The sequence below is a fragment of the Pleurodeles waltl genome, chromosome 11 (genome assembly GCF_031143425.1).
Source record: "Pleurodeles waltl isolate 20211129_DDA chromosome 11, aPleWal1.hap1.20221129, whole genome shotgun sequence".
NCBI lineage: Eukaryota > Metazoa > Chordata > Amphibia > Caudata > Salamandridae > Pleurodeles > Pleurodeles waltl.
Genome location: NC_090450.1, coordinates 458,260,155 through 458,332,243, shown reverse-complemented (window position 1 = coordinate 458,332,243; position 72,089 = coordinate 458,260,155).

The window sequence follows — 72,089 nt, the reverse complement described above, 5'->3', positions numbered from 1 at the left end:
AGGCTAGAAGCAATTGTGAAATGGCGTGGGTGATTCTTACCTGGGTGTTACTGGAAATACTGTTGCATCACTCTGTCCCTATTGTCTGTGTCGTCCTCAGAGTCTTCCTCCTCTTCACTCTCCACAGGCTCCACGGCTTCTACAACACCACCATCTGGACCATCCTCCTGCAGGAAAGGCACCTGGCGTCGCAAAGCCAGGTTGTGAAGCATACAGCACGCCACGATGATATGGCACACCTTCTTTGGTGAGTACATTAGGGATCCACCAGTCATATGCAGGCACCTAAACCTGGCCTTCAGGAGGCCAAAGATTCGCTCAATCACCCTCCTTGTACGCCCATGGGCCTCATTGTAGCGGTCCTCTGCCCTTGTCCGGGGATTCCTTACTGGGGTCAGTAGCCACGGCAGGTTGGGGTAACCAGAGTCACCTATTAGCCACACACGTTGTCCCTGTAGCTGCTCCATCACATAGGGGATGCTGCTATTTCGCATCACATACGCGTCATGCACTGACCCTGGGAACTTGGCATTTACATGGGAGATGTACTGGTCAGCCAAACAGACCACCTGGACATTCATCGAATGATAATTTTTTCTGTTTCGGTACACCTGCTCATCGTCTTTTGGGGGTACCAAAGCCACATGGGTCCCATCAATGGCACCAATGATGTTGGGGATATGTCCAAGGGCATAGAAATCACCCTTCACTGTGGGCAAGTCACCCTCCTCGGGGAAAATGATGTAGCTCCGCATGAGTTTCATCAGGGCAGACAACACTCTGCTCAAAATCTTAGAAAACATAGGCTGAGACATTCCAGATGACATGGCCACTGTGGTCTGGAATGACCCACTGGCCAAAAAATGGAGGACTGACAAAACCTGCACCAGAGGGGGAATCCCTGTGGGTTGGCGGATGGGGGACATCAGGGCTGGCTCCAGCTGGGCACACAGTTCATGGATAGTGGCACGGTCAAGTCGGTATCGAAGTATTATATGGCGTTCTTCCATTGTCGACAGGTCCACCAGCGGTCGGTACACGCGAGGATTCCTCCTTCTCATCCCAAGTCCCAGCGGACGGTGCCTAGGAAGGACAACATGGAGCACAGAGTCAGCCAAACCACAGGTACGTACAGACAGCTTGCACAGTTAAAGAATGGCAATGGGTTGAAAGGCGTGTATGTGTGGCAATGCAAGGCCTAGGCCTGTGTGTTGCAGTCAAAATTAAGCCATGTGGGCCCTTGAAATGGCGGCTGCCTGACCTATGAAGTGGGACAATGGGATGTGAGGTCACTGCGCTGGCGGGGCACACCGTGGCGGTAGGCGGTCGAAGACCGCGGCGCAAAGCCGCATTGGTTAACATTGAAGCCTATGGGTTTCAGGAGCCAATAACGAAGTGCGCCGGCGGTCGCGGTACGCACCGCCGTGGTACGCACCGCCGCGGACGTGACCGCCATTTTCTATCTGCTTAATCACTCGAGACCTGATCATCCACAGGAGAGGACCTATACTGCAAGTGCTGCTGTGACCTCGGTCTGGAAGATACAATGGCTGCTGCGACTGGGGAAAGGGCCCCTGCCTTCACGTCTGAAGAATTGGACAAGCTCGTGGATGGGGTCCTCCCCCAGTATGCGCTACTCTACGGTCCTCCAGACCAACAAGTGAGTACACCGGGTGCTAATGGAATGGGCTATGCCTGTGTGGATTGGGGTGGATGTAAGTTGGTGGGGTGGGGGGCGAATGAGGAGTGCAACGCCCGACAGATGAGAGCATGTGCCATATGGCAAAGTGGGTGGGGGGGGGCCAATTACATCTAACATGCAGGCCATTGATGATTTCCTCCTTTCCACCCTGTACATGTCTAATAGGTCAGCGCCCATCAGAAGATCGAGATTTGGCGTGCCATCGCCAAGGAAGTCCGGACCTTGGGGGTCCACAACAGACGGGGCACCCACTGCCGCAAGAGGTGGGAGGACATCCGCCGCGGAACAAGGAAAACCGCAGAAACACTGCTGGGGATGGCCTCCCAACCTAGGAGGGGTGCCAGTCGCACCATGACCCCCCTGATGTCCCGGATCCTGGCGGTGGCCTACCCTGAATTGGATGGGCGCTTTAAGACATCACAGCAGACACAAGGGGGTGAGTATCAGCACATTCTCCTATCTTTCTGCGCAGTGGAGGCGTCTGGGTGGGGGAGGAGGGCTGTGGGTGACATTAGGCCAGGGCGCTTTCTGTAGTGTAGTCCTCTCCCTTAGGCATGGCCCTGTGCCCCCGGCCCCCACCTCGGTAGGGTGACAAGTACAGCCATTGAAGGTCCAGCATCTCCCATGTGCGTGTTTGACGTCTCTTGGCCTGTTGTCTTAGTCAGTAGTACTGAGTAGTGTACCCCGAATGCGCGGCTTAGTGCATTAGGCACCTGTGTCTGTCCTCTCCGCCAACGGTGTTGACATTGCATGCACTCAACCTGGTCTTCTTTTTTCTCCCCCCACCCTTTCTCTCCATCTTCTTGTGCATGTGTGCATTAGCATCATCAGGCGGAGGAGATTTGGCATCGGAGCACGAGGGAGCTGCAGGACACAAGGCCCCGGTGGGCCCAGGAACAGACACCGAGGGCACCAGTGATCCGGAGGGCGAGGGGAGCACCACGACGGGGACCGCTGGTGAGAGCAGCGAAAGCGACACGTCCTCGGATGGGAGCTCCCTAGGGGTGGCGGCAACATCCGTGCCCCCCGCCTCTACAGGTACAGCCGCCACCCAGCGCACCAGCCCCGCCCTCCCAGCAGCCCCTCAGTCTTCGCTCCGTGCCGGTTCGCCCAGGAAGGCGCGCGTCTCCTTCGCCCCAGGCACCTCAGCCCCTGCCCCTGTTGCCCCTGCTGCCCTCAGTGCGGAGCTCATTGACCTGGTAAGGACGCTCATTGTTGGGCAGACGACCCTTTTGAATGCCATCCAGGGTGTGCAAAGGGAGGTGCAACAGAGCAATGCGTACCTGGAGGGCATTCATTCGGGTCAGGCTGCCCATCAACGAGCGTTCACTGCTCTGGCCTCAGCACTGACGGCAGCCATTGTCCCTGTTTCCAGCCTCCCTCTTCTGACTGCCTCCAGCCTGTCTCTGTCTCCTGTTCCTCAGCCTATCCCATCCACACCATCAGACCAGCCTGCACACACCTCAACACCCAAGAGCAGCTCATCCAAACACAAGCACCACAGATCCCGCAAACACTCACCCGAGCAACACCCAGATGCAGACATGCCAACAGCCACTGCCACCCCTGTGTCCCCCTCCTCCTCGTCTCCCTCCTCCCTCCCTGTGACGTCTACACTCACACCTGCATGCACCCCAACATCAGCCAGTGTTTCCATCACCACCTCACCCTCCAGTACAGTCCACACTCGTGCAGTCACCACCCCCACTGCCATGTAAACATCCCCTGTGTCCTCTCCCACTGTGTCTGTCACCCCCTCTTCCAAGACACACAAACGCAGGCAGCCACCCACCCAACAGCCATCCACCTCACGACAGCCTACAGCACCAGCACCTTCACCCAATGACAGCACACCTGACTCTCCTACAACCACCTCCTCTACCTCCACTTCCATCTCCACTTCTCCTACCCTTTACCTTGGCCCTAAAAAACTTTTCCTGGCTAACCTTAACCTCTTTCCCCCCGATGACCTCCCCCATCCATCTTCAAAGAGTCCCAAGAGCACCGCAGCCACCACCAGCCCAGCTTCGGGTGTCACTGTTGTGCCTGGGTTCTGGAGCCCACCCTTTGCCAGCAGTGACACATCGATCAGCAGCAAGGACACGTCCAGCCCCCCCCCCGGCAAGAGGACCCGCCAAAACAAGGACCGCCGTGCGAGGACCGACAGGGCTGCCCCCAAGGAGCAATGTGCGGCCACTTCACCACCCACACCATCTAGGGGAGGCAAGGGCCCGAGAGCCCCATCAAAGGAGCGGAAGGGCAGCAGGAGCGCGGAGAAGGTGGACCCCACATGCCACATCCCAGCTGGGAAGGAGGACACTAAGGAGGCCAGGAGTCCGTCCCCGAAGGGTCCAGAAACGTCACGGTCCCAGGGCGACTGAACAGGGAGTCCAGGCCAGGTCTGGCTCCCTTGACCTGCTGGATGAGCACCGCTGAACAGGGCCCGCGGTGCAGAAGAGTACCGCTGAACAGGGCCCCGCCGTGGAGATAGGCACCGCTGAACAGGGCCCGCAGTGCAGAAGAGTACCGCTGAACAGGGCCCCGCCGTGGAGATAGGCACCGCTGAACAGGGCCCGCGGTGCAGAAGAGTACCGCTGAACAGGGCCCCGCCGTGGAGATAGGCACCGCTGAACAGGGCCCGCGGTGCAGAAGAGCACCGCTGAACAGGGCCCTGCCGTGGAGATAGGCACCGCTGAACAGGGCCCGCGGTGCAGAAGAGCACCGCTGAACAGGGCCCCGCAGTGGAGATAGGCACCGCTGAACAGGGCCCGCGGTGCAGAAGAGCACCGCTGAACATGGCCCCGCCGTGGAGATAGGCACCGCTGAACAGGGCCCGCGGTGCAGAAGAGCACCGCTGAACAGGGCCCCGCCGTGGAGATAGGCACCGCTGAACAGGGCCCCGCCGTCTCAAGCACCGCTCCGCTGGGCCCCGCCGTCTCAAGCACCGCTCCGCTGGGCCCTTCCTGTCAAGCACCGCTCCGCTGGGCCCTTCCTCTCAAGCACCGCTCCGCTGGGCACCGCCGTCTCAAGCACCGCTCCGCTGGGCCCTTCCTCTCAAGCACAGCTCCGCTGGGCACCGCCGTCTCAAGCACCGCTCCGCTGGGCCCTTCTTCTCAAGCACCGCTCCGCTGGGCCCTTCCTGTCAAGCATCGCTCCGCTGGGCCCTTCTTCTCAAGCACCGCTCCGCTGGGCCCTTCCTCTCAAGCACCGCTCCGCTGGGCCCCGCCGTCTCAAGCACCGCTCCGCTGGGCCCTTCCTGTCAAGCATCGCTCCGCTGGGCCCTTCTTCTCAAGCACCGCTCCGCTGGGCCCTTCCTCTCAAGCACCGCTCCGCTGGGCCCTTCCTGTCAAGCACCGCTCCGCTGGGCCCCGCCGTCTCAAGCACCGCTCCGCTGGGCCCTTCCTCTCAAGCACCGCTCCGCTGGGCACCGCCGTCTCAAGCACCGCTCCGCTGGGCCCTTCCTCTCAAGCACCGCTCCGCTGGGCCCTTCCTGTCAAGCACCGCTCCGCTGGGCCCCGCCGTCTCAAGCACCAATCCGCTGGGCCCTTCCTGTCAAGCACCGCTCCGCTAGGCCCCGCCGTCTCAAGCACCGCTCCGCTGGGCCCTTCCTGCCAAGCACCGCTCCGCTGGGCCCTTCTTCTCAAGCACCGCTCCGCTGGGCCCTTCTTCTCAAGCACCGCTCCGCTGGGCCCTTCCTGTCAAGCATCGCTCCGCTGGGCCCTTCTTCTCAAGCACCGCTCCGCTGGGCCCTTCCTCTCAAGCACCGCTCCGCTGGGCACCGCCGTCTCAAGCACCGCTCCGCTGGGCCCTTCCTCTCAAGCACCGCTCCGCTGGGCCCTTCTTCTCAAGCACCGCTCCGCTGGGCCCTTCTTCTCAAGCACCGCTCCGCTGGGCCCTTCTTCTCAAGAACCGCTCCGCTGGGCCCTTCCTGTCAAGCATCGCTCCGCTGGGCCCTTCTTCTCAAGCACCGCTCCGCTGGGCCCTTCCTCTCAAGCACCGCTCCGCTGGGCCCTGCCGTCTCAAGCACCGCTGAACAGGGCACCGCCGTCTCAAGCACCGTTGATGGTTCACTGTGCCCACCATGCCTCCTCCTTGACCAGTGGAGACTGTCATCCACCTGATGGACTGTGGCTTTGCACTCCCCAGGATGGTCTAGTGGGCAGCCCACCCACTGTAGAGACATTGAGAGACTGTGGCTTTGCACTCCCCAGGATGGTCCAGTGGGCAGCCCACCCACTGTAGAGACATTGAGAGACTGTGGCTTTGCACTCCCCAGGATGGTCCAGTGGGCATGGTGGCTCCTCGTGGATCTGGTGTCGTGGACTCATGTGGCTGTGGTGCCCCCCCCTTCCCTTCCCCCTGAGGTGCCTGTAGTTTTTACATCTGATGCCCCTGCAGTGTTCTCTCCAAAGGACTCAGGTCTCCTGTGTGGGCTTTGCCCTTGTTTCTCAAGACTTTGGCCCACGGACATGCTGAATTCGTAGGATGTGCAGGACTTGGTACTTCAGTTATACACTGATGTGTATGTCATTTGTTTTGTTGTGGATATCTTTCATGGTTGTACGCTAATTTTCTGGAGCTTTTTGGTACATAAATATTTATTCCAAATATGATTATGTCCTAGCATTTTTCAGGGGTGTTTGGGTGGTGTCACTGTGACTTGGTGCTCTGCATTGGTGAGTACATAGTTGGGGGGGGGGGTCGCATATGTGTGTGCCCGTAACCTTTCGTCCTCCCCCTCCCGTGTGTCGTAGGTGCAGTACTCACCGTTGTCGTCTGCGCCGGACTTCGTACTCGTGGTAGATGAGAAGGTAGACGAGAGCAGGTAGGATGTTTAATTCGGGTTCCATGCTGTCCTCCGTACTCGTGGAGTGGGTTTTGGTGAGCGTTTTCCCGTTCGTAGTCTGTTTCCGCCGTGTTTTTATCGGCGGTGCTCCCGCCCCGGAAAAGGTGGCGGATTGGTGAGTTATGATAGTGTGGGCGGTACATTGTCTGCCGCCTGCCTGTTGGCGGTGACCGCCGCGCTGTTTGTCTGTACCGCCGCGGCGGTCGGAGTGTTAAGTTGGCGGGCTGTGTTGGCGGTTCCCGCCAGGGTCAGAATTCCATTTTTTGGACCGCCAGCCTGTTGGCGGGTTGGCCGCCGCTTTAACACCGACCGCCAGGGTTAGAATCACCCCCAAAGTGTTTTTTACAGAACCTTCTTTACAATTTGTCTTTCTTTCTTGATATGGCTATTACAATTTGTCTTTCTTCCTTGAGATGGCTACTCCTGCTGTTACATCAACCTGACAGGAGATTGTGGGCCAGCTCCGGCAGCAGAGGCTGGAGGCAACCAGGGCAAATTACCAGCATCTGGTGAATGAGGAAGGCCCTGAACATGTCCCTGCTCCTAGACCTGTGCCCAGTTCTACCAGCCAACCGGCTTTGCTTCCAGCCCCAAAAGTGATGTTTCACTTCAACAAGTTATAAAGAGTTAAAATATGCAACAATTGAAAAAGGTCATTTTTGGACCTTTCTGAGGCACTTTGAAAGTCTTCGGGTCACTGACTTTCATCACAAATATGACTGTTTTGCTTGTATTAAAAACTACCTGAAAAGATTAAATGAAGGCTGGTGGCCACTCCCTATGTCAATCTTCTATGTTCCAACACCATACTGAAGGGTTTCCCAAGGTTCCTTCTTTATGGTAGTAGTAGTAGTAGTGCTCTAACAGGGAAGGCATTACAGCGAGGTCCCACTTCCACCTAGGTGATCTCGAATTGTATCATTAATCAAAATGATCACAGGCAACTTAATTGAAAGAAGAACCACGAGTTAGTAGGTTATACACATACATTTGTATTATAGCTTTAGAAAGACTGAGGACATACTACTACCACTATGATACATCAAAGAATACCTCATTATCAAAACCTATCAATTGTAAATCATTTTGAGCACTGGTGAGCATGGAATTTGAAAACCAAAGTTATGAACTCCTCAAGTCATGAAAACTGTACTCAAAATGTGCACTCTGTAGTTGACAAGGTTAATTGATTTAGTGATGCATGAAAAAGGCCTTAACAATGATGTGTTGAACTTGAGGAATGTTGTTCATTCTTACTTCAAGTGGTTGGGTAAGTGGGGCTGGTGTGGGCTATTGTTCAGGTAGTAGAAGATCCCACCATGAGTTGGTGTTGCATTTAACCACATCTGACCAACCAAGTGTGGGATTTTTTTTTTTAATTAACTTAAGTCACACCTCAATAAATCATAGAGCCTGGGGAAGATAGTTAGGGGTTTGAAGATTGGATGCAAAAGGGGATTTGGGAAAATGTGTGACAAAGACAAGCACAGCACAACAACAGTATTCACCAAGGCAATGAGCAACACATCATCATCATCAATCAGTTCTGGAAGGAAATGAATGAATGAATAAGTATGACGCAGTTCAATTAAATGCATTGCGATCAGTACTTCTGCCTCAGAGACCCAAGGTACAAAATAGATATCCACATTTTCTGTCATCTAGGTTTAAAATGGAAGAGTGAATTGAACCCATCCCCTTCTAAAAAATGTGATTGCTAAAAGAAAAATGATACTGTATTGCCAAAGTGGGCAGTGCATCAGCATTCACATTGAAATGTCCATCACTTTTGGGTGCCTGTTTCAAGACCAGTCTGATAGGTGAGCAAGAGTGTTGAGCTCACCTTTCACCTTTAGTTCATGCAGGAGAGAAGAAGGCCTATGGATTGTAAAACAGAAACTATATTGTAGAGTCAAGGAGAAGGAGAGAAGGAAGGTTAGCTTCATGAGGGGTGTACCAAAGAAGGCTCAGAGGCAGAGCACAAACAAGAGGACTCAGAATTTCACTTTTGCCACCAGTGAGATACACACTCTCATAATCATTTCCCAGATCAGTGCACCTCTCTCCATTCCACATAACTGAATACTAGGCCTCAAAGTCAGGGTTTCCAGTTGAAGTTGATAATTTGCTTCTTCTAGATGTTGTTGATGAAGTAGTCCCCTCCTGAGCCCGGCTATCCTCCTCTTGACTCCGTCCCAGTGCTGACAACAGCACAATAGTTGTGTAGTTCACTGTTGTTGAAGAACAAATAGTGAAACTGAATTGTTGCATGTTGTATAGATTTGTATTTGTTAACTAAAGTGATTGGTCTGGTCTCTGAAAAACCCGAAAAAGGAATAGACCATACAGGCACATTTTCACTTAATAAGCTTGTAAAGGCCAATCACCTTCAGGAAAAATGAACACCTACCCAGCACCAAACATGGCAAATCAACAAAATCAAGTTTACTATTAATTGGACACCTTCCCTCACTGTTTGGCACCAACTAAATCATCACTCACCATCACTTACTCATTGTTGCAATAGTTGTGCTCAGTTACAATTACCTCTTTTAGTCCAAGCACGGGTAGGTTAGTTACACAATTGTATCTTTGACACAGCCAACACATTTGGTATTGGCACTCTTAAAAAAATAAATGATCTTCTGGGTCAGCCCTGCCAAGTGATTCAGAAAAAGGATAGGCACGTGAAGGAGGCAGACTTTGGGGGTCATTCCGACCCTGGCGGTCATGGACCGCCAGGGCCGGGGTTGGAGGATGCACCGCCAACAGGCTGGCGGTGCATCAAGGGCAATTCTGACCACGGCGGTAAAGCTGCGGTCAGAAAAGGGAAACTGGCGGTTTCCCGCTGGTTTTCCTCTGCCCCTGTGAATCCTCCACGGCGGCGCTGCAAGCAGCGCCGCCATGGGGATTCCAACCCCCTTCCCGCCAGCCTGGTTCTGGCGGTTTTCACTGCCAGAACCAGGCTGGCGGGAACGGGTGTCGTGGGGCCCCTGGGGGCCCCTGCAGTGCCCATGCCACTGGCATGGGCACTGCAGGGGCCCCCTAACAGGGCCCCACATTGATTTTCAGTGTCTGCCTAGCAGACACTGAAAATCGTGACGGGTGCAACTGCACCCGTCGCACACCAGCAACTCCTCCGGCTCCATTCGGAGCCCGGCTTCCTCGTTGCTGGTGCTTTCCCGCTGGGCGGGCGGGCGGCCTTCTGGCGGTCGCCCGCCAGCCCAGCGGGAAAGTCAGAATGACCGCCGCGGTCTTTTGACCGCGGTACGGTCTTCTGGCGGTTCCCGCCAGGCGGGCGGCTTCCGCCGCCGGCGGGGTCAGAATGACCCCCTTTGTCTCCAATGTCATGAAGGTGTTGTTGTGGATTCTTTTTCATTACACAATGGTCCAACTCCAATCCAGCCATATCTGTGACTAATAAATGGAGGGACAGCATACAATTAAATCTGAAAGCAAAGAATGATCCACTAGCTTCATTTTCTTTTTAAAAATAAATAAATGTAATGAGAAATAATTAAAATGTTCTATGGTGGCACTGAAATAGAGTTTGTCCTCAATCTCAGGTGGTTCACTCAGAAGTTGGCTAGCTAACACACTTGATTCTCACCAATCATACTCCTCCTGTGATGTTTCAAAAATGGTGTAATCAGGTGGTATGAAATGTTGGTTCATTTTGATCATGGTCAATCTCTCCATGTTTGAAGGCAAGAGACTGATCCCTCTCACTGTAACAACTGCACCAGCTTCACTAAGCACATGCTCAGCAGACACACTGTCTACAAGACAAGCCAGATACGTTATTGCCAACCTGTTGAGTGGTGGCCATTGGTGCATCTTCCCATAATCTACCAATGGGTTTTGATCCACATAAACCTTTTTTGGGTCATTCAAATACTCCTGGAACATCCTCTGAATGGTCATTAATGCTGCCACTTGCTCCACCTCATTTGCCTTTGCCTCTGCATTGGACTTAAATCCTGCCACTTGAAACCAAACCACTGCAGATCTGGGGTCGATTCTTCTTTTGCTGTTGTTGCTGGTGTTCTTGTTGCTGGTGTTGGCTGCTGTGAGACAAAACTGCCCTCTCTGTAAGTTGAAGACGATAGCCCAGAACTGTACAGTGGAACTCTAAGTTCCAGCTGTTCTTCCTGGTCTCCAGAGTGCTCAACGATTCACCTCCTGCATTTTGAATCATCCCCTTAAAAAAAAAGGAGTGAAAGTGGGAAAAATGTCTTGTAGCGTGGATAGAAGAGGGTGGCAGTGATGTACTCTTTGGACAAGATAATGTCATTTTGCAGCTTTGCATTACAAGTTAAGTAAAAGCTTACGCTCTCAATCAAGGCATGCGCTTCTGTGTTGTCATTCACACCTCCAAGTGGGGAAACGCTCTCAACGCCGACTCCGAAACAACGAAGTCCTGGTTAACGAAAGCGGAACAACGATTTCCTTAACCACGACTTTGTTGTTTTGTGCCTTACCCACGCATGTGCTGAACAACGCACATGCGTGGTTAAGGCTCAAACAAGGGAGTCGACTGAGGAGGACGACGCGATGAAGCGACGACTCAGGTAAGTGGGGTGGGGGGTCAGGGTTGTAGTTTTTTGGGGTGGGGTTGGGGGGCCGAGGTTAAGGTTTAGGGCCGGAGGCGGGAGTCGGGGTTTAAGGTTTAGGGCCGGGGGTGGGGGGTCGGGGTATTTTCTGGTTTGGGGGTCGGGGTGGTGGGGTCGGGGTTTAAGGTTTGGGGTCGGGGAATTTTCTGGTTTGGGGTCGGGGTGGGGGTATTTTGTGGTTTGGGGCCGGGGTGGGGGGTTGGGGTTTAATGTTTGGGGTCGGGGTGGGGGGGTCGGGTTTAAGGTTTAGGGTCGGGTGGGGGTAGGGGTATTTTCTGGTTTGGGGAGTGGGTGGTCGGGGTTTAAGGTTTGGGGTCGGGGTGGGTGATTGGGGTTTAAGGTTTAGGGTTGGGGTGGGGGTAGGGGTATTTTCTGGTTTGGGGCGGGAGTGGGGGTTCGGGGTTCAAGGTTTGGGATCGGGGGTAGGGGTTGGGGGGTCGGGGTATTTTCTGGTTTGGGGACGGGGTGGGGGTCGGGGTTTAAGGTTTAGGGTCGGGTATTTTCTGGTTTGGGGGCAGGGGTGCGGGGTCGGGGTATTTTCTGGTTTGGGGCAGGGGTGGGGGGTTGGGGTTTAAGGTTTAGGGCCAGGGTGGGGGGTCGGGGTATTTTCTGGTTTGGGGGGCGGGGCAGGGGGGTCAGGGTTTTAGGTTTAGGACCGGGGGCGGGGGGTCAGGGTATTTTTTGGTTTGGGGGCGGGGCAGTGGGGTTGGGGTTTTAGGTTTAGGACTGGGGGTGGGGGGTCGGGGTATTTTCTGGTTTAGGGCCAAGGGACCGGGATGGAGGGTTGGGGTTTTAGGTTTTAGGGGTGGGTTGGGGGGTCGGGTAATTTTAGGGGCGGGGTGGGGAGTTGGGGGAGTTTAGGTTTAGGGGCAGGGTGGGGGCTCGGAGTAGCTTTAGGGGTGGGGGTTGTGGTACTTTAGGTTTCAGGGGTGGGTGTTGGGGTTGTTTTAGTTTTTGGGGGTAGGGTGGGAGTCAGTTTTAGGGGCGGTGGGGGGTTGGGGTTTTAGGTTTTAGGGGTGGGTTGGGGGGTCGGGTAGTTTTAGGGGCGGGGTGGGGGGTTTAGGTTTAGGGGCAGGGTGGGGGGCTCGGAGTAGTTTTAGTGGTGGGGTACTTTAGGTTTCAGGGATGGTGTGGGGGTTGGGGTTGTTTTAGGTTTTGGGGGTAGGGTGAGGGTCAGTTTTAGAGGCGGGGTGGGGGTGGGTGTGGTTTTAGGGGGGCAGAAGGGGGTTGCAGTAATTTTTAGGGGTGGGGGTGGGGGAGGGGGGCCAGGGGGACGCATGCAGGAACAATGGATGCCTATCACTAATGCCTTTACCATGAATGCTTTTACAACAAAGAATCGTTGTTAGGGGATTCATGGTAAAAGCATTAGTGGTAACAACAAGGTCATTGTTCCGACCTCGTTGTTCAGGCACTCATTGTTCCGGCAGGCGTCATTCTGACATACATCCCTCCCAGTGTGCACCTTTCAGACACCTTCTTTAGCTGGTCCTATAGCAGATGCAGCAATAGGATAGTTTGGCCCAACGTACTGTCTTCCTCACTAACTTCCAGGATGAAAACCATGAAACAGAGCAGTATCAGTGTCAGGCAATAGACTAGGCCTCTTTTGGCCAGATCCATGGTCATAGCTTTCCAAATTGCATCCCCTCCTCTTTGAATTACATAGTCATTGATCTGTCTGCATGGCTCAAACAAATGTTACAGCATATCATTGGTTGAGTTCTAACATGTTGGACCCTCCTGTATCAGGGCTTTAACTGGTACTCTATTAGCACGCTGAATAATGCACAACTGTTTCCGGACTTTAAAAGAATGACTGAAATGAGTGCAAATTCTTATGCAGGTGGCTGAAATGTTGCAGATAATGTATTTTTTTATTATTAGAAACTCTTGAAAAACCAGGTTGATGCAAGGTGCAAAACACAGGGCCTTTATTAAATAGCCACATCTGACAAACCCTTGACTATATTACTGCAATTGTCCGTGGCAACAAATCCAATTCAAAGACCTCTGGGTTATAGCCATTCAGAAACCTTGCTGTTAAATTTGTCCAAGATATTTTCAGCTGTATGTGATTTCTCCATGGTGAACATTGCTACTGTGGTGTGCCGCTGATTGCTCTTAAAGCTTTCTTCAGGGCTATGACCTGCCAATAGATTTTGCTTTACCCCCGCAAAAGGGATCCAGTGTGCTGGGATACACATGTAATTAGTCACCTGACAACTGGTCTGCATCTCTGTCATCAGTTAGATATTATGGACAACACTTTGCTGCAAAGCTTGTCCAACCAATTGTAACACATCATGATGCAGCACTGGAACAGCAACTCTGGAAAAATAGGTCCCACTTGGACCCTTCCATTTCAGGCAGATGGCTGACACACATTCTGAGAATCCCACTCCTTCCACACAAAAAAAAGGGAGGAGGTCTAGAGGTAATATTTTTGCTAGTCTCCCTTTTCACATGCTATTCTGTGGTTATGCTCATAGTGCCGCTCCTTCCTAAACATGCTGGCAGTAGTAGCTTAAATTTTCTTCCTTTCTGGAGCCACTGACACAGGAGACTTTTGAGAAGTAGATGGTGGTAGATTCAATGTGCATCATGGGGCAGCCTGAGGTACTGGGTTTTTCAGAACCGGTACTGATCCGGTAACCCAGTGGTGCCAGGGTACACCCAAAGACCTCGGGTACTTTCCTGATTCACACCACAGAAACTCAGAGTCTTCTAGGTGAAGTCAAAGATCGAATTTATTGGCTGCAACCAAGTAACAAGCGTCCTAGAAGTACAACAGCACGGTTTGTATGTTCTCAGGAGACTGTGTGTCAATGCAAAGTCAGGTTTCGTTATATACAGTTTTTTAAGCTTCAGGCAAACATTCTTGACATTTTGGTTGGTCATTCACATGTTTTCACTACAAAGGAAAAAACAGTGTCATGATGAAACCTCATATTTCATGTCATCCAACCCATAATAAATTACCCGGCAAGGCCTAGAATTTTACATCAGATAAGTGTGGACCCCCAATAAAAACGGGCACCTCCCCCTCGTAAAGTAAGAAGAAGAAAAGAGCAGGTGCAGGTGTGAGCAAGATTAGACAGGGTGTGTGAGCGATAATAAGGGTTTTATGGCATGGTGTGCCTTGATGCTATCTGATTCGGCCACTGGGAGAGGGACTGACCAAACAGGTTTGGCCTGAGGCAATGGTTCCAGCTTGCCCAGGTCAGAGAAAAGTCAATCAAGGTGTACGTGTCCTTGGAATCAAATCTGACTGTATTATAAGCCTATGTGAGGGCAACTTTTAAAAATGGCTGCCGTGTATAAAATGAGAGCCACGAGTGCAGGACGAAAATGGCGATTTCGAGGTGAAAACGCTGCTGGAATTGAGCGAAAATGCTCGTGCTTAGTGTACTAGTCATTATCGGTCTTTTGATACTAAAATCGTACTGCTGTGGCAAAGTAAATTACATGGGTCCAGAATTTTTAAAACCACAAGCCACTGTATGCGTGGTATCTCTATCTGACTCTGAATATTCCTGTGCCATTGTGAGGTCACTGAGGCAGGTGATTCTGGTGCACTGCTGGGGACAGGACTGCTTTGTGGGAGGAGGTCACCATCTTCTTCATCATCTCCCACTGTGATTTGACTAGTTGTAGCTGATGTTTTCCGGCACTCCTCACCTTCACCACCACAATCATGTACATCAATATTTTTAAGGTGCTCCTCCCACCCGATTGCATGATGTTTTTTCATATGGGTCGTTTGGCCACCAGCCCCATGATGTGCACCAGGCTTACGTCGACGAGCACTTGTGTGGCAAATTGAGCATATTGCAATGTTCTTCTCTGTTTTCTAAGTGTAAAAAAGTCCCAACTGGGGAGAAGTACTTTCTTAGTGGGCCACTGCCGAAGCCTGAAGAAGAACTTGAGGTAGGTGGGTGTAATGTCAATTTCCATTCTGCAGTACATACTTCTACAGAGGTAGGAGTTAGTGCTGGTCTGTGGTGGGGCTTAACAAATATGGGAACTGGTGGTGCTACCTGTGCAACAGCTTTTGGAGCAGGTTGAATAGTAATGTCAGACCCCTCTATGTCAGCTACCATACTAACTGGCTCATCGCTGTCATCCTCCTCCACATCCCCTTCCATTATTCAAAGACTTTCAGGATATTGTATCTTCACTTGCCTGTCCTAGCATCTTCAGGACTCTCCCAGGGCTCACTCCATATCCCTATCGTCATCATCAGAAATGGTGCTTGGAAAAGACGGTGGAGTACTCCCCTTCCTTTTCCTTGCTGGAGATCTAGGAGCCATTGATTCTAAAAGAGGAGTTCTTGTTCAGCAGGAAGCTCGAACCCTGGTCTCCTCCACTTTCAGGAAGATCTACTATCGCTGGCTGCAGCTGTTGTCCACTTTTCTTCATTTCCTGAAACAATTGGGTACTACATTGCGAAAGGGACCAATACAGTTCAGCGTCAGTTCTCGTTGGCGTTGCCATGATTGCAGTGACTGCCTCACTGACAGACAAGGTCTTGGCCTTGGGTTGGGGTGGTGCTGTTCATGTGGGAGTGCTGCTCCCAGGTTCCTCCCCAGAGGCCGGTGTGGTGGGCAATCGTCTCCCAAAAAAAGGTTGCGATTGGCACGTCACTGGTGGAAAGCTGCCTCTTCTCACTGATCACTTTCTTTGGGAACAACTCTCTTTGGGGCCATCTTAAAGCTTTCTGTTGTCAGCAGCATTAAGTTGCACATGCGGAAGTGATTGGAGGACTGAACTCACTGTATAGACCTTCTCTTTGGCAGTACTGCCGGTGATTTCTCTTGTTCTCTTGTGCACCTAAATGCAATCAAGCAAGAAAAGCATGTTGTTAGTGGCAATGTTGCATTGTTGCAGGTTAAAATAGAATGTGCAGGCTGCAATATTAGTATGGTTGATTACTTATGTAATAAATACCAATTTATCCAATCATCGTAAAGTCAAATCACACCACCATACCATAACATTTCATTTCAAATCAGGCAACACAATATGCAGATTTAGCCCTTTGCTTTGTCTCCTTTTATTTTTTCTGTGGTAGTCAGGTGCATGTCTAAATGGAATAATCCTTTAAAAACTATGGTGGCATGGTGGTCCAGGGGAAGTGGAATAATAATAAAAAAAATGACTGATGCTTCAGATGTGCCTGCAGCGCACTACATTTAGGGGGGTTCAGGAAGAAAAGGAATTATACACCTATAGAAACTGAATGCTGTGGTGTGGCTGTGCACCTATCGTGGATGAATGGATGGATGGACCAAGGCAAAATGCAGAATTAAATAAATAAATTGTAAGAACAAAAAAAGTAAAACATTAAGGAATGCAAAATAAAAATAAAAATAATTCAGAAAAAGAAATTCCAATTATAACAAAATGTAAATAAAATTGAAAATTAAAAAAAATAAAAAATAAAAATGTAAATAAAAAATTTAAATAAACACTTAAATTAAACAACTGATAAATAATGGTGGATTTTTGTATGGGAACAAAGAACATATGCAAGCCTATGGCAAAAAGACACTGGCTTGCTGCACAAAATGGCCACAAGCCACATGGTCAAACAACAACAGCAAGCAGGGAGGCAGGGGGAACAAAGAACACATCCAAGCCTATGGCAAAGGCACACTGCCTAGATGCACAAAATGTCTGCCCATGACATATCAAACAACAACTGCGAGCAAGAAGGCATGTGGAACAAAGAACACAGTCAAGCCTATGGCAAAGGCACACTGGCTCGATACACAAAATGGCTGCCAGCCACATGGTCAAACAACAAGAGCCAGCAAGGAGGCATGGGAAACAAAGAACACATGCAAGCCTATGGCAAAAACACACTGACTTGATGCGCAAAATGGCTGTCAGCCACATGGTCATACAACAACAGCAAGCAAGAAGGCAAGGAGAACAAATAAATCATGCAACCCTACGGCAAAGGCACCCTTGCCGGAGACCCAAAATGGCTGCCGGCCACATGGTCAAACAACAACAGTGAGCAAGGAGGCATGGGGAACAAAGAATACATGCAAGCCTATGTCAAAAATACACTAGCTGGATGCACAAAATGGCCTCAAACCACATAGCCAAATAACAACAGCGAACAAGAAGGTACGGGGAACAAAGTACACATGCAAGCCTATGGAAAAACACACTGGTTGGATGCACAAAATGGCTGCCAGACACATGGTCAAAAAACAACAGCGAGGAAGGAGGCATGGGGAGCAAAGAACATATGTAGACCTATGCAAAGGCTTACTGCCTAGATGCACAAAATGTCTGCTAACCACATGTTCAAGCAACAACAGCAAGCAAGGAGGCACGAAGAACAAAGAATACATGCAAGCCTATGGCAAAAAAACATTTCTGGATGCACAAATTGGCCGTCAGCCACATGGTCAAACAACAACAACGAGCAAGGAGGCATGGGGAACAAAGAACAGATTCAACCCTATGAACAAAGACTACACAGAATGGCCCCTGGCCACTTGGCATGGAGTACAAAGACAAATGGTGGACGATGACAAATAAACATCATCACACACACTGACCAGAAAAAAGGCATGGTGGTAACACTGAAGAAAATACTAACATTAATTTATCAATGCAAAACACAAAAATTAACTGAGTTGTAGCACATCCTCACATGCCATCAAATATTACCCCACATATACACTTTGAAAAAATGAAAAAAGGGAAATGAAATGCAAAAAATTGCTAACAGTTTGCATTTATTTCAATGCCCTCCCTGCCCTAAATGAAGTTTTAAAACCATAGACCAGAAAAATATTTATGTTATGCACTGATGACTAGTACATGCCACATAGTAAAATATTTGGATATTTCTAATGTAATAAACATAGAGAAAAGGTACCTAGTCGTGCAACAATTTTCTTTTTCAAATGATAAAAAAATCAATACAATTAAAAAAAGAAAACTAGTCTTCTACTTAAACTCCAGGCCACCCACCACAATGAAATTTAAAAAATCAAATGAATGCCCAATAAATAATGGTGCATGCCCTTTCAAACAAACCACACCCTCATATAATATTTTTTCGCTAAGTCACTTGTGTGATCACGAAAACAAAGTCCTTAAAGCCAAAGTAATATATCCAGGAAACAAAGAGAGTAATTTGTCCCCCTCAAAATCCAAGTGAAAAGTGACCAGGAGATGGACAAAGCACTAGGAGGAGCCTGCTGGACTGGAACAAGAAGTTGAAGTATCTGGAGCACTTTCTTCCTGTCGGGAAAAAATGTTTCTCATGCTAAAAACACAACTTGGACTTTCTGTTGCAGAAGAAAATCCACTCAAAAACCTATTTTGAGTTCATTTAGCAAGCTGCACTTTATCGGTGCCGTCATAGCTGGAAGCCAAGTGCGCAGGTGTGAAATCTCGCGCATGATCGCTAGCGGCCTGAGAATATAATTGCACTCACGAGTGAGTGCCAAAAACAAATCTTGTGCGCGAGACCGGAAAAAACTCCAGTTTGCACCAGATGGTGGAATCCTGAAACACTGTACTGCTCCTCATAGCACGAACTGTCCGAAATCCAAAAACTCTAGGAGCAAAGTTTGCCCCTGATCCTACAATAATTCAAACTCATCTACCTATAAACCAAAAAGTGTATGTCAAGAACCTAGCAGACAAACCTACATTTTTACAAAAGACACTCCAAATTATTGGGTATTCAACAAATTCCCACAGGCACATATGATATACCAACCCAATTAGTCCTAGCTGTGAGTCACCAGCTGCCAAGCCAGATCATTTTGGTTACAGATGTCTCCTCAAAAGCTATCTTAACCATATGGAGATGCTTACACCTTATCCAGTGAAATCCCAAACAAAAAATATGTGAGAACTCACCTTTCAACTAGGCAAACATCTCACCTTTCTTAACCAAATCACTTCAATAAATGTCCTCTAAATGATCACTGCAGGAAATCTGCCCTTTCTGCAGGGTCACTCCAGATGTTTGCCTTCTATTGTGAAACCCGTTTTTGTTGGATATTGGACTCTGTGCACTTTATTGTTGCTAGCCAGAGGTAAAGTGCTTGTGTCCTCCATTTCAAACATGCAAAAATTGGTATATACCTGATTTACACCTTTAATTAACTTATAGGTCCCTAATCTATGGTACAAACTGTACTTATGGCCATAAATTAAATGCTACTAATGGACTGCAGTGGTCAATGTGCCACCCTCTAATATAGCACTGTGAAAAATGTCTTCAGGCTTGTCACTTCAGGATGGATGGCCTAGGTCTTCCATTTTACTACTTCTATGTCACCCCTAAGGTAGGTCCTAAATACCTACAGAGCAGGAAGCATGGTATTGAAAAAGTATGACCTGTCTATTTCATGTTTTACATGTTTTGACAGTGAAAACCTCAACAGTTATTTTTCACTCTGACACGCTCGCTCTCCCATATGCTCAGTAATAATTGTACATTTAACAAGTGCTAACTTCAGTTTGGGAGTTGCAAAAAATATGGTAAAAATACTCATTTTAATATTAATTTAAAATCCAAATTAATAGTCAGTTTGGATTTTATATCACTGTATTAGAAATTACGCTTTTAGAAAGTTGTAATTTTCCTGCATATAACCGTAAAAGGCTTTCCTGCTAGTGACCAGCTGTTACCTGGCCAATGATGCTGCTCCTGTGGTGATATGTGTTTTGTTCATAGACAAGGGACAAAGGACGCTGGGCATGGGATGGGAGACTCCTTCCTTGACAGGATGGCTTGGGGGCTGTGCCCAGGCCCTTCCTGAGATTGAAAGGATGCCTACCTTGTCACAGGCAGATGAAGCTCACATCTGGGCCTGCCTCCCCTTTGTCTCTCTAGTCAGTCTGGCACCAAACCAAGGGGGTAGGGGAACTGACCAGAACTGGTTTAGGGGGTGAACAAAGGCTTGCCCTCTACCCATAGGCAGGTACTGGGCATAAATGTGGACCCTACAGAACTCTCCTAAGAGCACTCCTGAACCTGTAAAGAATATGTTGAGGAACTGTCGTGCTGACTGATGTACCTGAAGGAAGACTGGAACTGCTTGCCTTGAACTCAGGACCCCAGAAATGACTCCAAAGGTCAGTGGCACAACAGAGCCATTTTCTCTGCAACTGCCCGGTTGAGCAGTACCAATTGGATCTGCCCTAGACCTAGGTGCTGGCCTCTATTTCAGTGTGTCCCAACCACCAAGTGGTGCCGCCCCAGCTCCTAAACCCTTTAGCTGTTGTTAGAGTACACTCCTTTTGTCCCCAAACTTACTTAGAAACTTTCCACCTGGATAACTGCCAGAGAATGGGATCGCTGTTGACGCCACAGCAGTTTAATTGATGGTTATCCTCCACTTGCTAGTTTGTCTACCGAAGGAGGTCTGACTTGCAGAAAAGTTTCTAAATCCAAATGAAGAAGGCTTCATCAGACTGACGCTGAGCAGCATTCAATGAACGTGGAGGCCTCCCTGGACACAAACTTCAGACTTTACCTGCTTGGAGCTATCCCACTATTGTCCATTACCACACTGGTTCCCTGCTCTTCAGCCACCCACCACAGCCATGCTATACTGTGAATATAGCACGCAGCTTGTCCAGCCAACTACTCATTAACTACCATTTTTTTCTGCCATAAAATTTCAACCACTGTTGGTGCTTTTTTGCTTTTTGGCCCTGTTTTTAATTCAGATTTTAAAAACTCATATTTCTGATTCTACTTACTGTTTTTTGTCACTGTGGCGTAATTTAATTTAATTTAAAAAAATCTCTATTTTTTTCTAATTTGGTTTGAGTTTTTCATGTGTTTTCATTTCATTATTGTTTGAGTACTCCACAAATACTTTACAGTTTTACTTAAAGTGAAGATTGTTACTTTGTGTCAATCTTCCAGGGGGGTAAGCACAAGGGGCCAGATGTACGTAACATTTTGAGTTTCACAAACTGCGAAATTCGCAGTTTGCGCCATGCAAAACGCGAATCGCGATGCACATTCCCATTTTGCGAGTCGCTAACTTGGTTACCGATTTGCAAAATGGGAATATGACTCGCAAATAGGAAGGGTGTTCCCCTTCATATTTGCGATCCACATCACGATGCAGAATTGCTTTGTGACCGCGAACGCAGTCGCAAAGCAACTCACAGTTAGCACCCATGTGAAGTGGGTGCTAACCCATTCGAAAAAGGGAAGGGGTCCCCAGGGGACCCCTTCCCCTTTGTGAATGGCTCTAAAAATATTTTTTCAGAGCAGGCAGTGGTCCTATGGACCACTGCCTGCTCTGAAAAAATTAAACCAAATGGTTTCATTTTCTCGAGTATATTGGAACTCGTTTTCCTTTAAGGAAAACGGGCTGCAATACAAAAAAAAACTGCTTTATTAACAAAGCAGTCACAGACATGGTGGTCTGCTATCTCCAGCAGGCAACCATCCCTGTGAGTGCAGGAAATCGCAAGGGGGTCGCAAATTGCAACCCACCTCATTCATATTAATGAGGTGGGTCTTTGTGACCCCCTTGCAATTCGCAGATGGTGTCAGGGACACCATTCTGCATATGGGTTTGCGACTCGTAAATTGCGAGTCGCAAACCCATTTCTTATTACATCTGGCCCAAGGTTATTTAGTAATTTTAGTGGTTCACTCTGACAATAGTTGTCATTTAGTTGAGTTGGGTTCTCACCCTCCTCAACTAATAATCCAGATTCCTACATTGATATTCAGCGGTGTGATTGAGTGCTTGTGTTTTGCAGTGTCACTGTGTGAGTGGTGGAAAACAAAAATGTTGTTTTAATCTGACATCAAAATCAAATGTTCATTTTTAAATTCTCCTTTATTTTTAATTAGATTTTTTTCTTTTCTTTTTCAGTTCTGTCCTTATATTTTGCACATGTTATTTTTGCAAGAATTGTGGCGGGTTTCAGCAACATTGAAAGCTTCATTGTGCCAGAGCTGAAAATGTTGAGTAAGAAGAAGGGGTAGCAAAAGACTCCAAGAAACTACAGTAACAGATGGTTTGCATGTTGCAGATTACATCACAGGGGAAGGAAGATGATTTTGCAAAAGACAAGGAGCAGATGGAGAAAGAGAAAGAGACTGATCGGGTAGTAGCCCAAAAGCCAGAGTATAGAGGAAGGCCGACAGAAATGAGGTCCCATGGCTTTTCAAGGGCCAAGAGAAATGTATCCTCCCACAGCCTTACTCCTGCAGAGTAAAGAGGAATGGAATGCTGATAGAAAGCTGAGGCTGCAGCTGACCACCATTGCCCTTTAGGAGAAAAATCTAGCCAGGTAAGAGTGGAGAGCTGAGGCAGCTATAGCAAGGTCCCTCAGGGGGGAAAATGACATAGGCTGAGAGAACCTTGGAGGAGAAAAAGGCAGAAACTGAGTGAGGGACTCAGAAGAAAGGAAGCTGGCTCTAGAGGAGAAGAAAATTCTGATGGCTCATGAGATGAGCCAGAAAGAACTGGACCTGAAAAAGAAGAGGATCACGGAGTCCAGTGGAGATGATGGCAGTGACACAGAGGTGGCAAGAGGCGTACAAGGGGCCACATCCCCCAAGACCTAGTACCTACCATTGTGTTGGGGGACTGTGGTTTTAATCCTATGTGGTAGCTTTGTGTATGCACCAGTCCTAGATGAGGATTTAGGGATAGTCTCTGCATGCATATGCCAGTCACTGGGAAGGATACTCTTTTGACCCTAGATAGAGCTGACTGGATGCAGTGTGCTCCCATGAAAGAAAATCTTGTTATCGAGCTTGGCCCTACGTTTATGCCAAAAACATTCTCACCAGTCCTGGGGTAATTGTGTGGTTTAGCCCCTTTAAACACATAATAGTTGGGTGAATGGCAGCAATGTGATTGACCATGATGGACTGTACAATCTATTTATGAGAGGGCTTATGCTTAGGAATTGCTTTGTAGAGCCGCACTGACACCGGATTGATTCAAAGATCACCGTGCCTAAAAAGTGTATGAAAAAGTATGACCTTTGGTTTAATACCAAAGTGTATGAAAAGGTACATGGGAGTGATGCCAAGAATTGTTGATCAGGACCCCCTCAACAGACTGAAGGAGGGTCCAGGGTAAAACAGACAAAGTTCCACAAGGGCCTCAAATGACTCTTCTGAGACTTGGGGGGAGGTTCCGATGCAGGAGAGGCCCAAGGAGCACTTTCTTCAGCCCAAGTGCTTTGTCAGTCTCCATTAAGGGCACAGGTGAGGAGGGACTCTGTCTGTACCAAAGCCACAGGGGTGGCTAAGGCAGCCTTGGGAGGAGGTAAACACCAGGAGCAGAAGGTAGATCATGCCCTAGTGTCTCGCAGTTGGGGTGTGAATCAAGAGAGTAAGGTGTTGATCCCTGAGGGTGAAAGTCATCACTTGTACCAGATCACAATCAATGGCATCTCTGTGACTGTTCCAGGACATATCTGTGCCTTTCAGACCATGGTTGTGGAAGATTGATTTTCCCAGAGCAGTATCTGCCTGGACAGGTATGCAGGGTAACCCAGGCGAATGGGCAGGACTTTGTCTGCTCTATGACTGATCCCCTGCAATTTTCTACCAAAATTGAGCCAAATGCTGAGCTATTTTAGATGTTTTGCAGAAATGACCATTGTTGACAATGGATGGCCAGGTGCTTGCTGAAACATAATGACTGTGAAATAGAACTTCAAGTCTAACACATAAATGTAACATAGGTGTTTCTCACCACTATTATTATTAATAGTGCAAAGATCAGACATCAGCAGTCATTCTAGACTTATCTATGACACTGGGTGAAAAGGTTACATCAGTATTCTGTTCTCCTATTACTAACTCAGTTCTTGATTAAGAGTTTGGTGGATGGGTACCCCATCACAAACATAATGGACATCCAAACTGCCTTGTTACAAGTGCCATGGAATATAATGTACCAGTAAAAAGGGAGTTGGAGTATCTGTAACCCATACAACCATCTGTAACTCAGTCCCTCAGTCTTGTATTTTAGTACTCCTAAAAATAAAACAGTAATAACTGAAAGTGGTACTGGGTCAACTTTTTGCATTCAAACTCATTGACTGCAGCTTACATATAGTCAATTTAGTAGAATATCTTATGTATGAATATGTTCTCTCATAGAATTACCTTTTAAAGATGTTAGCAAAAAGAGGACAATATAAACATTTTCCCTGTTGATGTGGTAAGACCAATATTAAATGCACATTAGTATCATAAATACAATCAGCAGTGCTTGTACAATTAAACACAGCACACCTGGTAGTATATGTATTATTAATTCAAAACATTTAGCACTGCAGAGAGTGGTAGGTGTTCAAGCAGTAGTGAAACAATAGTAGCAGGCCCAGTTTCCACAACATCAGTAATAGTACTACCAGTAGATGGAGCAAAGGTAACATATCTAGTAGTAGTAGTACAGGTTCAAAGAAGTACCATCTGGTGCCCTAGTTCTAGTAACAGCAGCTGGAGTAGTGGTGTAGGTGTTAGTGTGGATTGTAGCTATTCAAGGAGTAAACGTAACAACAGAAGTACCAATATTGGTAGTAATAGTTGGAGTTACTGTAATGATAGAGTAGTACAACAATTAGCCCTAGTAATAATCACTCCAATATGAATGGTAATACTCTTTGTTGTTACTGAGGAATATAACATTGATAAAGGCAGAAAAAATAGTAGCAGTATTAGTAGGGTTAGTAGTAACAGAAGCAGTATTAGCAGTGAAGCCTGCATTAGTAATGGATTACCTCAGCACTTTAAGGTGAGAAAACATTCTGGGGGTTATTACAACTTTGGAGGTGGTGTTAATCCGTCCCAAAAGTGGCGGTAAAGTGACGGATATACCACCAGCCGTATTACGAGTCCATTATATCCTATGGAACTCGTAATACGGCTGGTGGTATATCCGTCACTTTACCGTCACTTTTGGGACGGATTAACACCTCCTCCAAAGTTGTAATAACCCCCTCTGTGTTGATCGTTATATACAATCAAATAGTCCCCCACTTCATGTGCAGTATATGTTACTGTCATTTCCTTTTTGTGATTTAATTCTGGAAGTTCTTCTTTTCTATTCATTTATGAGAACAGTTTGAGAGGTATATATTTCCTAGGGGCACAAAACTGCATTCCTTTAAAATGTATTCTGTGGCAGCCTCTCCTGCTGTATTATTGTTTTTTTATTGGGTGCTTTCTGCTCAAGTTACATATTGTTTATATTTTTTTGCATGTATTCTCTCAGGTCTACAGTCACACTGGGAAAAAACAGTCCATAGGAACCGGAAGTTCTTCAGATCAAAGTGATTGAATACTATTATTCTCATGGACATTAATTCACCAAAATTCCAGGGGTAGTGGAAGAGACATCACACCCCTTTTGACCTTCATTTTCACTCAGGTACACATGCTTACACATTAACAGACATTCACACATAAACACTTTCTCAACCAAGTTCGCATTCTCTCACCCACAAGCATGCACACATTTCATTTAACAAAATTTTTACTTACCTCAGCTAACAGGGAAGGTCATATTCCAGCTAATTGTACTCCATATTGATTTAAATTAATAATGAGTAATGCAATATTATTTACTGTTAGTATTGTAAAAAATTTGCAGAAAACAGAGTGTAGCTCCAACCGATGACCATAAACCCGGGCTGGCACTATGCTCCTAGCATTGATTTTACCACGTCTAAGGATGAGGGTTGCAAAGGCAGAACCAAGGATTGAAGATGCAAGCCAGGGGGTCGCTGCTTCGACCCCAAGCGACTCCTAAATCCAGTCGCCACCTGGAAGGCAGTTGCCGCCTGGTTGGATGACAGTTGCCTCAGGTTCAATTCAGACGAGACAGAGATCCTTGTACTTGACTTCACCCCCTCTGCCTGGGGCGACTTCTGGTGGCCAGCCACCCTAAGATAAGCTCCCACCGGCCATGCATGCAAGCTGGGCATCATCCTGGACCCAACGCTTTCCATGACCCGTCAAGCCAATGCCGTCTCTTCAGCATGCTTCCATGCCTTGTGGCTCCTTTGGAAGATCTTCAAGTGGATCCCCACTGAGACTAGAAGGGCAGTCACCCACACCCTGATCACTAGCAAATTAGACTACTTCAACATACTCTATGCCGGCATCACAAAGAAGCTACAAGTAAGACTACAGAGAATCTAGAATACAGTAGCCAGAGTCATCCTGGACATCCCCCACCACAACCACATCTCCCCCACCTCAGAGTCCTCCACTGGCTCCCGGGTCGACAAACGCATCACCTTCAAGCTACTGACTCACACCTGTAAGGCACTTCACAAAATTGGACCAGACTACCTCATCCACCACCTGACCTTTTACACCCCCACCATGCAACACTGATCCTCCCATCTCGCCCTCACCACCATCCCCAGAATCAAGAAAAGCACACCTGGAGGAAGATCCTTCTCCTACCTCGCAGCCCAGACATGGAACACACTTCCTCTCAAACTTAGAAAGGCTGCATCACTCAAGCAATTCAGGAAGGATCTCAAGACCTGGCTCTTCGAATGATCAGCATGCCCACCACAACACCTTGAGACCCTATGGATAACAAGCTGCACCCTACAAGTATTAATTGATTGATTGAATGACGTTGATGATTATTCTCAGAACCATTACTGCAGAAGTATTACCTCATACACCACCCACAAAAACAAAATAGAATGGGGGACTCTTTCAGTAGCAGCTTCTTGCCTGAAATCTCCTTGTCTGAAAATGATTAAATAATATTACATTCTAATGAAACATAGAAACATTAGTTTCCTTAGTAATAGCCTGGTACGGCCCATCAAGTATGCCATATAGCTTATTCACCCTTCTGCTGTGTTTACTTGAACTGGCATCAACTTCAAGCTTGAAACTGAAACACATTTCAAAATCTGGTGGGAGCCCACTCATCTACATCTACCCAACCGCCCTAATCAGCTCTGGCTCCTGTGCCAGTATCAGCATGTGCATCACCACCTGTGGTATCTACGTGAACCTACATGTACCTAAACAGAGACAGCAACTGCACTTACCCCAGCACTTAAACTACATCTACAAAAGCACCCAGGCTTCACATACAAACACAAGCCTTAAATGTTACCAATACAAACACCCACACAAGGAATTGTGCTATGACACACAACAGCAACCACATTAGCACTGACATCACAAATACACCCACTCCAACTCCATCCCATCCACCTTTACCAACACTCAGTCCAAAACTTAAAGCAAAACATGCCTCAGAACTCTTAAAGAAAGGAGACCTTGCCAACTGCTCATGGAAAAGCATATACGGCACCAGGGCTCCTTCTTAGCTTCCCCAACATTCTGTTACTCTACAGCATATTAAACTGATTATGATTTTTACTGATACCTATTGCCACTTCAGATGCTAGGTAGTAATGCGGTGTTTAGAAGAGTAGCAGATCGGTGAAACTTGAGTTCATGTGGCAGAGACACAATAATGGCAGACTCCGTTTAGCATGCCTGACATCACAGTAGAAGAGAGCCTTTGAATGATGAGCTTGCACTGTGGTGTTATTGATGCCCTGGGTTCTCCAGCTAGAGTGATGGAGGAGTGCCAAACCCATTCACTACTCACTGCAGCATTTGCTCTGACTCAGGTAGATGTGTGAGATGTGTCACATCTTCCTGAGTCTATGCATCTAGATCCATGTGAGGCTCTGGATGACAAGGGATGATAGAATTGACTAGTGGAGGTTAGAAGGGCTCATCAGAAACACTGTGGTCCCCCTCACACCTCAGAGCAATGAAGAGGGGTTAAAGTGCGGTTGATTAACCAAGACCTCCAGCTAAGTTGCTGGAAGAGTGCTTCACCAGACTACTGCAGCATTTACCTGGATGCAAATGTCTGGACGAGGTGTGCTATGTGTTCATGTGGAACGTTGCCTGGAGTGAGGTGAGACTGTGGATGCTGGGGATATTGGGGCAGAGCTGTAGAGTGTGGACTAGATCATTGGAGTTAACCCAACTTTCTCCTGTGGGTTAGGACCTTGCCTTCCTGAAGGAGGTCTGAGGGACAGTAGTGCTGTTCCATGTGAGTCTTTGTCTCTTCTACTTGTTTGCATAGAGAACATAGATTGGACCTGTTAGTCTTGACATGGGTGGGCCCATTCTTCATTTTAAAGATTCATGAAATGGTGCAAAACTGCATCAAAATGTAATCATAATGTGGGATCCTAGAGAAAGGGCACCATTGATCCTGGACTTGCCCAATGTTTGTGATCCACTGACACAATGAAATGTGGATGGAAGGTGGTAAAATAAGGGTGAAGGGCTACAAGGCAATCAGCCTTTACAATGCTGCCTTTACCACGCAGCCTTTGCCATGCAGGGCTTTATCAGGGAGGAATTGTCTTGTGTCTTTACCACCTATTGTAAGCATTGGTAAGTGTAAGGTAAATACATATGTGTGTGTGTGTGTGTGTGTATATGTATATATATATATATATATATATATATATATATATATATATATATATATGTGTGTGTGTGTGCACTGAAAAAAGCAAAGATTAAAGTGACATTGTATTTAGTAACTGTGATTATATCATCTTACTTTCCATTAAAAAAAGTACACATTCACTGAAAAAAACAAAGGTTAAAGTAGCACTATAGTTAGGTGAAAATTTCAGTGACAACATAAAAACTGAAAATAAAACACAGAAATTCATCAGCTATAGTTATTTCTAGTAAATGTAGCTCATTACCTCTAGTAACTATAACTCGCGACCTCAACAGCACAGTCAATCTAACCCCAGGGAATGGGGTACTTGAGGCTTTAGGAGGCTCTTGCAAGGAGGCTCTTCACAGTCTCACGTTTATATTTATGTTTTGGACATGATCATGGGATCCCTGGGCCTTTAGATGCAAGGGGAGGGGATTCCCCTTCCCTGTACTTTTGTGTTTCAATTCCAGGGGATGGGGTCCTAGGGTTGTTAGAGGCTCAGGGAGTGAGCTGGGTTTGGAGGGTTTCTGAAACAGTTAGGTCATTGAGTGTGTACATGGTGGAGACAAGACCTCCAACACTTGATTTACCGCCAAGGCTAAGGGCGGCCAGAATATACTGTTCTGTATATATGGGTGCAGTTAGACCATCATTGGCTTCTGATTGAAGCTGTGTACAACATTTCCTGCCTCAAACTAAAGGCCTGTTACACATCTCCTCCACAGTACCTAGCTGTTAATCTGAAGATTTCTTTTGGGACTAGATCATCATAGAGTGCTGAAACTCTCCTTCTAGAAACCACAACCTATGAAAAGGAATAATATATTACTCAGTAACATTTAGAGAGTGCAACCAGAGTCTGGAAATTTCTAACTCCTATTCCACACACTTCCACCTCAATGGCAATCTTTAAATCAGAACTGAAATACCTTCTATTTGAAACACATTCACCTAAATTCTGTTCTACCCTCCCCATCTAATACACAATGTGCCCAAATAATGCATGGCCGGAGAATCATCTCTCTATCTTAATATGGCAATTATCCTTCATGACCTGGGACCTTCAATTCTATCTCAGCATCTATCTATCTATCTCCAGATCCCAAAAGGCTTCTCCAGACACGAATAATGATGGGCAAATTCACATGGACATCTATTCTTTTGATGATAGACACATTTCGGCACTTGGCCTTCTTCAATGTCAGTGAAGCATACAAAATTACACCCTTTAATAGATTTGTGATTGATTATTTAGCAAAGACATAAAAACAGAACATGTAAGCACCTTACAAACATAGAAAGAGACCTTTCTCATAGTGATAGTTTTGAAGAATGCATACCACAAAAGCGGTAGCCATCTTGACCAGCTTTTGCATTCACACACATAAGTCGTTTTTGGCACATTCAATGATTACTTATCATTCTAATAATTCATTGCTTCATTCCTATGAAATCCATGCTCAATTTAGCAAATATTATAAGCAATTACCAAAAAAAAAGAATTTATCAAAATAAATACATTTGCTGCATAATTCATCATCATAATCCTATTTCTCCCTTATGACTCATATTGTCAGCTATCAACACGTTTGCTCTCATAGTTCATAGCTCATAGTCATGGCATTCCATTGCCACTATGAGATCCAGATTCAATACAACAAATAAAGAAAATTACAAATATCAAAATACAACAAATTTCCTAAATAAATTCATGTACTGCAACATTAATAATCATCATCCTTTTTCCCCCAAGTAACAGCTATCAACATATTTCCGCTTTAAAAAATTATTTTCTAGATTCCTGTGTTATTGTTCATAAATGTCACAACATTGTCAGTGCCATATTATTAGTATCACTAATGTCATGTCATTGATCATGAATAGTGCTTTATATTAAAAGGTGGCTATCCATAAAAAAAAAGTTTATACAGCGGGCAGAGACAGGTTTAAAAAAGGAAGCATCATAACCGAGGGAAGAAAAGGGAAACAAAAAGTAGAAATTGGCATCACAAGGTTAAAAGCTTGTAACATATTTGCTATCCTGCCCTAAATGGGTTTAGGGTCATAAAGCACATATTAAATAGTTCATCCCGTATATGAACCCACAGTTCCTCATCATAGATTTGGCCCATGGAAATCTTTGTGTGAAGAGTAATGCTATATTTTGATTCTAGTCACCTTAACTTTTGGGTTCAATTCCCCGCCTTCACCTCACAGGTCATTCAAGGCAGAAGTAACAAAGGCCCTTATTTATTCTTTTTGACGCAAAACTGCTTTTGCGCAGTTTTGCATCAAAAAGTATAGCGCCGGCTTTCCCCACCCCAGGACGCCAACTGGGTGCCATATTAATGGAATGGCACAATTCGGCACAAAGGGTGGGCTAGCATAAAAAAAAAAAAATGACATTAATCGGGTGGGGGTGGCTGTATGCGAGAAGGTGGTTTTGCCCCAAAAAATTACGTTAGGCTGAGTAGAGTAAAAAATTGACTCTAACCAGACTTGCATCATTTCTTCACACAAAACCATCCATTCCACATGACTCCTGGCTTATAAAAGACAAGAGTCATGCCCACCACCCCAATGGCCAGCACAGAGGACAAGGGTCCCCTGGGCATGGACACTGCACCCAGTGCCATGTAGGGAGTCCCATTTCAGTGTCCCCAAAGGCACTTTGAAAGAAAAATTAAAATGCTTACTTCTACTTACCCTACTTACCTGGGATAGGGTCCACCATCCTGTGGTGTCCCTCTGGTGTGGATGGGGGTGTTCCTGGGGCTTGGAGAGAGCACCTGTGGGCTCCCTCCTTGGTGTTTGACCTTGGAAATGGGTCCACAGGTCCCTTAACCCCTGCCTTGACCCAGGCATTAAATAATGGCACTGAGCAGGCTTAGCGACATTATTTAGGCCTGCCTCCCACTCGTGCACCATTTTTGCACAGTAGGATAAATAAGTCGCAAGGGCCTTAGAGTCACTTTTTGGATGGGAACGCCCACTCTGCATCTCATTGACGCAAGGTGGGTTTACGCGTGCAAACAATTTCTTCAACTCCAATATTTTGACGTTAGACTAGTGTAGCGTCAAAATATAAATATGGAGTTAACTTTGCGCTGAATTAGCATAAAAGAAATGACCTTAATTCAGCACAAACAGAGTATAAATCTGGGCCTAAGTTCATTAGTGTTGCTCTGATGTTCCAATTCAAATGTCTGGTGACTGGAAGAGCAGGATCCTTATTGTTTATTGCACGCATATGCTAGAGCACCTGCTTCTTACTTGTGATGAGGTGCTACCAACATAGCTGCAGGGACACACTAGGCAATAAAGCATATAATCAGAATGACAGTTTAATACTTTCTGATTATACCCTTCATTTTCTGACCTGGTATATCACATTCCTTTACCTTCTCACTATGTCTACAGGTCTTGCGATTAAGACACGAGTACAAACCTGCCACACTGCGTACCCTCTGTTCTTGCATTACAAAGTGTCTGTGGACTAGGAGATCTTTAAGGGAAGTACCTCTCCTGTAGGTCACTAGTAGTTGACTGGAGATCTTCTCTCCTATGACATTATGTGCTAGCATGATATGCTTTTTTTTCTTGAGAATCTCATAGAACTGAAAAGAATCCATGGAAAACTCGTAATCATTCTAACGTGGTAAACTCCGGGCTTCTTATGTTTATCAGTCAAGAGTCTATGCCGTGTCTTATCCTTTACCTTAGATGTAGCACTGCAATGACCTACAAATACGGACTGTAATAAGAGAGAAAAAGCAGGAAACCTTCATTGTAAAAGAAAAGAGTTTTAATAGTTACCTAGCACTATATTTCCAATCTTTTGAAAGGTGCATTGAGCCTAGGAAGTCGGCGAGTCTGCTCAGGAACCTATAGGAATAAAAGATGGATGATGTTATGAAAATGAATGGGATGGACATCAATCTTAACAACACACTGTGAATATAACAGTACTGTTCAAAATTAGATAAAAAGCTACCTTAAGCACTAAGGGGCTGATTTATGTATTGGTGGAGAGGGTACTCCATCACATGCAGGCGAGTTTAAGGATAATCACAGCAGAGACTGCTCTGTCTCCATCATTGTTAATCCTCCTCTGAGGGCCCTGGGGAGTAAGGGCTGTCAAAGGAATGGCTACATGTCCTCTCACCCAATTTAGATGGGCAGACGTTGTCATTTTTTGCTGTTCTTTACCACCAGAAAAACCCTGGCAGTAAGGAACCATAAAACCATTCTAATGTTCCCTTTGTCATGGGAGAAGTCCCCCTTGGCGAGGGGAGCATTTCTTTGTTTCTCTTCAAGTGGCATACTGCTTGCTGCAGGGCTCAATCCTTCCGACGCAGTTCAGCAGCAAACAGTAAAATGCATTGACAGAAACCGCTGTGGCTGTTGTCCCTGCGAATGCCTTTCTAAATGGCCACCTTCTAGCCAGTCATTTATAGATCTGGCGTGCACAGTAGTCTTGTCTTGGCACACACATGGAAAGTCCTTCGCCAAGCCAATGGAAAATACTCATCCACCAGAATATAAATCAGGCCCTAAGTATCTAATCTATAGTCTACTGTATACGGTTTAATTCATGACATTTGGCTTCAGAAGTGGGATCTCCAAGGTGCCAGTGAGTCCTTAATGATTGAGGTCGTAGTACTATTTCTGGTTTATGGGACAGAAGCTGAATGGTCATTGGAGCAATACATTAGTGACTTACAGGATTGAGATGCCCTTTAGCACACTGTGAAAACCCAGGGAGAACAAGTGAAACCAGCCTCTAATACTCAGACCAATATCCTGACCCAATTAACTTCAGCTTTGACTCAAGAGAGAGGCACCCTTCAAATGCCCTCAGCCGTGGTTTTAATTAAATTCAGCCTTGGAGAGGAACCCAATGCTTTTTTTTCAAACTTTGAAAAGATCTTACTGTTAACTGGGTGGCTGGTGGCATACTAGATAAATTATAGAGCTCCTTACTTGGTTTCTAAAGAGGAGTAAGCCTGTCCGGCATAACATCTGACAGAAACCACATCATATGGAGACACAAAAAACATGATTTTAGAGAGGCTAAGCATTGACTCTGACACTAAATGACTATGCGTTAGAACATTAAAAATAGCAAGGCTAGCCCACAAGTCATTTTCTTAAGATTTAAGACTCAGAGGAGAAATGCTTGACTCCCAAACAGCTACACCAGAGGAAATAATGGCTAAAATGTGCTTGGAGCTGTTTCTTTCAAGGCAAGACCCATACTAATTCAGAAGTAGCTACAGGAACATTATGAACTTACCATTAATCAGGCCAATCATTCAGCCATGGTGTCTTCTAGGGCCCACAGGAGAAGACCTAATTATGACGAGGGTTAATCTTTTTGGAGCCTTTTCAGCAGTAGCTCACCCACTTTAAAAAAAAAAAAAAAACTTGGGAGGAAGAGCTCAGGAGGAAAGGTGAATGTAGTGTCTGTGTATTATGCCCTTCCAGAAAGGGTCAATGTTTGTCCACTAGTTAATCATTTATTGCAATACTTCCAAAGCAAAGGAAAGATTCACTGGGGAGGTCGTCTTATCACTTTATATTGATTTAAAATATTTAATATAGAATTCTAAGTAAAATTCTGTCTTACTGACTTGCCCCTTTAATCCCATAGATAGTGCATCCAGACCAAAACTGGTGCATAGCTGGGTGAAGCACCTTCTTTAAAACATTTAGGGGCATATTTATACTCTGTTTGCGCCGGAATTGCGTCGTTTTTTTTACGCAAATCCGACGCAAAGCTAACTCCATATTTATACTTTGGCATTAGACCCGTCTAGCGCCAAAGATCTTGGAGTTTGCGTAATTTTTTAGCGTGGACACCTACCTTGCGTTAATGATATGCAAGGTAGGCGTTCCCGTCTAAAAAATGACTCCAAGGCATGTGCGCCTTATTTAAACTCCTGTGCAAAAATGACGCATGGGAGTGGGTGGGTCAAAAAAAATGACGTCCAGCCGCTTTTGCGTCATTTTTTAACGCCTGGTCAGGGCAGGCGTTAAGGGACCTGTGGGCTCGGAAGGAGCCCAGAGGTGCCCTCCCATGCCCCCAGGGACACCCCCTGCCACCCTTTCCCACCCCAGGAGGACGCCCAAGGATGGAGGGACCCATCCCAGGGAACTTAAGGTAAGTTCAGGTAAGTATTTAAAAAAAAAAAAAATGGTGGCATAGAGGGGCCTGATTTGTGCCCCCCTACATGCCACTATGCCCAAAGACCATGCCCAGGGGACATAAGTCCCCTGGGCATGGCCATTGGGCAAGGGGGCATAACTCCTGTCTGTGCTAAGACAGGAGTCATTTCAATGGGGGTTGGGAGTCCAAAAAAATGGCGCAAATCGGGTTGAGGCCAATATTTTGCCTCAGACCTGACTTGCCCCATTTTTTGACGCCCAAGCTCCATTTTCCCCTACGCCGGCGCTGCCTGGTGTGGGTCATTTTTTTTGACGCACACCAGTCAGGTGCGCCGGCTAACGTCATTCCATAAATAAGGCGCCCGCATGGCGCTTTGGAATGGCGTTACCCGGTGTTAACATTTTTGACGCACAACTGCGTTGGCGCAGTTGTGCATCAAAAAGTATAAATATGGCCCTTAGATTATTTAACTTGTTGCAAAGTGACCCAGTCTTATTTTCCCAAACCTTGTCTCATTTTCCCAAAGCAGTACAAATGCAGTAGATCTAGAAAATGCAATCCCTACGCTCAGTTTGAGAATGTTATATGGCACACCAAGATCTTTGGGTCTATGATCAAAATTTGAAAAACAGACTTCTTTGCTATATGCTGCTATGCACCCCCTGTTGCAAGGGTCCAAAGAGGACATAACAACATGTTCATAGGAAACTGAGAGCTGGACATGTCAAGGATTCCTCTTGACCCCTCTTAATATTTGCATAGTCAACACTGGTGCTTTGTAAGAACAGCAGTGTTAAATGAGTTAGGGAATGTGTCAGAGATACAGTTTCATTGGGCAGCCCTTGCATTTTCCCTCTACACTCAGGGATAGGCAAGACAGAGCTCCCCTCATCCTGTAAGGAACTCACATGGAATTGACTGTATTCCACTATTAGGGAGTGAAGATTTATCACTTTCACTCTGAGGTCATAAATGGCTATATCATGATGATGATGCAGAGACGATTGGTACCTATTTGAAAAACCTTAGCATTGTCAGTTATGGGATGATTTGCTATATCTAACATAGGGGAAACGCCCTGAAGGCCGACTCCGGAACAACAAAGTCGTGGGCAACGAAGGCGGAACTACGCTTTCGTTAACCACGACTTTGTTGTTTTGTGCATTAACCACGCATGTGCTGAACAACGCACATGCGTGGTTAAGGCACAAACAAGGGAGTCGGCTGAGGAGGAGGGTGCGACGAGTCAGGTAAGTGGGGCGGGGGTGGGGGGTTGGGGTTTTAGTTTTAGGGGCGGGGTGGGGGGTCGGGGTATTTTTAGTTTTAGGGGCGGGATGGGGGTTGGGTTTTAGTTTTAGGAGCGGGGTGGCGGTCAGGGTATTTTTAGTTTTAGGGGCGGGGTGGGGGGTTGGGATTTTAGTTTTAGGGGCGGTGTGGGGGTCGGGGTATTTTTTGTTTTATGGGCAGGTGGGGGTGGGGGGTTGGGGTTTTAGTTTTAGGAGCAGGGGTGGGGGGTCGGGTCAGGTAAGTGGGGTGGGGGGTTTTAGTTTTAGGGGTGGCGGTGGGGGTGGGGCGGTTGGGGTTTTAGTTTTAGGGGTGGGGTGGGGGATTGGGGTTTTAGTTTTACGGGCAGGGGTGGGGGGTCGGTCAGGTAAGTGGGGCGGAGGAGGGGGTTAGGGTTTTAGTTTTAGGGGTGGGGTGGGGGTGGGGGGTTGTGGTTTTAGTTTTAGTTTTAGGGACGGGTTGGGGGGTCAGGATATTTTTAGTTTAAGGGCTGGGGGTTCTTAGTTTTAGGTGCAAGGGCGGGGGTGGGGGGTCGGGGTATTTTTAGGGGCGGGGTGGGGGGGTTGGGATTTTAGTTTTAGTTTTAGAGGCGGGTGGGGACTCGGGGTCAGGGTAGTTTTAGTTTTAGGGACGGGGTGGGGGGTTGGGGTTTTAGTTTTAGGGGCAGGGGTGGGGGCTCGGTATTTTTAGTTTTAGGAGTGGGGGTTGGGGTTTTAGTTTTAGGGAAGGGGAGAGGGCGTCGGGCAGTTTAGGGGCAGGGGTGGGGGGCTGGGGTATTTTTAGTTTTAGGGGTGGGGGTTGGGGTTTTTATTTTTAGGGGTGGGGTTGGGGTATTTTTAGTGTTTGGGGCGGGGTGTTGGGGTGGTTTTAGGGGTGGGGTTGGGGTAGTTTAGGTTTTAGGGATGGGGTTGTTTTAGGGGTGGGGGTTGGGGTAGTTTTAGGTTTTAGGGTGGGTTGGGTAATTTTAGGGGCGGGTTGGGTAATTTTAGGGGCGGGTGGGGGGTTGGGTGGGGTTTAGGTTTGGGGCAGGGTGGGGGCTCGGAGTAGTTTTAGGGGCGGGGTAGTTTTAGGGGTGGGGGTTGGGGTACTTTAGGTTTCAGGGATGGGGTGGTGGTTGGGGTTGTTTTAGGTTTTGGGGGTAGGGTGGGGGTTGCAGTAATTTTAGGGGCGAGGTGGGGGGTTGGGGTAGGTTTAGGAACAAGGGTGGGGGGTTGGTGTGGTTTCAGGGGAGGGATTGGGAGGGTCGCGGTAATTTTGAGGGGTGAGGGTGGGGGATTAGAGGGGACGCATGCTGGAACAATGCATGCCTATCACTAATGCCTTTACCAGGAATGCCTTTACAACAAAAAATCATTGTTAAGGCATTCGTGGTAAAGGCATTAGTGGTAACACCGCGGTCATTGTTCCGAGCTCGTTGTTCAGGCATGCGTTGTTCCGGCATGCATTATTCCGACATACATTCCTAACATAGTGATGCTTGGGCACCTACTATATTATTGGGTTAATTTAACTGTCATTGTCCTCAAATACAGGAACTGATATAAAGAACATGGACTGGGGTCTATTTCTAAGTCATGCCAAGTTCCATTAGGTCTTTACAAATTAATATTATACATAAATTGTATATGGCTGGCAACAAATTAAGGGCCATATTTACAGGAAAGTGGAGCATCACTAGTGATGCGCCACTTTTCTTGCGGTTTCCTTACATCCCCAAATGCCACCATGGTAGCACACTATTTACAATTCAGCAGACCATGGAGCATGTTAGGGGCATTTAGCGTCATTTATTTATGCTATTTTAGGGCTATAGTGGATTAGCGTTAAAACAAATGACGCTAATCCAGTATAGTGTTAAGAGGCCCATTGAAATCAATGGGAGCCTCATTTTAATGCATGCTTTAAGCAGGTGTTAAAAATGACACTAAAAATGGTGCAATGGAATCTTGTAGATTCTATTGCACCATTTTTGTGACCCGCTAACGAGGGAACCCCCCCTTTGCATACATCATGCATATATTATGTGTGATGTGGTGCAAAGGTTTTACAAGGTGGCGCAAATCTAGTTTGATTCACCTTGTAGATATTGCGCTATGGTAGTGGCCCGTTGTGTCACATTTGTGCTGAAAATGTGGAGCTAAGGAGGGCAATGACCTTGTAAATCTGGCCCTTAGTACGATATATCGAAGAACTGAGTCATCCTGCTCAAATTGTGAAGTCCACGACTTGGAGTTTTTCAGTATGACCTCGTCGTGCCCTGGTTTATCAGACTACTAGGAGGCTCGGAATCAACAGCTACCTGTTTCAGAGGGAAGGTCTAATTTGAGAAAGTCGGAAGATAGTTCTTTTGGTTTGATTCCTCACATTGAGAAGTCAAAGATGTGTAGTGGATTCCTTAATCTAGCTACGATAACAGAAAAGTAATGATTTACGATTTGCAAAATGGCTGAATAAAATGGATGGTGTATGTGCAATATTGGGCTGAACTTGAGAGTACCATTTCACTTATGGAAATCATGAAAAACGTGAGAGAGGCAAATATGTCCCAGGCTTGGAATGAGGTATTAAACTCAAACTCAAGTTATGAAGGTAGCAGGAATGAAGCTTGCAGTTATGAGAGCGCTGAGAAGAGAACTGGCATCAGACACAACACAGGAAACCATAGTAGAACTTCACTTAACAAACACATAGGATGGCATCCCAATATGATGTTTTGAATTGTATTCTTATTTTGTAATGTATGTTACTCTTTTCCATGTTGTCTGCACTAACCAACACAAAAGGCCTAAGAACGGAGCCGGACTGTATGCATATGACTTACTAGAATTGTGGGTATTAACACAATTAACTAATAAATCCACGAGAACCATGAGTTTTTCAGTGGAACCGCTATTAAGGAGGAACCTGAATAGATGAATAAATGGAAGATCATACTTAGACGATAACACTCCTTTTTATTTATGTTAAAGGGTTATTCTGTTTCTCTGCTAATCTATTGGAACGGTAAGATTTACTGAATGTGTATTGTTCAAAATATTATAAATCATTATCTGAAAATTCATAAGATATATTTAAAAACACTCTTAAAGATACCCATGTGGCATTCCTCCAAGGGCTGCACCAATGCCCATAAAGAAGTAAAGAAGATATTGACACTTAGTAAACTGGGCGCACACTTGATCAAAGGACAAGATGGACACTTGATTGAGACAAAACAACCAGGAACGGTAAGGCAGCAAGCTTAGCCTCTGGCCAAGGGGTACATCCACATGAAACAAGGAATTTACAGACAGTAGAAGCGTGAGACATGGATAGTGGCACAGTGAAACATATATATTGTATTTTCATTTATTCTCCAATGGGTGTTAAAGCAAATTGCTAGTGTATTCGAAATATCCTACTGAGTGGTATCACAAAATCATTGTACCAGATTCGCTGGGTAACTCTTTCCTTCAGACCCATTGGGATTTTTGCTGGAGTCACACTCATGAGTTAACTGTGATCCTATTTGAATTGTTTGGGGGTCCAGAAAGTAAAGATAAAAATGAGTGAAGAGGTAAAAGAAGAAGAAAATGGGGTAGTGATATTGTCTGGATCTCTCTCTGGGATATCATTTTATGATGCTACTCTATATCAGTTGTCTCTGAGCAGTTTGAAAACACTCTTAAAGATACCCATGTGGCATTCCTCCAACGGCTGCACCAATGCCCATAAAGAAGTAAAGAAGATATTGACACTTAGTAAACTGGGCGCACACTTGATCAAAGGACAAGATAGACACTTGATTGAGACAAAACAACCAGGAACGGTAAGGCAGCAAGCTTAGCCTCTGGCCAAGGGGTACATCCACATGAAACAAGGAATTTACAGACAGTAGAAGCGTGAGACATGGATAGTGGCACAGTGAAACATATATATTGTATTTTCATTTATTCTCCAATGGGTGTTAAAGCAAATTGCTAGTGTATTCGAAATATCCTACTGAGTGGTATCACAAAATCATTGTACCAGATTCGCTGGGTAACTCTTTCCTTCAGACCCATTGGGATTTTTGCTGGAGTCACACTCATGAGTTAACTGTGATCCTATTTGAATTGTTTGGGGGTCCAGAAAGTAAAGATAAAAATGAGTGAAGAGGTAAAAGAAGAAGAAAATGGGGTAGTGATATTGTCTGGATCTCTCTCTGGGATATCATTTTATGATGCTACTCTATATCAGTTGTCTCTGAGCAGTTTGAGAACTTGGCGAGCAAGGTCTTAGAAGGTTGGGAGAAACTTTCTTTTCCCAGGCATTATATTATAGGCAAATTAGTATATCTGGAACAGAACTGACCAGGTGAGTTTTCTTTTCCATGTGAATATTATGACAATTAGGATGGCCAATCAAAATGGCAGCACAAAGGTCAAAAGAGTGAGCAAAGACACCGCTACTTAAAGGACAATCATGAAAACTCTGGTAGGTGATACAGGAGCCCTCATCAGCCTAAAAACGCTCTGATAAGAAGGGGTGCAAAACCAGCATCCAAATAGTTCATCATTCTCCTCGTCTGCCGCATGTACAACATCCCTCTGTGGAAGAGGGAGAGGTCTTCCTATGTTAGGGTGAGTGCAAGAGAAACCTGATTTACTGTGGTGAATAGGAGTAGGTGAAGTTAAATATTTATATCCGAGTTTATAATGGTAAAGACAACTATTTTGTAAGGTAGCGCAGAATAATTTAGCGATTTGATGTGAAATGTTTCTAGACTTTTTTGTGAGTGAAATTCAAACTATGCACTTTTTCGTAGATTGGGATGTGGGAGAAAGGAAATATGTGTTTGTGCGTCAATTGTAGTACTTGGAATATAATCACACTATCTGGCAAAGAAACAAGTTCTGTGGTGACTCTTGGCAACTTCGGAGTAGTGACTCGAATTTGAACCAGTCCCTTTCCTGAAGCGCTCCCTGAATAGAATAGAAAACAACTCAGTAATTTCATCCCAGCTCTTTTATAGTCCAGATTGGTCGGATGCTCTCAAACATGCTGAATGCATGGAGTATCTCTGTTAATTAAGTCTTCCCATCCTTCTAAGTGGAGCTGTGGGTATTGAATGACTTTTGACTAGTGGCAGGGGCTGCCTATGTTCATTCCTCTGGAAACGTGATTGTCGGGTGTGAGATTCCTTCCACTTCCCCGAGGTGTTAAGCTGTGATCTGCTTGTAAATAGTCTTACTTTATTATCTGTTGAATACGTCAGCTTATGTGTACTTAGAGTGCTTGTTTCTAATACTAGGTAACTTGAAGGATCTTTCATAATTTACTGCAAACTGCTTATAGGACTCAAGGCCTGTTTTGCTATGGTTGATAGCTATAATCTTGCATTTTGAACAATTCTCTTCCCTTTCACTGTCCATTTGCATCTGTATATGTTTTTGCTGCTATGAATAGTTTTACGCTCTGATGCCCTAAGGCCTAGTATGCGCTATTTAAAAGCCATAGGTGGTCAGGGGTAATGTGGCGTCCGTACCGCCAACAGACTGGCGGTACGGAGGCCCTTATTACGACTGCGGCGGTAGCGCCACGTTCGCACCGCCGGGGCCAGCGGTTTCCCGCCGTTTTAGCCCTGGCGGTGATAATCCGCCAGGGCAGCGCTGCAAGCAGTGTTGCCCTGGGGATTATGACACCCCTACAGCCAGCCTGTTTCTGGCGGTTTGCACCGCCAGGAAAAGGCAGGTGGTAAGGGGTGTCCTGGGGCCCCCTAACAGGGCCCATGCACTGCCCATGCCACTGGCATGGGCAGTGCAGGGGCCCCCTAACAGGGCCCCGGCCAGCTTTTCACTGTCTGCATAGCAGACAGTGAAAAGCGCGACGGGTGCAACTGCACCCGTCGCACGGCCGCAACACCGCCGGCTCCATTAGGAGCTGGCTCCTATGTTGCGGCCACATCCCCGCTGGGCCGGCGGGGCCGCCCGCCAAGCTCGTAATGACCCACATAGTTTTCTACTGTGGCCGTGCGAGGGCAGTTGTGGAAGGTTTGTAGTAAACCAGTCTTCACGAACACATCATCCAGACAGTTAAGGATGCCTCTTACTAGGCATCTGACCCTTCTGTAGTGTGCACAGTTTCCCATGTTTTTCTAGATCCAGGGAACAACAGGTTCGTTGCTTGAAGAAAGGCTCAACCGAGCACGCTTGTTAGGTTGACATTTTAGTAATCTGATTTTTTTTACTATGGACTGCGGTGTTGTTGGAATTTGTGATGTTTTTTTACTTGTGTTGCTGTCAGTTGTATCAGATGTTCTAATGTTTCTTTAATGTTTACATTTTAATCATATATTATGGCGATTAATTGTGTATTCTATTTATTGACAATACATTTTGAATTTATGACAGTTTTTGTTGAAACAAGTTATTCCATTTTGATTTGGGTTGGTGCATTAGCATCACTGACCCTGAAGTGGTGCACTGAGGTCTGCCAAAGCCGGTTAGAGCGTGGGTACCAAACAGTGTGGTAAATATGTCAAAAAGGAGGATATCTGGACTGAACCAGTATCCCAAATTACTGCAAACCAAATAACTAGAGCATAAGCATGCCGATGAATGCAGCACCTCACATTTCCCAATATCTGTTAGGAAGAGCTGTGCTGTTTGAACCCCTATTTCTGCTTGCAATTGCCATTCTTCTAGCCTCATTTTTTTAAAGAAACTATGACGGTGCCACTGTAACACCTCATTCCTTTTATGACTTTCTGTGTGAGGAGGAGCTTAAAGATGTTTTTTTATTGAGTCAAATACAAGAATATTAACTTAACATTGCCAGGACAGAGATATGCAGTTGTAAATATATATGCATAAAGAATATTGTACTTATAAATGCATATTAAACTTGTAAATGAATTAGGCATATACAGCAATATAGTATCAAAGACTCCAAGTTTGAATGAAGAAAGAGAAAGGGAAAGGGAGAAGAGCTATAGGGATAGAAAAGGGAATCAAGTGATAGCCATGTGGAGAGAGCGGTAATAGATATTAGTTACAGCGAATGCAAGATGAAATAAGTATATATAAGAAGAAAAACAGGAAATATATTGACATTTTTAAAAAGGAGGAGAAAAATCAATTTCCTTCACAGTGTGTGAGAGATAGTTACTTAAAGGCAACCATAGTTGATGACGTTTGAAGAAAGTTCCTGTTGAATCAAGCTTGTAGCTGTCAAGTCTATGATAATAACATACAGAATTCCACGACTGTCTGAGAGTAATGTTCTCAGAAGATTTCCAGTTGGAAGTAATAATAGAGATTGCAATAGAAAGCAAAAGGTCCACCAATTTTCCAAGAGGCCTGAATGAACTCCAGTTATCGTGTATGCCACCCAAAAACAGTAATTCATATGACATTGGTAAGGAGATCTGAGCTATTGCTGAAATGCGAAACCACATTGAGGACCAAAAAGTAGAGAGGGATGGACAAGAAAAAAACATGTGAAAGTCAGTACCCTGCTAAGTGCGGCAGCGCCAACAACTGTCATTTTGTGCAAGTTTGAGTTTGTAAAGGCATACAGCAGTGTAGAAATGTCTATTATAAAAATAATATAGGGTCTGCGTGAGGATTGCAGTGCGTGCAGTGGAATGTATCTTATACCATATTCTATCCCATAAATAAGTTGGCCAAACAACACCAAGATCTGATTCCCACAATGTCTCAGTAGGTGTTTGAGTCTAGGTGAAACAGACGTTCTTAAAAGTTTATAAATTCCAGCTGCCCTAGGATAATTAGAAGTTACGATCGGGTGTGGAGATGATGCAAGAGAAGAATGATTATGATGTATAAGTTTATTGAGGGCCTCTTGGACCTGAGTAGAAAGAATGATATATTGGGATTTTATGCGAATAGGGAGATTATAAATTGCTGAGGGAGTAGTAAAAGGGATGAGAGAGTCTTTATGATATAATTGGGAAATAAGAAGAATACCTTTAGTCACCCAAGCCTTCCAACACAAGGTTTTACCTTGTTTCCTAAGAGAACTATTGTGCCAAATAGGACTGTTAAAGAATTGATTAATGGGGGTAAGATGCAAAATAAAAAAAGGTTTCAGCAAGTTGACTGAATGGGAGATAGTGCTGGGCAACCAGAATTTTGGGGGGGTTAGACATAAATATAATGTGTTTATGGGAAAAGGGAGAAATAAATGTTTCTTCCAAAGAGAACCATAGCTTTTGAGGGGCATCGTTGAGTGTAGATAAATAGAGTTGTATTTGCTTAATGCCAAAAGATTTGTGACAAGTTAAAAAGTCAGGAAAATTAACTCAACCTTGTACTTTAGGAATTTTTTATTTCGAGAGAGAGATTTGGGATTGTGTACCGTTCCACAGGAACTTGGATAGAATTTTATCAATTGAACTAAAAAATAATTTAGGTATTTTAATAGGAAGCATCATAAGGAAGAAGTTAATGATAGGGAGAAGAATCATCTTAATGGTGTCCAAGCGGCCCCACCACGTGAGATATATCGGAGACCATTTCTGTGTGAGATCTACAAGTTTTGCAGATAAGATTTCTAAATTAGTCTTTAATGTATCCTTGAGAGTAGTGTAGTACCATACCCTCAGGCATTTAATCTTAGAAGAATTCCAAGATAATCCTGCATCAAGGAATACAGAGCCAGTGCAATGAGCATTAAGTGGTAAGACCACTGTTTTGTCTATATTAAGTTTATAGCCAGATACATCAGAATATAAGTTGAGCTCATGCAGAAATGCAGGAAGAGAAGTGTCAGGGTGAGACATGAACAAAAGAATATCATCAGCATATGCAATAAATTTGATGTGTGCATTATTCATTTGAAACCCCGTAAATTGTTCAAACATTTTTAATTGGTATAGAAAAGGTTCGAGAGCCAAAATAAATAGTGAAGGAGATAATGGGCATTCCTGACGAGTACCCCTTTTAAGAGGGAAAAAAGTAGATCGGATACCATTTGTTATAACCGAGGAACATGGTGAAGAATAAAGAATGGATATTAAATGTCGGAATTTAGTGCCTTGTCCATGCCATTCCAATGCCTTTGATAAGAAACCCCAGTAGACCCTATTGAAGGCCTTTTCCGCATTCAATGGTAAAGCTGCCAGAGGAATCATAAGTTTAGATGCCTTGTTAATAATATTTTAAAAAGTACGGGAATTATCTGCTACATTTCTATTAGGGATTAAACCAGATTGATGAGAATCAATAAGGTCAGGAATATATGGGAGTAAACGGAGAGCTAAAACTTTGGCATAGAGTTTACAATCAGTATTATATAAAGATATGGGTCTATAATTTTTACATTCAATCGTATCCTGATCTTTTTGGGGAATAAGATCAATCATGGCCTCCATAAATGAGCCAGATGTAGAACCTGACATTATAAAGTAATTAAGTAATTAAAAGAGTTTGGGGAAGAGAGACTTAGCAAACTGAATAAAGATTTCTACTGTGAAGCCATCTGGGCCTGGAGCCTTACCCTTGGGGAGAGATTGTAATGCTGTATATAGTTCGGTAAGTTGTAGGGGTTGGCCTAAAGATGAGAAGTCAATCTGCAATGGGTCTCTTGGTTTGAGATTAGAGAAATATTGTTTGAGAGATTTAACTGTTGGTGTGTGTTCTGGAGTGTACAGGTCCTTATAGTAAGAAGTGAAACACAATGCTATATCTTTATCTCTAAATTGTTTAACACCATTGTTATCTGTGATAGATTTAATAGTTGTCTTTTCTTTTCTTTGTTTCAAATATCGAGCTAGAAGAGAACCAGCTTTATTGTTACCACCATAATATCTGGCATTTATTTTCAGGAGGGTGCTGCATGCTTGTTCAGTGGTATATTGGTTAAACTTCATTTTAGCTGAGACTAGTGCTTCAAGATGTGATTTATTAGTTTTGTGAGTATAGTATTCATGTTCTAGGGACTTTATATTTTTAAGGATGAAAGTCGATTTTTGTTGAGTAGACTTTTTTTTGAGTGAGCGTAACTTATGCTGAAACCCCTAGAGGCTGCTTTGAATGCATCCCACACAAAATGAAAAGATAGTTGATCACTACCGTTGATGGGGAAGTATTCTTCTCTAAACTTACTGTAGGAAGCGATAAAAGTAGCATCAGTAATCACAGGTGCGTGATCTGAGATCAAAATAGCACCAATTACAGAGTTGACCATATATTGCAATAAACCTTTACTCAGAAAGATATAATCAAGCCTAGAATGGGAATGGTGGGTAGGAGAATAAAAAGAGTATTCCAAGAGGTCAGGATTGCATATTCTCCAGGAATCAGAGAGAGAATGCTGTAAAATAAAGTTTTTTAAAGCTTTGTGGGAGGCATGTGGAATGAAACGTGATGTGGAACGTCTGTCCAAAAATGGATTGAGAATTTGGTTGCAGTCACCACATATTAGTAAATTGTTTGAGGAATGTTCAGAGACAATATGTGAAAGATTCTTCAAAAAATGTGGATCTGGATCTGTGGGGCCGTATATATTTAGGATAGTAAGAGAAATATTGTCAATTGTAAATGTAACAAGTACCCAAAGACCTTCTGTATCTTGATGCTGTGAAATTATGGTAGGTTTGAGAGATTTATGACAGAGTATAACTACCCCATTTTTGTTTGTGGTGGAAAGGGAGTAGAAAATGTCCCCCACCCATTGTTTTTTAAGCTTAACTGCCTCAGAGTCATTGAGGTGATTCTCTTGCAACAAAGCAATGTGGCATTTCAAACGAGCTAGGTGAGATAAGACACGCTGACGTTTAATGGGTTGTTTAAGCCCCTTAACATTCCAAGTAACAGTTCTAAGTTGCAGAACAAGAAGTATTAATAAACAACTGCTGTAACAAGGAAAAAACTATGCATATCAATTTTGCAAAAGCAAAGAAATGGGAAAGAAACAAGATAGTAAAGAAAAAGAAAAGGAGGAAGATGACCTCCAGAAGTTGTATATACATGGATGTGGCAATACAGGGACTAAAGTCCATGAAAGCTAAAGAAGACAAGATAGAACGTGAATGCCCCGAAAGGTAGAGGGACAGCGGAGAACCTGAAAAGACAGGCAAGAGTGGCTTCAGCACAAGAAAAGTGATATTAGATAATAAAACATATAAAGGCGAGTTTCATGGAAGAAAGAAAAAACATACAAACGAAAAATGTACTATTCAGGAGACCAAATAACGTAATAACCACAGTAAAGGAGTGTGACATGAAGAACAATCAAAAATCAAACCTTACCAGTGGAACGTGTAGGAGAACAATTTGGACGGTGAGAAAGGGAAATGGTTGGGAAAGGAAAATGAGGATTGCACAAAGAACACTATCTAAAAAAAAAAAAAGAATATAAGAAGATGCAGATAAGGAAAACCATGGATATAAATAGTAAACATAACCATTACTATTAAACTGTCCAGAAAAAAAAAAGAAAGGACATTAAAGACAAACTAAATTATATCTTCAAGTAATTGCAGATGCTCCTAGTTCCATTGATTCTGTTTTGTGTTGGTTAATAAAAGTTTGTAGTGCCGAAGTTTCCTCGAACAAGTGGGATTTGTCCTTGAAGGTAATTTTGAAAAGGCATGGGTGAAGAAGACCATTTCAAATATTCAAGGATTTGAGTTGTGGATGTCAGTCCCAAAACTGTTTGTGACGTGCAGCTGTAGCAGGAGAGAAGTCTTGTATAAAAAATACTTTATGACCTGACCATAGCAAAGACCCCATCTTTTTGGCTTCCGAGAGTATTTGCATCAAGTCAGTAAATTGGAGAAAGAGAATAATGATGTCTCTAGGATGTGCACGAGGGCCAGTTGAAGTCTGTGGACCTAAACGATGTGGCCTTTGGATAGAGAGGGGAGAGGTAGCAGGCAAGCGAAGAACTGAAGGTATTGCTGTTTGAAGGAGTGCAATCATGTTAGAGCCTTCCAAACCTTCTGGAATTCCAAAAAGGCGAAGATTATTTCTCCTATTTCTATTTTCTAAGTTTTCAGTAAGCCTTTTAAGTTGAGCTATGTCCTTGGAGATCTGAGGATTGACTTTGTTACAATCTTCAAGGTTACTGACTCTGTTCCAGAGTACAAATTCCTCCATGACATCATCTAGAGTAAGATGTGTAGGTGATTTTGAGGGAGAATCAAGGTCTTTTTTTGGGCTCTTGACAGAGGAGGTGTTAGATGTTTTTTTCGTAACTGCGCCAGCATCATGAATTGAAGAAGTGCTATCCTTTAAAAAGTTTGTAGCACTAATCAATGTTAAAGCTAATGGTAGAGAAGATTAAGGGCCAGATGCAGTAAGCCGTTTGCATGTCGCAAACTGCAAAAATCGCAGTTTGCGGCATGCAAACGGCCGAACGCGTTGCTCGTTCCCAAATTGCGAGTCGGTACCGACTCACAATTTGGAAATGCGACTCGCAAATAGGAAGGGGTGTTCCCTTTGTGAATGTCGACAAAAATATTTTTTCAGAGCAGGCAGTGTTCCTATGGACCACTGCCTACTCTGAAAAAAAAAAAAAAAAATGGTTTCGGTTTATTTTTCATTTTGCAACTCGTTTTCCTTTAAGGAAAACGGGCTGCAAAATGGAAAAAAAAACTGCTTTATTTATAAAGCAGTCACAGACATGGAGGTCTGCTGACTACAGCAGGCCACCATCCCTGTGAGTGCAGGGACTCACTATGGGGTCGCAAAATGCGACCCACCTCATGAATATTGATGAGGTGGGTCTTTGCGACCCCATAGCGAGTCGCAGAAAGTGTCTGAGACACCATTCTGCACCCTATTTTGCGACTTGCAAATTGCGAGTCGGTCAGACAGTGAAAAGCGGGGTGGGGCTGGGCCTGGGGGCCCCTGCACTGCCCATGCCAAGTGCATGGGCAGTGCAGGGGCTCCAGGGGACCAGCGACTCCCCTTCCTGCCAGCCTTTCCATGGCGGTCTCTACTGCCATGGACACGCTGGGGGGAAGGGGAGTCGTAATCCCCTGGGCAGCGCTGCAAGCTGCGCTGCCCTGGGGGATTAAAACCGCCGGGACAACCATGATGGGAAACCGCCGGTCTCAGCGGTGCGACCGTGGCGCTACCGCCCTGGTTGTAAGACAGCAGATTGTAACGCCAGCCTGTTGGCGGTACAATCGCCAAAACAGCCCTGTCGGTCTTTGACCGCCAGGGTTGTAACGAGGCCCTTTGTCTTCATGTCATATATTATCTGTGCAATGGGCCCGATTTAGTGTTTGGCAGACAGGACACTCCGTCACGAATGTGATGGAGTACTCTACCCACCAAACTCATGATCTGCCAGCCTCATTTAGAGATGGGCAGACATTTAATTTTGGGTTGCAGTAGCCCCTATTGGCACGGTTGAACAAAAAGTTCCCCTGAGGACAAAATAGAGATGGGGCTGTCATAAGAAGGACATCGTACCACTGAAGGAGCGGATATGTTAATTAAGGTAATTTACTAATGATTAATGTGTGATTATTATTGAGAAAAACGTGTAGAGAATTTAATATTGGAAAATAACATGAATAATTGAAAATGTGCCCACGGGGAGTGGTCACCATGTGTATTAACAGATGTTTGATAATGAGAAGACCTATATCAAATGTATTAATATATCATAACAGGATGTATAACCTATGTTTTATGTTAATTCATATTCTTAAATTAGCTGGACCAATGGCCTGGTTTTGCTGGGCCCTGTTTGCTCATAACGTGGAGACTTTGAAAAACCTCGTGAGGACTGGTAACCAGGAGAAAGGACCTTGAACTGTTCAGAGTTCAGTCGGCTCTGCTAGAACATTCTGCAATGTACCAGCGGACAAGAGATGATGAAGACAATTTGATACAATTATGTGTAGTGTAGGTTAAATGTACTTTCCCAGGACTTGAACAATAGAGGCACTGACTAAAGACTATGGGGGTCATTCCGACCCTGGCGGTCATGGACCGCCAGGGCCGGGGACGGAGGAAGCACCGCCAACAGGCTGGCGGTGCTTCAGGGGCAATTCTGACCGCGGCGGTAAAGCCGTGGTCAGAAAAGGGAAACCGGCGGTTTCCCGCCGGTTTTCCCCTGCCCCAGGGAATCGTCCACGGCGGCGCTGCAAGCAGCGCCGCCATGGGGATTCCGACCCAGAGGCTGGCGGGAACGGGTGTCGTGGGGCCCCTGGGGGCCCCTGCAGTGCCCATGCCACTGGCATGGGCACTGCAGGGGCCCCCTAACAGGGCCCCATTAAGATTTTCAGTGCCTGCAAAGCAGACACTGAAAATCACGACGGGTGCCACTGCACCCGTCGCACACCAGCAACTCCGCCGGCTCCATTCGGAGCCGGCTTCATCGTTGCTGGGGCTTTCCCGCTAGGCGGGCGGGCGGCCTTTTGGCGGTCGCCCGCCTGCCCAGCGGGAAAGTCAAAATGACCGCCGTGGTCATTTGACCGCGGTACGGTCTTTTGGCGGTCTCTGCCCGGCGGGCGGTGCCCGCCGCCCGCCGGGGTCGGAATGACCCCCTATGTATGCAACAATTTTCTTACCTGAAGAGCCAGATGATGTTCTCATCACAAGAAGGTCTAATCAAAATTAGGGGCTTGAAGCCCATGCAGAAATAGAGATTTAGTAAATAAAAACTATAGGTTAGAGTCATAACTTCCGACGAGACTGACCAATTAACAATTAGTAGGATGGACTGTGAGACCCTAATAAAAAGTCATGACAAGAGGAGTGAAATCAGAACTGAGAGGAGAAAGTTGATGACGTCAGGAGACGCTGTCCAAAGTGCTGGTAATTGGGCTTATACACTGTGAGCCTGATCTGTAGCTGACCACTGATGACCTGGGGACGAAAAACTGACTTGTTGCTGATCCATCCTGGATAGGTAGCTATGAAAATGTGACTGAATAATTTTGTGCCTTTCCTTCTAGTTACCAACTGCGCTGTTTTATAGAAATTTCCTCTTAGGTAGATTTTTCCGAAGTCATATTTTTCTCTAAATTGTTTTTGCATGAAGACCCACATGCCGATGCTAATCTTAGTTAGGTAGGCTGATAGGGAAGACATTGACAGTGACAATGACTGACAAATTGAATTGCTGAATTACTCCATTAACGTTGATAATCATTGACTTATGAACTGCATTGTTGCTTATGATTTTCTTGGGAGAATACTGATTTCCTTGATGATTAATAAAGATTGATTAATAAAAGCAAAATTAACTTTTGATTAGAATTGTAATCAATAGGGAATAAAAACTATTAACCTTTTCCATGAGTGATGGTTATTTTGATTAATGTGTTTTTTAATTGATTCTTTAAGTGGTTGATATTATCTTCTGATGTTGATTACTGGTTCAGTAATCACTGCATGATTAGGATACTCCATGTGATTCAAAAGGTTCATCGACCTATAGGCGCCCCCTTGTAAGTTTACTTACTAAGGACCAGGCGCACCAGCACCACCCACCCTATTTAGAGTGGACGATGTAACTACTATTTGTCCCTGGAGGTGAGAGATAGAAAAAAGTATGACCTCTATACCCTGGGAGAAAAATCCCAGGTTGTAGGGGGAATTATATAGTTGTTTTTCTAAAGCAAACTCCTCCTTTGGGAATTTGTTTTTGAAAACAAAACAAATGTTAAAAATTTGGTGAACGACCAACAAAACCTTTGGCTGCTGTCCACTAAACGTTCAGTACATTGAAGAAACGGTTTTGATAGTGGTCCCTTTCAATACTAAACTACTGTCAAATGAAGACGGTGCCATTAGACTGTATGAAACGCTGCTAGTCTTGAGTCTATTGTGCTGCACAATTTAACTTGGCATTTAAAGTCATCTGCAAGTAAGGATAAATGTCACCTTTTTTCATTATGCAGCTAATTTGTTTCATAACCTCAGTTTTGAACTTTTCGGTGGCCATTGGAACAATAGGCCACTTTACATCAATGTTAATAAGGTCTTATAGTTAACATGTGAGTTAATTAAATGTCATCTCCCATTTACTGTTCAAGAGATAAAAACAGCACCATCAGTGTACTAGAGAAGTGAGTCAGCTCTGTCCTCTGCTCTGGAAAAACAGGAGCCTCAGTTTGTTGGTCATCAAGGCCATTCAAGTAAAAACAGGAGAGGTGATCAAGACGCAGCCCTGCCTCACTTCTTTTACCTGTAGGCGCTCTCGCTTTGAAACGTGCCCTATTGTGGCAAGAAGTTAACATGCGCACGATTTAGCAAAGTAAGGAGGCCTTCTTCTATTGCCATCTCTCCAAAAATACACCACAATCTTCTTTTAGTGACATGTTATTTTAAATCTCACCTTATTATTACTTTTTGGCTGTGTTGACACATAACTTAAAGCAAAGGTATATCGATAGAACATAATGCCCGTGTCTGTTCAACATCTCGCCGAATAGCTGGCTGCGCATTCAACAAAGAGGTACTGTTCGGATTACAAAATACTGGATCTCACGACAGTAACGATAATAACGAGAAAGTGAAACCTTATCACATAACTATAACGTAACCAAAGAAAGATCCGACACTACTGCGAAAGTTACATCAGGCGTTAGTAATTGATAAACGAGCAGCGTAAAGCGTGGGCCTCCCCCCAGCTGTGTTTAAGGGAATATTTGCAAATAGCATCTCCAAACTTGCAAAGTCCAGCAAAAATGTTACACTACTGAATGGCCACTGCCGCCCTTATGCGCAACACACTCCACCATTCCACCAGTCGCTCAGTATCATATAAAAACGTTATTTATGATGGATATATTATATTTAGGTTGGCATATCATATGATTATGCCGCTACTTTTACAGTTTACAGGACCCAAGACGACCCCATCGGTGTTCTACTCTACTCTCTGGGCAGAGAGGTGAATTCACCAGCCTCTGCCATCACCCGTTTCCATAACCCATCGATCCAACAGATAACCAGTGGTGCAGTTTGCGACTTCCATGACATTGCAATGCGATGTTTAAAAAGTATTAGCACCAGCTCAACAAAGTAACACTCATACTTGTTCTTTTTCGTCCTGGAGGTCAAGCCTAGCATGCACATCTTGATCTAAGCATTGCTCCTTCCCAATCACCTCAGATACCTCTTTTACCACTTCCGCCCATTTCTGCTCTGTCCTGAATATTCCCGCACCATGTGATAGAAGTGAGCCTCCTGTTGTCTACACATGGGACACGCCGATCAGGCAACTGAAAATATAAACCCAGTTTGTTTCAGAGTGAGGTATGCTTGATGCAGAAAATTAAACAGTGTGAATTTCAGTCTGTGGTTTCTTCACACTTCTTTGACATACTACATGGGAGCCGGCCGTCCATTACTCGTCAGATCAAGATCCAAAGTGGAAGATGATTTGTATCAACGGCTCCACCCTAATGCAACAGTTGAGAACTCAGTGTATTATACAGTAATGAGCCTGCTTGTGTTCTACCCCCACTGGATCTCAGGTGCTGCAGTGGCAAGGACATATAGGGTTCAGATGTAACCCCACATACATCTTATTCCAGTGATCACATTGTTAAGTGCAAGATTTGTGGGTATCAACTTCACAAGGGACATCAGCACTTTAGGATCGACTTACCTTCCACATTGCTCTGCAACGCTAAACTCTTCAGAGTATTCTTCAAGATTAGACTAGCTCAAAGAGCAATCCGGCCGCACCCAATGGGTTAATCTGAAAGGTCAGTGTGTGGGCCAGCTCTTGGGTTTTTGTGGCCCTTTTTTATGTTCAGTTGTACTAGTTTATACTGTGATATCCAGCTATTAAAACAACCATTACTCTAAGCCTGGTCGGATCCATGCAGTCTTTGACACCCTGCTAAACATATATACAGTGTATTTTTACAAATTAAAAACTGCCCTAATTTATAAACATGGACCACTTTTTTTGATTTCTGTTAGGAATGGGGTCTCTGGTTGGTAGTCAGGGTGCACTCTGTCCAAGCAGGGACCCTCACTCTAGTCAGAGTAGGGAGATACTCATCTAGGATAATCCCTGCTCACCCCCTTTGTAGCTTGGCACAAGCAGTCAGGCTTATCTCAGAGGCAATCTGTAAAGTATTTGTACTAACCCACGCAGTAACACAGTGAAAACACCACAAAAGGACTCCACACCAGTTTAGAAAAATAGCCAATATTTATCTAAATCAAACAAGACAGAAACAACAAAATTCTGACAATCAGGGCAAAGATATGAATTTTTAAAGTTAAAAGAGTCTTAATCTATAGAAATCAATAGATGCGCTGTTTTAGCACAAAGCACCTGGTATGTGTCAAAAAATAAGTCGCACGGGTGAGCGTGCATCGGAAAAGCAAGTGATGCATTGATTCCTTACTCGCAAGTGAGGCCGTGTATCGATTCTTTCTACGCCGGGTATGCAATGCATTGGTTTCTGGACCAGCAGCCTTGGGTCTTTGAGTGGTGATATGCAGATTTAGACGTTCTGGGACGATGTGTGGAAAATCCAGACACACAGCACTAATGAATCCTCGCTGTGCTGGTGCTGTGTCGATTTTACCGGTGTTGCATCCATTTTTCAGCCGCTGCCCAGACACTGCATTGATTTTTCTGTCGCTCAGCTTTGGTGCTTGGATAGTCACTCTGGTTCTGCCAGCTTCTCCTTCCAGGGGCCAAGGGACTGGATGTGGCACCACTTGTTAAGACAGGGGAACTCAGCAAGAGAGCCCAGGAGCTGGCAGATTAAGGCCCTCATTATGACATTGGCGGACCACCACGCCAGCGAAGGTGGTAGTACCGTTGCCAGGCTGGCGGTAATGACCGCCAAATAATGACCACTGCGGTGATCCCTCCCATAGACAGCCAATGTACCACCACAACAACCAGTGCGATACGGCCACTGTCTACGGCAGTAGCCAGCTACAGGCTGGCAGCAGACAAGGATCAGAAAACTATATTATGACATAGCAGACTGCCAGGATTTCCAGGGCATTAGCATTGCCACTAAACGCCTGGCAGAAACACATCATAAAAAAGGATACACTCACCTCCAGGGACAAAGAGGAGTCCGCGGCTACCATTGAAACCGAACTGAAAACGACGCTGATGAGTACAGCCGCCTGGCACACAAGGGAAGGGGGAGTGACACATCCGCACGCACAACACACAACAAACACACATGCCACACACCCAGAATAATCTGCAGAGTAAATCAACAGCATCATAACCCAGGAGCAAAGAAAGCCAGGAGACATACCTGTTGAACAACCACTGTAATTAGGGGGGAACAGCCACCTCAATTGCAAAAAGAGAAAAAAAAGATGCTCATATATATATATATGCCAACCAAAGTCGGTGCACCGCTACGGGCGCAGGAGCCGTAAATAAATATAGCAGTAACTCAATGGTGAACCGGCACTCCAGACAACTTCAATGTTTAATTAAGGCTTGTAAAGTCTTTAAAAAAATAACAAAGTATTGACTTGCAACGGCAATGCGTTTTAACCATTACCGTCTTCTTTAGTGGCCCAAATCATTACAGAGGCCACCTCTCCCATAGAAAATATACCATTGGCTATGCTAAACATAAAAGACAGGTTAATATATAGAAAAAATACTATGTAGACCCAGCATATCAATCAGAATAAACCAAGATGATGTGTGGGACAATAATATCTAAACCAAAACGTTCTGAACTGAAACTTTCCATTTCCAAAAAATAATTCCAACATAAATTGAATGGCATAACAAACCCAATGGTGACCTAATAATAATATTAACCCACATTTAGTGGCCTCCGGGCATTTGACCCACACTCTGTCTTTTAGACTTAATGCATCTAATTAAGGTTTTGCTCATTTATTATTTCAGGAGTACAGTCCACTATTGAAATGCAAGTCAAAAATAATAATCCCAGAACCACAAAACAGATTCAAAACCAGTCACCCAATCACCTATGGTATATGTTCCATTTTGTAGAATCCAGCCTTCACAGTGGGCAAATCATCAACCTGGGGGAATGCGATGTGGCTGCTCGTGTGTTTGAGCAAGGCAGCCAAAACCCTTCCAAGCACAATCGAGAACAATGGCTGTGACAGTCCTGCAGACAAGCCCAGTCACCTGGACAGAACCAGTTGCCAGGAAATGGAGCACTTACAGTACCTGCACAAGAAGGGGAATTGCTGTGGTGCTACCAATAGCAGGTATCAGATCAGGCTCCAATTGTGCACACAGCTCTGTGATTGTGGCCCTATCCAGATGATAGGTGAGTTTGATAGGCCGGTCCTCCAGTGTAGCCAAGTCCACAAGGGGTCTGTACACGGGTGCTTGTCTGCTCCTCCTATTCCTCCGCAGTGGTTGGTATCTTAGCGAGCCGAAAGTAACATGGGTGTGACAACAGGACCTGTGGACACACAACATCATAGTACACGGAGCATGTATGTATGTAGGACACTAGTATTGTCTAGGTGTGTACAGTCAACACCAATGACACACATATAAATTCAAAACATGAGTACTAGCAGTAGGAAATGGCAACCGCCTGTCCTGTATGCAGGGACAGGTGAAAGTGACCTCACTCCACCAGCGTTATGTGTCATTGCAGAAGGCGGTCTGCACCGCCGTGCAATTCCTAATTGGCTAACATGGGGCTCTGTGGAGTACAAGAACCAATGATTATCAACACCGGCGGTGACGGTGTTCACCGCCACAGACGTGAGTGCCATTTTCTATCTACCACTTCACTTGATTCCATACTTTCCACTCAACAACATCTCCACTGCGTGTGCTGCTGTGACCTATTTCTGGAAATTGCCATGGGTCGTGCTACAGGGGGAAGGGCCCCAGGCTTCACATCGGAGGAGTTGGAGAAGCTCGTGAATGGGGTCCTTCCCCTATATGGGCAGTTGTATGGGCCTCCAGACCAACAGGTGAGTACATCATGAGTACGTTGCATGCGGCATGGCTGCATGTAGATGTATGTGTGTTCTAGCAGTGTTCCATTTGGGGGATATGGCTACAGGCAAAGTGAATGCAGATGTACAAGTCCAGTGTGTGCTTGATGAGGGGCAAATGCAGTATGTAAGCCATTTATGTGACAGGCTGGATTGTATGATTCATGGTGCCTTTCTGTCTGTGTTTTCTATTCAGGTCAGCGCCCATGAGAAGAAGGGGTTGTGGCGTGCCATCGCCAAGGACGTGCGGACACTGGGGGTCCATATCTGACAGAGAACCCACTGCAGGAAACGGTGGGAGGACCTCGGACACTGGGCCCGGAAGACCGTGGAGGCCCAGCTGGGGACTGCCTCCCAATGAGGGAGGGGTGCCCTTCAGCGCCTGACCCCCCCAATCGCCCTCATACTAGTGGTGGCCAATCCTGACTTGCATGGGCTCTTGAGGGCAGTACAGCAGCCACAAGGGGGTAAGTACAGACTGTGTGGTATTTTGTATATGTTGCCTGCCATGGGGTTTGGGTGCAAGGTTCTAGTTAGTGGAGGCCCCAATATGTCGGTTTAGCCATTCCTCCGTGGTCCTGCTTAGCTGTGTAGGGTGGAATGCATTTTTGGTATTGCTAGGTAGCTAACATACCATGGTAGACAGGGCTTAGTTTGTCCCAGTAGGTGTGTAGACGGAAGTGTTTGGATTCCTTCCTGCTGTACTACCCAGGCGATGGTTTGTCACTGTGGTCCACACTGTGCAATGTAAGTCCCAGGGAGTGATTGTGATGTGTATGCCATCTTTGCTGTTGGTGCTATGACTGACCCTGTGATCCCTTTCTTTCTCCGCCACCCTCTCTCCTTTTGTCATTCTGTCCATGTGTGCATTAGTATCATCTTGCAGAGGAGCAGGGGCACCGGCGAGTGAGGGAGCTGCAGCCCACGGGACCCAGGAAACAGAGTCCACCGACACGGAGGGGACCAGTGGGTTGGAGAGTGAGGGGGGGCACCACGGGGGAGACTGGAGCTACTTCTACAGACTGATTCCTCCTCTGATGGAAGCTCCCTGGTGATGGTGGACCCCTTTGGGACCACCCCAGCTACTACATTTTGTGCCACCCCGTACCAGCACCACCCCCCCAGTAGCCCCCACTCAGTTGCCCGTGCCGCTCACCCAGAAGGGTGGGCGTCTCCGTTGCTGCAGGCACCTCAGCCCCTGCCCCAGTCAGCCCTGCTGCCCTCAGTGAGGAGGCTACTGACCTCCTGAGATCCATCTCTGTAGGGCAGTCAACCATAGTGAATGCCATCCAGGGGCTGGCACCCCAGATGCAGCAATGCAATGCCTTCCTGGAGGGCAATCAAGGTGGCTTGGTGGCCCTACAGAGATAGTTTCAGGCTCTGGCCTCCTCTCTGACGGCAGCCAGTGTCCCTGTTTCTTCCATCCCCCCCAACTACCTCTTCCCAGTCCAAGTCTCTCCCCACCCCCAACCATCCCAAGCACACAATCAGATGAGCATGCACCCAATACACAGACAGGACTCACAAAGACAAGCAAAAGCACCACAGTTCACACCACATGCATAGACATAGTCAACACCCAGGTATACACACAGCAACAGCCACTGCCTCCACTGTCTCCCCTTCTTCCTCCTCCCTCACAGTCACATCAGTACTCACACCTGCATGCACTGCATTATCAGTCCCAGATCTGGCCACCTGTACAGCCATTCCCACAGTCACCACAACAGCAGACATGCACACCACACACCACATGCGCAGTCACCACCACCACCATCACCACCTCATGCAGCACACCCACCTCACTTGCGGACACCACCACAACATACATTCACATGTCCTGTTTGTCCTCCCCCACCCTGTGTGCCCCCTCTAAAGAAACATAAACGCTCCTACTCAGTCCCCGAAAGGCAATCCTCCTCGCTCACGCACACTGTTCATGCACCTGCACCGAAGTCCAGAGCACCTCCTCCTCCTACAACCACTCCCTCTACCTCCACTCCCATTCCTCCTCCCACACACCGCCCCTCTGAAATTTTTTGCATTTGGAATGGCAGTGAGAGTCAAGCTTTGGATTTTGTGAAACAATTGAATGTTAATCAGATGAATCTAAAGTTCACAGCACATATACATCGCTCTGAAATTGAATTCTTAGATCTTAAGTTACAGGTAAGAGGCATGAGATTAACAAGTACGTTGTACCGTACAAAAATGGCAGGCAACAGCCTTCTTCATGCGAACAGTTGTCATCCAAATAATCTAATACGAAGTATCCCCTCTGGGAAATATTGAGAGATAAAAGGAATTGTAATGATCATATTGACTTTCTCTTGGAAGTAGAAACTTTGAGGAATAGATTCTGTTATGCGGCGGCGCTCGCCGCGGCCGCGGGCTCAGGTTGCCGCAGCGCGGCACGCTGGTTTCACCGCGGCCGGCGCCCTGGTCGCGGGGAGCACCGCGGCCGACGCTCGGGTCGCGGGGGACGCCGCGGCTCGAGTGAGAGCCGTGGAGGCTCCAAGGAACTGTTTTAAGGGTCGCGGCACTCGCCGCTTCCCTTACTTCAAGTTCTGCCATAAAGGCAGACGCGGCAGGGCCTGAAACCCCGAGGGGATTTCAGGCCTGACCGCATACAGCGCATTATGCGCTTAACGTTCTATTGCTTGCATGTTGCATTACCTGCCCACCACTTACCGATATCCTCAGAACAAAACCGAACCCTTGCACCTGGTGTACTTTATACTTGCCTTTTCCCTTCCCAGCATGCTGACCACTTCCTCTCTGCCCAGCATGCATTGTTTTCTCTTTGTTAGACGCACATACCTGATTCACTATTGTTTTCTTTTCCCCAATCCAAGATGGTGGTATTTTTACTTCCTGTTTCCTACTTCCTGTCTAGGGGTATATAAGGGGAATTCAGCTGCTTGTCCATTGCGTTGCAACACTCCTTGGTGGTAGTCACGCTCCGATTGATTTCTTCCTGCGAATCCCGTGTGTTCTCGACCTGCCTTGTTCTCCAGTCTTCCTGATCATTGGTCCTAACGCCCTGGTGTCCTCCTTTCGTTTCAGGGAGTTCCTGTGGAGGTTTTTTACCCTACTGGGGTTTTTCCTCTGGGACTCCTTCTGGAGGGCACGGACTGTAGTGGTTTGCTCATACCAAACAGCACCGTGGCTACCGGAAGGGGTCGCCCCTACCTCGGCCAGAGTAGAACCTGCCGGAACCGGGGCCGTTCCCCTACGCCTCTCAACTTTGACGGTAAGCCCATTGAAAACCGTGACAGATTGCAACGCCCAAAACTCCAGTTGCAGTCCGCTATTATGGATAATCCAGTGGCAAACACGGAACCTACGAGCCAGACCCTGCTGATGACGATACAACAACAGGCCCAAGAACTCCAGCAGTTACGTACTGAAAATACTGTCTATCGACAAGCCTTTGCATCCAGGACCACAGATGTTCTCGCAGTAGCTGCCACTACACCTCGTTTTTCCGGGGATCCTACCAAATTAAAAGAATTCCTGGATGCCTTGACGGTGTACTTTGCCTTTCGTCCCTCGCAATTTGTACAAGACAAGACCAAGGTGGGGTATTTGATTAGTGCATTATCGGGGCCAGCCTTGGCTTGGGATACACCTCTAGTAACCAGAAACGATCCTTGCCTATCTAATTATTCCACCTTTATCACTACTTTCAAACAGATGTTTGAACGCCCTGGACTCGAGGCGTCAGCAGAAGAGGCTCTTTGCGAAGTCCAACAAGGGAGTCAAGATGTATTACAATACATCACCCGCTTCAGACAATTAGCAGCAGAAACAACCTGGGTGGAACGTTCCTTGGTGACACTGTTCCGTAGAGGTCTCAGAGAGGACATTAAAGATGAACTAGTGCACTCTGCTAGAATAGAAAACCTTAAAGGATTAATGGACCAAGCTTTGACGATAGAATATCGGTTAAATGAAAGAAGAATGGAGAAAAAGAAGAGTCGTTTGCCATCTCACTCAGTACCATCTCGCTCCTTTTCTCATCGCACTGAGGAAGTCCGTCCTGAACTTAAAGGGAATACCGAGGAAGAGCCAATGCAGATTGACACAGCTCGAGGACCTTTATCAGCCAGTGAAAGAGAACATAGACGAAGGAAGGGGCTTTGTCTATATTGTGGTGCAGCTGGTCACCTAATTCGCGCTTGCCCCATTCGGCCAACCAAGCACTTGGGAAACGCCAATTCCCGTCCTCAGTAAGAAGGGTGAGGGCGGGATACCGTGATATACCTTCTATTTGCTCTTCCAGGGAGGAAGGAACTGCTCTTTTTCTCTTACCAGTTATCCTTCATTTAACAGATGGTCGGGAAGAAAGAACCTTGGCCTTATTGGACTGTGGAGCCAGTGGTCTCTATCTAGATGAAGCCTGGGTTAAGGAGCGACAGATAGCACAAATACCCAAGAAGTACCAGAACAGGTACACACTGTGGATGGGTCACTCTTGGCCTCTGGACCTGTACAATATACCACCCCTACCCTCTGTTTACAGTTTGGAAAACACCAAGAAAATCTTTTGTTTGATTTAATTTCATCACCACACCATGTCATGATCCTGGGAATTCCATGGCTTACACGGCACAATCCTTACATCAACTGGGAAACAAAGACCATCTCGTTGTCCTCCCACTTTTGCCAACACCACTGCTATTCCGCCGGGGATTATTGGTCCCCAAAAGGTCTCTCCACAATACCTTCTAAGGTGGGAGGATGCATTAATGTCCTACAGGGAGTCCCCAGGCATTGTCAGGATTATGCTGATGTATTCCAGAAGCCAGAAAGGCCTGAACTGCCACCGCACAGAGAATACGACTGTGCCATTCCTTTAGAACCAGATACAGTGGTTCCTTTTGGGCGGATGTACTCTCTCACAGAACCAGAGAAACAGATTTTGAAGGAGTACCTAGATGAGAACCTACAAAGCGGGTTGATTACTCCCTCCTCTTCACCCGCCGGGGCTCCTCTTTTCTTTGTACCAAAGAAAACCAAAGATTTGTGTCCTTGTATTGATTTCAGAGGATTAAACAGGATCACTGTTAAAGATCGGTATCCGTTACCCCTCATGAAAGACATCTTAGAAGCAGTCAGAGAAGCCAAGAGATTCACCAAGCTGGATCTACGCGGAGCCTATCATCTTCTAAGAATAAGAGAAGGTGATGAGTGGAAGACCGCCTTTAGAACACCTTTTGGTCACTACGAGTATAGAGTCATGCCATTCGGACTCACTAATGCCCCGTCCATTTTTCAAAGGCTCATGGATTCTATTTTTTCTGATCTTTTGCAACAAACAGTGGTGGTGTATCTCGACGACATCCTAATCTATTCGGTTCATCCAGAGGAACATTCCCAGCACGTTCGCCAAGTCTTAGAGAGACTCCGACAACATCATTTGTTTTGCAAACCTGAAAAATGTGAGTTTGATCAGACAGAAGTAAAGTACTTGGGATACTGCATAAACCAAACCGGAGTCGCCATGGACTCAGACAAGGTACAGGCTATATTGAATTGGCCATCTCCTTCTTCCATCAAGGAGACTCAATGTTTTTTGGGGCTAGCCAACTTTTACCGACAATTCATAGCAGACTTTGCCCAGAAAACCAGCTACATTACTCAAACCCTTAAAAAAGAACATCTAAAGAAGGGTTTTTGTTGGACACCAGGCGCCGAGTCAGCCTTTCAGGATTTCAAGAAAGCCTTTATTCAAGCCCCTATTCTACGACATCCAGACACCAGCAAGCAATTCATTGTTGTCACAGATGCCTCAGAAAGAGCCATCGGGCTGCTTTATTGCAAAAACAAGACGATGATGATCTAGAACACCCCGTATTTTACTTATCCCACATTCTATCCGATTCTGAGCAGAACTATTCCGTGCTAGAACGCGAATTACTCGCCTTAAAAGTCGCGTGCACAGAATGGAGACACTTCTTGATGGGATCAAAGGAACCATTTGAAGCCCGGACTGATCACAGAAATCTACAGTGTCTAAGAAACTTTCAGTGTCAAAATAGTCGGCAGGCTCGATGGGCCTTCTTCTTCAGCCAATATGACTTTTATATCACCTACATCCCTGGTTCCCAGAACACCCTGGCGGATGCCTTGTCCCGACGTTATCCTGAGTGCGGTGATTCCTCTGTTCAGAACTTATTTGACAACAATAAGATTATAGGGGTAGCACAGACTTTTTTAGACCAAGTTAAGTCCGAATACGCCCGTCTACACGAAACAGAACTAAATAAGTTACTTCCACAACTGCGTACAGATCATGGCTATTATTATCAAGACAAGGCCCTGTTTTTACCCACTAAGGCAGTGCAAACCGAAGCTTTACACATGTGCCATGATTCCCCTGTCGCAGGTCATCGAGGAATAAAAGCCACTCAAGACCTTTTGCTTCGCTCCTTCTGGTGGCCAACTCTCAAGGCTGACGCTGAGGCATATGTATTATCTTGTCCTATATGTGCTCAAGCCAAGACAACCCGAACCAGACCAATGGGATTACTTCGCCCATTACCTGTTCCCCCAGGCCCATGGCATACTATCTCCACAGATTTTATGTGCGCATTACCTTCCTCAATGGGAAACCACGTCATAATGGTGACTGTGGACTCCTTCACCAAAATGGCCCACTTCACAGCCTGAAGAAAGTTACCAACGGCAAAAGAATTAGGTCAGATCTTTACTCAAGAAATATTCAGACTTCATGGGTTACCCCAAGTCGTTATATCGGACAGAGGTCCTCAATATATCTCCCGATTCTGGAATCAATTCTGCAAGACCTTGGGAATCAAGGTGGCCTTATCATCCGGGTTCCACCCTCAAACAAATGGACAGACGGAACGACTCAATCAGGGTCTTGAACAGTACTTACGTAGCTTCTGCAATGCTACACAAAGTAATTGGACTCCCTACTTACCGCTTGCAGAATTCTCCTATAACAACTCTCTACACAGTGCCTCGAAGGTCTCTCCTTTCTATGGCTCCTACGGTTTCCATCCCAGGGCCTTCCCAACTCCCCTGAGAGATAACTCCAATCTTCCTGCCATCTCCTCCTACGTTCGACAGCTACAGGGTATACAACAAATTCTCCATTCCAATCTTGTGTCCACCAAGTCCCGCATGAAAAGGATAGCAGATAGGAGACGCTGTGCGACTCCTCCATATCAGGTCCATGATAAAGTCTGGCTCTCCTCTAGATTCCTACCTCTCCGACTCACTCAAAACAAATTCAAACCCCGCTTTTATGATCCCTTTCTGATTCTCAAAATGATCAACCCAGTGTCTGTGCGTCTTCGCCTACCTCGGACGTGGAAGATCCACCCGGTATTCCATGTCTCGCAACTGAAACCTTACCGTCCTGATCCTTTTCATAGGCAGTTACCCTGTCCCCCTCCTCTGTTGGTTGACAATGTGCCCGAGTACGAGGTTCAGGAAATCTGCGACTCCCGGTTTTTCCATGGGCGCCTCCAATATCTTATTCATTGGAAGGGATACCCTATGAGTGAGTGTTCCTGGGAGGATGCCTCTTCAGTTCATGCTCCTCTTTTGATCCACCGCTTTTTTCGGCTCTTCCCTCACAAACCCGGGGCCTCGGGGGGGGCATACTGTTATGCGGCGGCGCTCGCCGCGGCCGCGGGCTCAGGTTGCCGCAGCGCGGCACGCTGGTTTCACCGCGGCCGGCGCCCGGGTCGTGGGGAGCACCGCGGCCAGCGCTCGGGTCGCGGGAAACGCCGCGGCCGACGCTCAGGTCGCGGGGGACGCCGCGGCTCGAGCGAGAGCCGTGGAGGCTCCAAGGAGCTGTTTTAAGGGTCGCGGCACTCGCCGCTTCCCTTACTTCAAGTTCTGCCATAAAGGCAGACGCGGCAGGGCCTGAAACCCCGAGGGGATTTCAGGCCTGGCCGCATACAGCGCATTATGCGCTTACCGTTCTATTGCTTGCATGTTGCATTACCTGCCCACCACTTACCGATATCCTCAGAACAAAACCGAACCCTTGCACCTGGTGTACTTTATACTTGCCTTTTCCCTTCCCAGCATGCTGACCACTTCCTCTCTGCCCAGCATGCATTGTTTTCTCTTTGTTAGACGCACATACCTGATTCACTATTGTTTTCTTTTCCCCAATCCAAGATGGTGGTATTTTTACTTCCTGTTTTCTACTTCCTGTCTAGGGGTATATAAGGGGAATTCAGCTGCTTGTCCATTGCGTTGCAACACTCCTTGGTGTTAGTCACGCTCCGATTGATTTCTTCCTGCGAATCCCGTGTGTTCTCGACCTGCCTTGTTCTCCAGTCTTCCTGATCATTGGTCCTAATGCCCTGGTGTCCTCCTTTCGTTTCAGGGAGTTCCTGTGGAGGTTTTTTACCCTACTGGGGTTTTTCCTCTGGGACTCCTTCTGGAGGGCACGGACTGTAGTGGTTTGCTCATACCAAACAGCACCGTGGCTACCGGAAGGGGTCGCCCCTACCTCGGCCAGAGTAGAACCTGCCAGAACCGGGGCCGTTCCCCTACGCCTCTCAACTTCGACGGTAAGCCCATTGAAAACCGTGACAGATTCCTTGAGAGAGGGTATTTACGTAGTCTTATTGATAATACCATTGAGAAAGTTCTGTCACTAGATCGCAAGAAATTATTGATTCCCTGAAATATAGACAATGTACAGGATAATCAAACTATAAGATTTATTACTACCTTCAACACCCAGGCGTGGGAGGTAAGACGGATTTTGAATAAATATTGGGATATACAAAAAATGGACGAACGTCTAGTAGATTTGATTGGACTTATCCCTCAAATTACATTTAGGAGATGTCCCTCTCTGAAAGATAAATTGTGTACAAGTTTGAATCAGCCCATAAAAACGTGCAGAGAATTTTCAATTCAGGGCTTTTTCATTCGTGGAAAGTGCAAAGCATGTAATGGTAGCAAGAATTGTTGGAAGATTCAGTTATCACAAAACACACTGCCTTTTATAATTAAAAAGTATTTAAATTGTAACACAGAATATTCAATCAATCAATCAATGAATCACTGCATTTGTAAAGCGCACTACATACCCGCGAGGGTCTCAAGGCGCTGGGGAGGGGGGGTGCTACTGGTCGAAGAGCCAGGTCTTGAGGACTCTTCTGAAGGCCAGAAGGTCCTGGGTCTGTCGTAGGATGGTGGGGAGAGTGTTCCAGGTCTTGGCGGTGAGGTAGGAGACGGATCTGCCGCCGGTGGGGGGTGTGGAAGCTGAGTCAGTTGTTGAGGTAGGTGGGTCCGGTGTTGTGCAGTTCTTTGTGTGCGTGGATCAGGAGCTTGAAGGTGATCCTTTTGTTGACGGGGAGCCAGTGAAGGCCTCTCAGGTGGAGTGTGATGTTGCTGCGGCGGGGGACATCGAGGATGAGTCGAGCCGAGGCGTTCTGGATGCGTTGGAGTCGTCTCAGGAGCTTGTTTGTAGTTCCTGAGTAGAGGGCGTCCCCGGAGTCGAGTCTGTTGGTGATGAGGGCCTGGATAACAGTTTTTCTCATGTCGAGGGTGATCCATTTGAAGATCCTGCAGAGCATACGGAGGGTGTTGAAGCAGGACGCGGAGACGGCGTTGACTTGCCTGGTCATGGAGAGAGTGGAGTCGAGGATGACCCCCAGGTTTCGTGCGTGGTCCGTGGGTTCCGGGGCTGTGCCTAGTGACGTAGGCCACCAAGAGTCATCCCAGGCTGATGGGGTGGGTCCGAGAATGAGGACCTCCGTCTTGTCTGAGTTCAGCTTCAGTCTGCTGTCCTTCATCCAGTCGGCTACGGCCTTCATTCCTCGGTGGAAGTTAGCTTTGGAGGTGTGGGGATCTTCGGTGAGGGATATGATCAGCTGGGTGTCGTCGGCGTAGGAGATGATGTTGAGGTTGTGTTGTCGTGGCGACGTGGACGAGGGGGGCCATGTAGATATTGAACAGTGTAGGGCTGAGGGAGGATCCCTGTGGGACGCCGCAGATGATCTCGGTGGTTTTGGAGCAGAAGGGTGGGAGGCGGACGCTCTCGGTTCTGCCGGAGAGGAAGGATGTGGTCCAGGCCAGGGCCTTCTCTTGGATACCGCTGTCATGGAGACGTGCTGATAGGGTGCGGTGGCAGACCGTGTCAAAGGCTGCTGATAGGTCCAGGAGGATGAGGGCGGCTGTTTCTCCTTTGTCCATCAGGGTCCGGATGTCGTCAGTGACGGCGATGAGGGCGGTCTCGGTGCTGTGGTTACTGCGAAAACCGGATTGGGAAGGGTCCAGGATGTTGTTGACTTCGAGGTAGCGGGTCAGCTGTTTGTTGACAATATTCTCGGTCACTTTTGCCAGGAAAGGGAGCAGGGAGATGGGCCGGAAGTTCTTGAGGTCCTTGGGGTCTGCCTTGGGCTTCTTCAGAAGGGCGTTGATCTCGGCGTGCTTCCTGCTTTCTGGGAAGGTTGCTGTCTCGAAGGAACAGTTGATTGTTTTCCGGAGGTGGGGCGCGATGGCTGCGCTGGCTTTGTTGAAGACGTGGTCAGGGGAGGGGTCCGATGGGGATCCGGAGTGGATGGAGTTCATGGTTTTGATGGTGTCTTCGTCGCTGATGCTGGACCAGACGGTCAGGCGACTGGTGCAAGTGGTAGTCGCAGGGGTGGTGGACTCGGTGGTGGGTGCGGGGGGGTCGGGGTTGAAGCTGTTGTGGATGTCGGTGATCTTGCGGTGGAAGAAGGTGGCCAGGGAGTCGCACAGGTCTTGAGATGGCGGGAAGTTGTTGGTGATGGAGCTGGGGTTGGAGAGTTCTTTCAAGATGCTGAAGAGCTCTTTGGTGTTGTGTGCGTTGTTGTCTAGGCGGTCCTTGAAGGCGGTCTTCTTGGCGGTCCTGATGAGTTGGTGATGTCTGCGGGTGGCGCTCTTGAGGGCTGTGTGGTTGTCTGGTCTTTCGGTCGTGGAGCCATTTCTTCTCCAGCTTCCGACAGGTGTGCTCGGAGATCCGGAGGTCCTCAGTGAACCAGGCGGCTTTCCTGTTGGTGTGGTTGGTTGTCGAGGTCTTGAGAGGGTCAAGGGTGTTGGCGCAGTCGTTGATCCACTGTGTGAGGTTGGTCGCGGCGGTGTCTGGGTTGGTGGGGTCGGTGGGTGGTCTCAGGGCGAGGGCGGTAGTCAGTTGGTCCTCGGTGACCTTGCCCCAGCAGCGGCGTGGTAGCTGTTGGGTGCGGTGGTGTGTGGTGGGTTTTCTGAAGGTGAAGTGGACGCATCTGTGTTCGGTCCAGTGTGGTTGAAGGAGACGTGGGGGCTTGCAGAGAAGATGGGGTCGAGCCTGTGTCCAGCGGCGTGAGTGGGTGTCGTTACGAGCTGTTTGAGTCTGAGGTTGGCGAGGTTGGCGATCAGGGCGGTGGAGTTGGCGTTGTTGTTGTTCTCGAGGTGGAAGTTCAGGTCCCCGAGGAGGATGTAGTCCGTGGAAGCGAGGGCGTGGGTGCTGATGAGGTCGGCGATGGTGTCACTGAACTGTGGGCGGGGTCCGGGAGGTCTGTAGATGAGAGTTCCTCTGAGGGTGGTGTTGGGGTCGGTGTGGATCTGGAAGTGCATGTGCTCGGCGGTGGTGAGGGTGTCATTGGTGTTCGTTGAGATTTTGATGGAGTCTTTGTGGATGATGGCGATTCCTCCTCCCACTCCGTTGGTGCGGTCTCTGCGGGAGATCTTGTAGCCCTGTGGGATGGCTATGGCGATGTCTGGTGCTGAGGTGGCGTTCAGCCAGGACTCCGTCAGGTCCCAAAGTTCGATGGCGTGCTTGCGAGCGGAGCGGGTGTTGAGGAGGATGCAGCGGATGTGGTTGGGTTCTCTGGCTGGTGGTGTGAAGGGTTGGATGCTGGTGAATCTGCAGTTCCGGCAGGTGAAAGGCCCCTGGGTGCGTTTCGGGGTGGCCCGGTAGCAGGGGTGGTCTCGTAGGGTGTTGAGTGCGTGGAGGGTGCTTGCGTCGTAGTGCAGTCTAGCGTTGCGGGGGGTGTGGGTTCCAGGGGTTCTGGTGCTGGGTGCCATCCAGGCGCGGACGGGCGCAGACGGGCTTGCCTTAGGCGCGCCTTCGGCGCAGCCGCTTCGCAGCCTCCATATGAGGGCAGAGGGAGGGAGGAGCATCTGGGAGGTGGGAGCAGGGCAGCCAATGGGAGTGAAGGGGTCGGGCAGCAGGGGCTAAGCGGCGAGGGAAAAACCCGGGGAAAATCCCGGGGAAAAACCAGGGGAAAAAAACGGCGGGAAAAGACGGCGGGAGAGGGACAACAGAGCACAGGGGTACAGAAAGCAAAACACAGGGGCACAGAATGAAAAAACAAAGTGGCACAGAAGCCAAGCGGAGGGGTACAGAAAAAAGGGAGCGAGTAGTCAGGCGGCAAAAGCGGCAACAGAGGTTCAACCCACAGGGGCCTGCGTGGCAGATGAGGGGAGCGACCTGCCTGGTGACAGGGTCAAAAACACATATTGTGTTTATGCCTTGCATTGTCCTTGCAATAAGTGTTATATTGGCAGCACAATTCATAAAGCAAAGAAAGTGGGCTTGAACACATGAGGGCTATCACTAATGAAGATAAAACATACCCGGTTGCGAGGCATTTTGCTACTTTTCATCAAAAGAACCTTGATTTACTCAACTTTTGCATGCTAGACAACATCCCTGCATGAGTACGAGGAGGGAATAGAGAACAGGAACTTAGGAGGTTGGAGTCTAGGTTTATAATAAAATATGCAACTATTTTTCCGGGAGGATTAAATCAGGATGAAGAATTATCTGTTCATATGGGATAACGCAGATATATAAATAGACAAGTTAGAACAGTTTTTTGGTCTGAAATTGTAGGGATAGGATGTTTATTTAAAATGTCTGGGAGTCAATAATGTTGATTTTGATCATTTCTGTCTGTTTTCTGTTATTAGGTATGAGTTAGTGGTAATGGATGCATATTAATGCAATACTCAAGAGCTATTATATCAAGGATGTATCAGCCAGATTTACGACGAGTGATGGTCTTACCACATAATTTGAAATGAGATAAGTATATATGAAAAAATATGTAAAAACTAATATAAGATGTTTAAAATGTTTATTATTTGTGTAATGTATAAATGGAAATGTTGTTTATGTATTTATAAGGCGGCAATCACAGTATTGTTCACATAATATTTAAATATTTTGAAGCATATATGACAATACAATGTATTATTTAAACATGGTCAACACTTTTTCGTAAAGAATGAAGGGTTAGTAGTAGTCCGTTGTCCATGTTTATATGAGAATGGCAGTTACGAACAGATATTTAACTATCCAATATGCATGGCAAATGTTTGACCTGTGAGCAAGGAGCGAAGGCTCCGAAACGCATCAAGATAGGATTCCTGTTTATTGAAAACAAAAGAAATATGCTGCTGCATAAGAGTCACGGTACGTTGTTTCCTTAACTTCGAGGATTCTCGTTTGTTTTCTAAACAATGCAAGTTTGTATTTAGAAGGGTTTGCCACCTTGCCATTGACTCACAGCTTTTAAGAGGCTGGATTTTAGGCGATTTTTGAAGGTGTGGATATATATATATATATATATATATACAGAAAGATACAGAAAGGGCCATCGGCCTTTCCAAAGTTATTAATGGCCACAGGGCAACATCCAAGGCCCAACTTGACTCCTGACAGCCTAGGCACTCCACTGGACAGGAGCATCATGGAGATGGCAGGCAGGCACCTCAGGGGGTGGGGGGAGGGTGGAGTTCAGTTTCTTGGAAGGGGGCTCCTTCGGCGGTTCGTTGCCCTTCTTGTGTAGGAGGCCGAGGAGTGGCCTTGGGGCAGGGGGGCGGAGTGCCACTCTTGTTCCCCTTAGTGGCGTGAGAACTCTTAGGGGGAGGAACTGTCGTCTAATGGGAGCTGGAGGTACTGGGTTGGAGGGGACTTTCCTCTTACGGGCAGGACGGGTGGATGGGGTAGGGAAGTGGTCAAGGCGGGAAAGGAAAATATTTTTAGGACCAGTGGGGCGTGTGTGGGAGGAGGAATGGGAATGGAGGTAGAGGGAGTGGTTGTAGGAGGAGGAGGTGCTCTGTCTTGGGTGCAGGTGCATGGACAGTGTGCATGTGCGAGGAGGAGGACCTTTGGGGGACTGAGTGGGAGCGTTTATGTTTCTTTAGAGGGGCAGACAGGGTGGGGGAGGACGAACAGGACGTGTATGTTGTGAAGGTGTCTGCAAGTGAGGTGGGTGTGCTGCATGATGTGGTGATGGTGGTGGTGGTGACTGTGCATGTGGTGTGTAGTGTGCATGTCTTCATGTCTGCTGTTGTGTTGACTGTGGCCATGGCTGTACAGGTGACCAGTTCTGGGACTGATAATGCAGTGCATGCAGGTGTGAGTACTGATGTGACTGTGAGGGAGGAGGAGGAAGGGGAGACAGTGGAGACAGCAGCTGTTGTTGTGTGTATACCTTGGTGTTGAATGTGTGTATGCATGTGGTGTGATCTCTGGTTCTTGTGCTTCTCTTTGTGAGTCCTGTCTGTTATATTGGGTGCATGCTCATCTGATTGTGTGCTTGGGAGGGGAGGAGAGACTTGGACTGGGAAGAGGTAGTTGGAGGGGGGATGGAAGAAACAGGGGCACTGGCTGCCATCAGAGAGGAGGCTAGAGCCGGAAACAATCTCTGTAGGGCCACCAACCCACCTTAAATGCCCTCCAGGAAGGCACTGCATTGCTGCATCTGGGATGCCAGCCCCTGGATGGCATTCACTATGGTTGACTTCCCTACAGAGATGGATCTCAGGAGGTCAGTAGCCTCCTCACTGAGGGCAGCAGGGCTGACTGGGGCAGGGGCTGAGGTGCCTGCGGCAAAGGAGACGCCCACCCTTCTGGGTGAGCAGCACGGTCAACTGAGTGGGGGCTAATGGGAGGGTGGTGCTGGTACGGGGGTGGCAGCAGATGTATTAGCTGGGGTAGTCCCAGAGGGGTTCATCACCACAAGGGAGCTTCCATCAGAGGAGAAAGCAGTCTGTAGATGTAGCTCCAGTTTCCCCTGTGGTTCCCCCCACACTCTCCAACCTACTGGTCCCTTCCGTGTCGGTGG